Here is a 72,089-nt window from a genome sequence, read left to right on the forward strand (position 1 = left end):
CTTAGAGTGGTATGAGGGCCTCCAACAGGTGGAATACCACTTGTACATGGTTCAGAAAGGGGGGTGGTGATTGCGTGGTCATTATCAAGTAGTCTGGTCAAATATTTTTGGGTATATTAAAAGTATTGTGCTATTGATTGTTAGGTTCATGTGTTTGTATAAATAATTCCCAGTAATTCACATTTTTTTCAACTTGAACTTCCTAGTTTAGAGAGGCTTCACCTACTCCACCCAGAATACATACAACCATTTTTCAAGATATAACGAAACAAGGGAGGATCAGGATAAATCCATTTAAGTAAAATTTTAGCCACCAGAAAGAAAATAAGGAGGAGTTGTTTACAGCCTACAATATCAGGGCCCCAGTGCACAATGGGTTATCTGAAGAGAAAGCACAAAAAAGCAGTCCACCTTGAAGCTCACTTTTTCTGAATGAAAACTCAGATTGGGCCATCCAATTAGGAATGAATCGCTTTTCTGACTTACTCTTTTAATTTACTTATGTGTACAAATATCAGTTTGAGTTGTTAAGTTCTGTAAGCAACAGCATTTTTTTCTTTACTCCTTTACAACAGTAATATGCTGTTTTGAAGGGCCAAGGTAGGTGGGCTTTAGCTCTCAGCCACCACATACGCACGTTGCTGTCTTGTTCTGGGGCACACTCCATCGACACGCCTAGAACTGTAACCATGCAGTCACCAACAGCTCACAGTCAGCTACTAATATTCAGAAGCTGGGAAAATGGGATTCCGATGATAGCACTACGCAGCCAATTACAGACCCACATTGTTACGAGTCCCTCCTATCACCTTGCGTCACAGCTTATTTAAAGCACTGGCTCCAACCAGTATAACCCCTTCATCAGGACTGCAAAGCAAAAACAAGAAAAACACCTTTGTTAACATTGTTCACAGTCTTAAGGTGTAACTGGGAATATATACAAGTAAAGCATAATTTTTTTCTTTTATTTTGGATAGAGTAAGGGAGGGTTATAAACCCTGAAAGTTTTTTTGTCATCTGTGTCCCATTTGGGAGATTTATCTTAATTTCCTGTCCCCTCAGCAAAACAGGAAGTGGGAGGAAATCCACTTCCTGCCCCCCCCCCCCAGGTCACCAGAACTAGTGCCCCATTGGAAGATTCCTGAGGTCAACCCAAAATTAAGGATTTTCTTTTGCTTTCTTTTTTGATGGTAACAGTAAACTGGAGAAATACAGAAGGTGAATCTCCCTAATAGGGGCAGATGTAGTAATAAAATTATTGAAATTATAAAGACTATAAAGCAATACAATGTTAAACAGCTTCCAAAAAAAGACCACAGATGTTTTAAAAGGCTGTGAAATGTTACATAAGAATAGAAAAGCGTTAAGAACAATAGTTTATAGTTACATATTCTAAAGTGTACTCATTACCAAGTCAAAATAGTGTTATAGCTTGGAGTTGTGTTTAATGTATAACAATCATATATGACCACATGCCTCTTAATATGGGTATATTAGGATCAAGATCATTTAACCGCTTGGCGACCAGCCGTCATAGTTTTACTGCGGCAGGTCGGCTCTGTGCCGCGAAACTACATACCTGTACGCCGCTTTGCGGGACCGCTAGCGGGGGCACGCGTGCATGCCAATCAGCCACAGGGGGAGCCATTGAGCAGGGCCGGCGGCCGCGATTGCAGCGGGCACCTGCAATCGCTCCCCGTGGAGTCAGAACGGCGGTCTACCATTGAAAACACGGCAGACCAATATTATGTCAGTTATGAACACAGGGATCCTGTGTTCCTCTTATTTAGGAACACAAGTCTCTGTGTTCATGCAGAAAGCCAACCCCCCCCACAGTTAGAAAGCACCCCCTAGGAACACGTTTAACCCTTTGATCACCCCTGGTGTTAACCCCTTCCCTGCCAGTGTCATTAGTACAGTAACAGTGAATATTTTTAGCACTGATTACTGTAGTATTGTCACTGGTCCCCTCAAAAGTGTCAAAAATGTCAGTTAGGTGTCGGATCTGTCCACCGCAATGTTGCAGTCCCACTAAAAATTGCTGATCATTGCCATTACTAGTAAAAAAATAAATAAATAAAAATGACATAAATCTTTCCCCAAGTTTGTAGACGCGATAACTTTTGTGCAAACCAATTAATATACACTATTTGGGATTTTTTTTTACCAAAAATATGTAGCAGAATACAAATTGGCCTAAAATGAGGAAAAAATTAGATTTTTAATTTTTTTTTATTGGGAATGTTATAAAGCAGAAAGTAAAAAATATTGTTTTTTTTTTTTTTCAGAATTGTCGCTCTTTTTGTGTTTATAGCGCAAAAAAAATAAAAATCAGAGGTGATCAAATACCACCAAAAGAAAGCTCTATTTTTGAAAAAAAATAGTACATCAATTTTATTCAGGTACAGCTTCGCACAACCGTGCAATTGTCAGTTAAAGTAATGGAGTGCCGTATTGCAAAAAATGGCCTGGTCAATAAGGGGGTAAATCCTTGCAGTCCAGAAGTGGTTAAACTTAGCATTTCTATAAAACATGTCTATGCGCGTCAAATAAAATATTCTGTAGTACCCTGTTTCCCTTTAGCATTTTCCTTCGATATTTACCAGAAATAACCATCTCTGTAATCCATTGCTTCCATTATCTTGGAATTTATATCTTAGCAGAAAAAATAAATAGGGTTAACAATGCCCCTTTTTAGTTTAATCTGTTTTAAGTCTAGTTTCATCAATATTGTTTCTGAAAAAAAATGTGGTTCTATAAGCACACTTTTCCTCTTTATTCTGTATCTGTTTTGTTTTTTGTTCTTTAAAAATACCCAATAAAAAAAAAAAAAAATCAGACCTAAATTTTTAACAAATGGAACTATACGAAGTTGGGAAGTTTTAGAAAAAAAAGTTGTGTATTATACCATCTGGATTTTAGTTTATATAAAATTTCTGAGATTGAAAGGCAAATGATAGTGAAGTCATTGAACTAGTATTTAATTTTTTTTTTTTTTTAGACGGATGCTATGGGGACACCCTAGCCGAGCTGCAGCTCCGTGTGTCCATGCATACAATGAGCTGCCCTTTGGCCCCACCCCCTCTCTCCTGATTGGCTATCTGACTTTGATTGACAGCCACAGGAGGTAATGGCACAGCTGCTTTGTCTCAGCCAATCAGGAGGGAGAGTTCCAGCTGGCTGAGGGGCTCGTGGATATCGCTGGACAGAGATGAGGCTCAGGTGAGTATTGGAGGGTGCTGGGGAGGCTGCTGCATACAGAAGGCTTTTTATCCTAATGCATAGAATGCATTAAGATAAAAAACCTTCTGCCTTTACAACTTCTTTAAGTGGGAGAGAGACTTGGGTCTTCAACTAGATGCCAAGGATTGGTCTAAAATTAAGGCCACCACCAAGTCAGCTTCCCAGAACATAGTGGCTTTGGAAACTAATTAAAGGGTTCTCATGCGCTGGTACTTGGTCCCTGCTCGGATCGCCAAATGTTTCCATCCAATTCCTATACCTGCTTTCGTGGCTACTCAGATACGGGTACACAACAGCACATGACCATTCACAGATATTGGAAGAGAAATGGTTTAACCATAATCTGCGTAGAGGGTTCTTTGCTTTAAGAGTGGTAAGGATGTGGAAGTCTCTTCACCAAGCAGTGGTATCAGCAGGGAGCGTCAATAGTTTCAAAGAACTATTAGATGGGCATCTTAACGATTGCAACTTACAGGGATATACAATATCCTATTACATAAACACACGCACACATACACACCACAGGTTGAACTGGATGGACTGTTTCTTTTTTCAACCTTACCGACTATATAACTTTGTAACTATATGACTTGTAGTTTATTCAATTACAGATCCCTGTGAAGGGGGGAGAGGAAACCCTGCCTGCTGTCACAGGAGGGGGGGGGCATTCCTTGTTTCAATTTTTAGGCCCTCTTCCTTTTAGTTTGCATTACAGAAATTTTGCAAATGATTACACTGAGGAAATGAAACTGAATATCCTGTATGTATAACTCACGCCTCATTATTATATGACTAAATTGTTTTACAATCTTTGCTGAGCATATACAGTATTGTATATCATGGGCATATATTGATGTTTTTTTATTGTTTCAGTTTTTAATGTAATCTTGCTAGTCTAGAGAAGTATTTTCAATAGAGACCAATGTTTATTCTGAGCAAACAGTGGGTGGCGTTTCTTCAGAGCACATCTCTGTTAAAAGTGTATCTGTAACCATTGCTGTAGAAGGAACTGTGAGGAGTTTAAATTTACACAGCTGTTGCAAAACCAGGCCTTCTCATCTCCCTGTATGTTTGCTGTGGATATTATAATTTTGATCTTATGTTCACTGATTTCTACTGGTGCACAGCATAAGGCCAGTTGCACACAAATGTAATACTGATGTTTATTCTTAGGAACTTAGAAAACCTGAATATAGTCAGCACAACCCAACAATAAATATATAAATTGATTTATGATAAAGTGATTTACTTCTTACCAAAAATTCATAAGAGTGCTACCAAACCCCCTGGGAGACCCATTGTAAATTTGGTTGACTCCCTCTCTGAACACTTGGGCTAATATATTGATACACATTTGTAGCCATTGGTCAGTTCTTCAGAGGCATTTGTGAAGGACATCAAGCATTTATTACAAATTTAGGGAGTCATTTCTGACCTTAGTCCATGGTTTTTAGTGACAGTGGATGTAAATTCGCTATACACTATTATAAAGCATCAGGATGCTAGGAAGTCTGTAAGGTGGGCTTTAGATTGTTTTAGTGCTTTAGAGGAAATGTAAACAGTTTCTGTTAGACTGCCTTAAAAATTGTCTCCATCATAACTACTTCTGGTATGATGATCAGTTTTATCATCGGGTAACTGAAGTGGCTATGGGGGGCAGGCTTTACTCACAGTGGGAGCAAAATATTTATGGCCAACTGGGAGGCAGAAGCAGTTTGAAATCACAGACCCAGTCAATTGTTTTGTTACAAATGCTATTTAGATGATCTGTTCATGATATGGTGGGGGAATGAGGTCAGCCTTAAGTCTTTCACAAAAAGATTAGAATGACAAGAACATTAAACTATCGGATCGGAGTAAAGTGATGTTTTTGAATTTAGAAATAATGGTGGCCAATGGGTGTTTGGTCACCAAAAATGATTTCAAGCTCAGAGATCGTAACAGTTTTATACCCCTGGAAAGCTGCCACTATAGATGGCGGCTATTTAACATCTCTAGAGGGCAGTTTATTCGCCTCCATAGAAATTGTACTACAGAAGAGGATTTTTTGCATCAATCAGAGATTTTAGAAAAAAGGTTTATTCAGAAAGGTTATAGTCAAACAATGATTAAGGAAGTAATAGATAATGTATGGAAAGGGGTAGCCTAATTAATGATAAAGTGGTAAGGTAGTGAGGTGGTAAAATCTTACCCAACACCCTATTCCTCTGTAAAATATTCTGATGCTTGTTAAAAATTCTCTTCACTGTTTTACTCTGAATAATAAAATCTAAAATGATCCTTAAGTCCTCTTTTATATTAACCTTACCAACTACAGGTGGTTAAGTGCAGTTGGTAAGGTTTATAAAGAAAAGGACTTAAAGTGATTGTAAACATGTTATACTTACCTGCTCTGTGCAGTGGTTTTGCACAGAGCAGCCCAGACCCTCCTCTTTTCCGGGCCCTCGCTGGCTCTCTTGGCCCCTCCCTTCTGTCGAGTACCTCCACAACAAGCAGCTTGCTATGGGGGCACATGAGCCAAGGCGCAGTTCTGTGTGTTCATCCAGACATGGTGGCGTGGTTTGGCCCCGCCCACCCCCTCATGATTGGCTAACTGACTTTGATTGACAGCAGCAGGAGCCAATGACGTTGCTGTTTTGTCTCAGCCAATCAGGAGGGAGAGGCACTAGTGGACATGGCTGGATCGAGATGAGGCTCAGGTAAATTATTAGGGGGGCTACTGCACACAGAAGGTTTTTTTATCTTAATTAGGGATGGGCTTCATGTTCGAGTCGAACCTAAGTTCGACTCGAACACAGCCTGTTTGCCGAATGGCGAACAAATGGGCTTCTTAGCAGGAACTTCGAGTTACCGCATCCATAATGCACTGCGCACTGGCAGTGCATTATGTGATTGTCCAAAACATGGACTCTGTCCTCCATGCTTTGGCCACTCAAATCATCTGTGCCATGATTGGCCAAAGACAGGTGCCTTAAGCCAATCATGGCTCAGGGGTGGCTGTTAAACTCACTACACTCTCCATAAAGGAGTTCCACTTATAAATCCCCCGCTGGCCAGGGGAGTCGAACCCACAGCCTCTTAATTGCAAGCCTGGTATCCTACCACCTACGCCACAGTCAAGCCTGCTTAGGCTGAACACACTCTCCCTGCCTAACTAATTAACTTCTATCTCTAGAAGTTAGTTAGTTAGGCAGGGAAAGTGTGTTCAGCCTAAGCAGGCTTGACGGTGGTGTAGGTGGTAAAATACCGGGCTTACAATTGAGAGGTTATGGGTTTGAGTCCATCAGCCCGCAGGTGATTTATAAGTGGAATTCCTTCAGGGATAGTGTAGTGAGTTTAACAGATAGTGTAGTATAGTTTATAATACATTTCTGGCAGGGAGAGAGATTTTTTGCTTTCTACAGTTTGTTGAGATCAGATACAGTGTACACCACAAAGTTTTATATATATATATATATATATATATATATATATATATATATATATATATATATATATATATATAGGCACTTCAGTTTATATCAGTTTATGTCAGTATTGCTGAAAAAAACAACATGGGCCCCCCCCCAGATGCTGCCCCCCCCCATGTGAATGGATATCGGGTATATCGTACCCCTACCCATTCACCAAAAAAGTGTACAAAAAAAATAAAGACAAAAGCCAGTTTTGGACAAGTTCTTTATTAAAAAAAAAAAAATAGTGTCCCCCCGATGATCACGTCACCCGCCCACAACCGAAAAATAGAGAAAAAAAAGAAGCTCCTCACAAGCTCCCCATAATGCACTGCTCAGGGGCAGTGAACAAATTACATGATGTTAGTAATTTATTCACTGTACCTGAGCAGTGCATTATGGAGCGCTCTTGACGTCAGATCCCTATAAAAGAGCTGTCAAACTCAAACAGCTCATTAGCACGGGAGGCGTCTTGAGAAGCAGGAGCTTCTTTTTTTTTTCTATTTTTCGGGTTGCAGGTGGGCGACGTGATCATCGGGGTACACTGTTTTTTTTATTTTTATTTTTTAATAAAGGAATTGTCCAAAACTGGCTTTTGTCTTTTTTTGTACACTTTTTTGGTGAATGGGTAGGGGTACGATGTGCCCGATATCCATTCCATGGTTGTTGGGAAGAGACCCCTGTCCCCATCATGTTGAGGGCATGTGGCCTGGTATGGTTCAGGAGGGGTGGGGCGCTCACTTGCCCCCACCCTCATCCTGTGCAGCCAGGTTATGTGCTCAGATAATGGTCTGGTATGGAACTTAGGGGAACCCCACGCCGTTTTTCTTTTTTTAATTTTGGCATGGGGTGTGGACCTGAGGGGCATAGTATGGATTGGGGGGGCCCACACAGTTTTTTTCATTTTTTTATCTGTATTGCCGGGAGCCGACAATACATCAGCTGCGAGCAAGTTTAAATGACATTTTGTCCTTTAGAAATGTCAGTATTGCTGCAGCAGGCTACATACATCACACAAATGCGCCACTTTACAGGCACATTAAGGGGGCCCCCCTTAGCATTAATAAAATCACTGTTCCTGTAAAAACGATTCTTTTAAAAACATTTTTTTGCATTGGTTCATGTCCCCCAGGACAGTACCCAGGTCCCCATACACTTTTTTGGGCCAATAACTTGCATTTAAGCCTTTATAATTAGGACTTTTGATTTTTCATGTTTGTGTCCCATAGACTTTAATGGAGTTCAGGGGGGTGTTCGGCTCATCACTAATCTTCTGCCTTTACAATCACTTTAAGGATCATTTTATTTTTAATTATTCAGAGTAAAAGAGTGGAAAGAATTATTAACAAGCATTGGAATATTTTATAGAGGGATAGGATGTTGGATAAGATCTTACTAATTCAACCTAAGTTTGTGTATAAAAAGCACCTGGTCTTAAGAATAAGTTGACTCCAGGGCCCGATCTCTGAGATTCCTGCAAAGTCTCTCCCCCTAGTGAGTAACTTGCGTTCTTATTTCTGGCACCCAAATGCATTACCTTACTTTTTTCAACATTAAACCTCATTTGTCATGTAGATGCCCACCCCATTATTTTGTTCAGATCTTCTTGTAAGGTTTCCACACCCTGCGTAGAAGTTATTGCCCTGCTTAATTTAGTATCATCTGCAAATATGAAGATTGAGCTGTTTATCCCATCCTCTAAGTCGTTTATGAATAAATTAAATAGGATTGGTCCCAGGACAGATCCTTGGTGGACCTCACTTTCCACACCAGACCATTTTAAGTACTTTTGACTCTTTTGTACCCTTTTGACTCGCCCCTGAAGCCAGCTTTTAATCAAGGTACTCACCCTATGGTCCATACCTACGTACCTTAGATAAGGGACTATATACAAGACTTTAGTAATGAAAACAGTATTATTTGTAGTAATCAGCATGGATTCATGAAAAATCACTCTTGCCAGACCAATCTATTATCCTTCTATGAAGAAGTGAGCTGCCACCTAGATAAAGGTAAGCCTGTGGATGTGGTGTATCTGGACTTTGCAAAGGCCTTTGACACCGTTCCCCACAAACGCTTACTGTACAAACTAAGGAATGTATGTATGGACCATAGGTTGAGTACCTGGATAGAGAACTGGCTCCAGGGGAGAGTACAGAGGGTGGTGATAAATGGGGAATACTAGGATTCGCAGGGTGTGGAAAGTGGGGTCCCCCAAGGTTCTGTCCTGGGACCAATCTTGTTTAATTAATTCATAAATGATCTAGAGGAGGGGATATCTACCACAATCTCGGTATTTGCGGATGATACCAAACTAAGCATGCCAATATCTTCTATGCAGGATGTGGAAATTTTACAAGCGGACCTGAACAAAATAATGGGGTGGGCAACTACATGGCAGATGAGGTTTAATGTTGAAAAATGTAAAGTAATGCACTTGGGCTTCAGAAACACGAAAGCAAGCTACTCACTAGGGGGGAAACCTATGGGTGGATCTAAGATGGAAAAGGACCTGGGGGTCCTAGTGGACAACAGGCTTGGCAGTGGCATGCAATTCCAAGCCGCTGCAAGCAAAGCCAACAGAATACTGGCATGTATAAAAAAGGGGATTCACTCCAGAAATAAAGAGATTATTCTCTCACGCTACAAGACTCTTGTCCGGCCACATCTGGAGTATGCTGTCCAGTTCTGGGCACCGGTCCTCAGGAAGGATGTGCTGGAACTGGAGAGAGTCCAGAGAAGGGCAACAAAAATAATTAGGGGAATGGAGGGCATCGGCTATGAGGAAAGACTACAAGCATTGAACTTATTCTCTCTGGAGAAGAGACACTCGAGGGGGGATATGATATCAATGTACAAATACTGTACTGGTGAGGACACTAGCATGAGGAACAAACTTTTTAGAGAAAGGGAATACAATAAGACACATGGCCACTCACTAAAACTAGAGGAAAAAACAGTTTAACCTTAAACTACGTAAGGGGTTCTTCACTGTCAGAGCAGTAAGGATGACCAGCATGTCCCCATCACTGCAGTGACCAGCATGTCCCTATCAATGCAGTGACCAGCATGTCCCCATCAATGCAGTGACCAGCATGTCCCCATCAATGCAGTGCCAGTGACCAGCATGTCCCCATCAATGCAGTGACCAGCATGTCCCCATAAATGCAGTGACCAGCATATCCCCATAAATGCAGTGACCAGCATGTCCCCATAAATGCAGTGACCAGCATGTCCCCATCAGAGTTCACAATGGAGGCTGCCATGTCAGTGAAGTCCGACTCCTGCTTTGTTGGTATGCGGGACAAAATCTCTCGCCACTCAGAGGCCGGTGGATGAGGCGGCTGGCTGGATGTGGCTGCAGGGGAGTCAGCTAGCGGCAGTTCCGGGGAGACTATTGGGGAAGGGGGGCCCCGGGAAGGAGAGGTGCGTACCGTATGCTGGCTGGGAACTGGTTTCAGTGGCTCCAGAGTTGGACGGGCGCGGTGGCGCCATCTTGGATCCCTCGAGGCCGCTGGTCATGGAGCTCCTAGGCAGCAGGTGACTCACTTCCCGCCCGCCGTCAAACTCAGCGAGGAGGAGCAGGTCAGTGAAGAAGCCGCGGTGGCCTGGCGATGGCGCTGTAAGGACCTGTCACCTGCTGCCTAGGAGCTCCGTGACCAGCGGCCTCGAGGGATCCAAGATCAGTGGCGGCCGGCGGCAGAGGAGACTGTAAGTAGCGGGCGGCTTCTTCACTTACCTGCTCCTGGCTGAGACGTCTCTCGAGGCTGCTCCTCCTCGATGAGTCTGACGGCGGGCGGGAACCGGGAAGGTGAGTGCGTCAGAGTCACTGACGCACACACTGCCCCCACGACGACGCCAGACGGGAGTCCTGAATGATTGGTCCAGGCTGGAGTCTGGACCAATCACAGGACTAGGAGTGTAGAAGTGGGAGTATTGGGGCGCATTGCGGCCCGATACTCCCACAACGGCCGCCAATTGGCACCTCTGCCTGGCAGCACGTGGGATGCCAAACCCCACCCCACCCCATAGACTTTAATAGGTCCGGCGCTGATAGATGCTGGTTGGGGGGAGCGGCGGCCCTGCGCCCCCTATAGACCGGCCACCACTGGTCAGCGGTGTCATACGCTGACATCCGCAATCCCATAGACATGCATTATGTCCGTATATCATCCACAAACGGATAGGATGATATGCGGACATACGGACCGGATGACACAAGTGTCATCCGTTTCCGTGAAAAAAAAAAAGTGCCAGGGCGGATCGCAATACAGTCCGCTCCGTGTGAAAGGGGCCAAAAGCTGATAGCAGGGAGAGGGACAGATCAGATTCAGGTGCTGGAGGAAGATTTCTGTATTTGTTGTCCATCACTAATCCCCCTCTCTGTGTGGGCCCCCCCCTGTGAGCTCGGGCCCCCTACAAGAGGGCTGGTGCCCCCCCCCCCCTATCATCGGCCCTGGTGATGAGGTACTAAAGGGAAGCAAAGAGAAGCTACTGTATGAGGGCTAGCATTAAAGTGAATCTGTTACTTTGCCCTGCATGAGTTCTCTTTAAGGGTGTCTTAGGCTTATAGAATAGGTATATAGAGGGTACTACCAACTAACAAAACCAACATAAATATACCAATAGCAAACATCAGATTCTACATTTACTGAATAATACTATTTTAACGTTTTAGCAGTAAGAAATCTGATTTAAAGGGAAATACAGGAAAAATACATTAGTTTATTTGGAAACTTGGCTAGCCCAAGCCAGAGGGTACCTGATAAAACTCTTTTTTTTTTTTTTATAAAGAGGTACACAATTCCATATTCTATGATTTACAGTTCATTGGCATGTTAAGTGCTTCACTAGAAGTGCATTGAGTCAAACAGCTGTGCCATACTAAAGTCAACATGAATCCACCACAACCCTTATTCCCCTAATGGCATCTCTTCTATGTCAATTTCAAATACTGAAGTACAGCTTATGTGTGGTTTTGTGCAGTAGCACCTGGCACTTGTGTAATTTTCTTTATGTTTACAAGGTAATCCACCCTCCGACACCTTGTGTGGCAAATGCTGCAAGGGAAAAATCTTACTTTTGTACCTATGAGAAGAGACAGCCAGGTTTGTAGTGTACTAAGGATCTTTGCCCTAAATACTTTACTTTAATATTTACACAAAGCTTTCTTCAAACTGCATAGAAGATATAGAAGATCCCATCCAGTATGCATAGCATGGCACACTAAAATGTTAAAAATATATTACAGATTAGGGATGGGCCGAACACCCCCCTGTTCGGTTTGCACCAGAACATCTCGAACAGGAAAAGGTTCTAGTGAACATTCAAACTCTATTAAAGTCTATGGGATACAAACATGAAAAATCAAAAGTCCTAATTTTAAAGGCTTTTATGCAAGATATTGCCATAAAAAGTGTATTGGGACCCAGGGACTGCCCTGGGGGAAATGTATCAATGCAAAAAAATGTTTTAAAAATATCGTTTTTAAAGGAGCAGTGATTTTAATGATGCTTAAAGTGAAACAATAAAAATAAAAAATTCCTTTAAATATCGCGCCTGGGGGTCACCTTAATGTGCCTGTAAAGTGACGCATCTGTAAGATGTATGGAGCCTGCTGCAGCAATACTGACATTTCTAAAGGAAAAAATGTCATTTAAACTTGCTCGCGACTGTAATGTATTGTCGGCTCCCGGCAAAACAGATTAAAAAAATACCATACCAGGCCAACAAGGAGGGTGGGTGCTTTGGGGTGGGGGAGCTATGGACCATGGACTTGTCATAAACTGTTTCCTGTGGTTTTTACTTTTTTCACTTTTTTGGTGAATGGATATGGGTACAATGTACCCGATATCCATTCACATAGGAGGGGCCCAGATCTGGGGGCCAGCTTTTTAAAGGGGGCTTCCAGATTCTGATAAGTCCCCCAACCGCACACCCCCACAGCCACAGTTCATGGTTGTCGGGAAGAGGCCCTTGTCCCCATCAACAAGGGGGGCACCCCAAAGCATCCTTCCCATGTTGAGGGCAAGCAGCCTGGTATGGTTCAGGGGGTCTCTCTCTCTCTCTCTCTCTCTCTCTCTCTCTCTCTCTCTCTCTCTCTCTCTCTCTCTCTCTCTCACATTCCCATTAAAATCTATACCAGACCCAAAAGGCCTGGTATAGATTTTTTTTGGGGGGGGGGGGGCACGCCGTTTTTTTTTTTTTTTTTTCTTACACCCCCTTCTTACCCAGACCAATTTTCTGCTTTCAGTGCTCATTGGCATCTATGGGAAATCTTGGTCAGCTTGACATGGCACAGTTCCCTGTCTTTACCAGTGGCATCTATGGGAAAATTTGACATGGCACTGCTCGTGAACCATGATAGGGCCACCAAACTTGGGGAGCACTGAGAGGGGACACAGAACTAAAACATATCCATACATTTAAAAGTGGAGTATGCCTGTACACTACACTGACTGCACTAAGCTGACTGAACACACTATCCACTAACTACCTGCCCAATCTCTATTATCACACACTATACAGGGCTGCCATGTAGGCAGCAGCCTTATATAGTATGGGGCGTGGACTTAGCCCCTGAGCCATGATTGGCCAAAGGCACTCTGCCTTTGGCCAATTATGGCTCTAACAGTGCATTGTGCTGTGACTGGCCAAAGCATACAGGTCAGGTGCATGCTTTGGCCAATCATCAGCAATCAATGCACTGCAAGAGCATTAAAATGGTTGACCCCATAGTAGCCTCCTTCGAGGCTATACCATTTTACCAATTTAATTCAAGAGCTCCCCAACACAATATCATGTAGACCTGGAACAAGCATGCCCTACCTATGCACCGGTTCAGCCAAGCAGGGAAATTCCAATCTTTGTGGATTTCAATCCAAGCCCAAACAATAGAGAGATATTTCTTTTACTATCTCTGGAAAGTGATAACAATAGATGCCAGACTTTCAGGCTAGGAAAGAATCTTCCAGGCCTCCATGATCCAGTAAAAATGGTCACCTGTGGAAGTCAAGCTCCCCATCAACATCCTGGAGCTCAGAGCAGTTTGGATGGCTCAGCAACATTCTGCGAGGACACCAAATAAAGGTGTAGTCAGACAATTTCAGGGCTGTGGCCTACATCAACCATCAAGGGGACACCAGGAGCCATACAGGCTTGAAGGAAACAAGTCAGACAACGATAAAACTCTGCCCATTCAGTGTAAGATTTATTAAATAATCCCATGATTTAAAAACAAATAGGCACTCCCATATTGTATGGCTAAAAATTAGCATATACAGTGCCGTGCGAAAGTATTCGGCCCCCTTGAACTTTTCAACCTTTTGCCACATTTCAGGCTTCAAACATAAAGATATAAAACTGTAATTTTTTGTGAAGAATCAACAACAAGTGGGACACAATCATGAAGTGGAACAAAATTTATTGGATATTTCAAATTTTTTTAACAAATAAAAAACTGAAAAATTGGGCGTGCAAAATTATTCAGCCCCCTTAAGTTAATACTTTGTAGCGCCACCTTTTGCTGCAATTACAGCTGTAAGTCATTTGGGGTATGTCTCTATCAGTTTTGCACATCGAGAGACTGAAATTTTTGCCCATTCCTCCTTGCAAAACAGCTCGAGCTCAGTGAGGTTGGATGGAGAGCGTTTGTAAACAGCAGTTTTCAGTTCTTCCCACAGATTCTCGATTGGATTCAGGTCTGGACTTTGACTTGGCCATTCTAACACCTGGATATGTTTATTTGTGAACCATTCCATTGTAGATTTTTCTTTATTTTTTGGATCATTGTCTTGTTGGAAGACAAATCTCCGTCCCAGTCTCAGGTCTTTTGCAGACTCCATCAGGTTTTCTTCCAGAATGGTCCTGTATTTGGCTCCATCCATCTTCCCATCAATTTTAACCATCTTCCCTGTCCCTGCTGAAGAAAAGCAGGCCCAAACCATGATGCTGCCACCACCATGTTTGACAGTGGGGATGGTGTATTCAGGGTGATATGCTGTGTTGCTTTTACGCCAAACATAACATTTTGCATTGTTGCCAAAGGTTTGATTTTGGTTTCATCTAACCAGAGCACCTTCTTCCACATGTCTCCCAGGTGGCTTGTGGCAAACTTTAAACGACACTTTTTATGGATATCTTTAAGAAATGGCTTTCTTCTTGCCACTCTTCCATAAAGGCCAGATTTGTGCAGTATACGACTGATTGTTGTCCTATGGACAGTCTCCCACCTCAGCTGTAGATCTCTGCAGTTCATCCAGAGTGATCATGGGCCTCTTGGCTGCATCGTAGTAATTAGCAAGTAATTTAAAGGCATTGCTGTTGAAGCCCATACTTATAAAGAAAGAGTGTATGTAAGTTCTACCTTGCTTTTGAACAAGCTTACTGAACAATACAAATCCTAGCCATGTTTCTAAACACTGTATTCCGTAAGTAGTGCTGTTTATTACATACTCCTCCTGCAGTCTGTAAGCTGTGCTGTACATTACAGTGTACCCAAAGATCCCCTTTTGTCTTTTTCAGTCCTAATGAGCAACCCCCCCCCCCCCCAGGGTAAGTGACAGTATACAGAAAATTACAAATACAGTGCAATTAAATTGATTGTAATACATTGTTTTGTATAAAATACTTACATAGAAGTCCATAACAATGTAAAAAAAATATTCTTATGAGGATATAGCTGAAACAAATAGTAATGAATCATTTGATATTTGGGGGGGGGGGGGGTATTCTTTTATTCTTTTTCTTTTTTTAGACCCTAGACTCAATTTAATTTGCTATCACACGTGTATTATTACCCATAATAAATGCTATTTTCAGCTCTCCTTGTGTCTCATTCCTAAAAATAACAGTTGCTATGACAAAAGCCTCTTCTGTTTTACTGTGCTTTATGTATTATGTTGATTGCTTAGAGCAATAGCACACACTTTTAAAAACCTGATGTTTTAAAGCAATATTATCCACCATTTTATCTGCTATTATAATACTGTTAGCAATGTCTGGTTTACAAAAGGCCTAGGATCTCCACTTTAGAATTATATAAATATCATATAGTTAATGAATCATTGATAAATGTATGTTGCAAATGTTTGTAGAAGGCTTATTGAGCTTAAGGCCCTGGAAATTCAGTCTGCTTTGAGAGTGTAGTTATTAATAAGTCACACCCTCTGTGCGTAATCAATTTGAATAGCATATCTATATAATTAAAGACTGATGTTTACATTTTAAGAAAATGACAGTGAACTATATAGAACTAATTTTTAATGAGTAGTTTATTTGTATCAGTCACATCTGAAGCAGGTTCCTGATACTTGAGGTTAGTATCAGTTAGTATCAGGCTGTCATTTTTAAACACCTACAGTTGATAAGGAAAAAGAAGTGATGCGGAAAGTGGTTTGAAAACTGCTTAAAAGGAACATATTTAACCACTTTACCACCGGAGGATTTTGCTGTCTTCCGTCCAGGCCACTTTTTGCGATTCGGCGCTGTGCAAATTTAACTGACAATTGCGCGGTCGTGCGACGCCGTACCCAAACGAAATTTACGTCCTTTTTTTTCCACAAACAGAGCTTTCTTTTGGTGGTATTTGATCACCTGTGCGATTTTTACTTTTTGCGCTATAAACAAAAAAAAAGCGTTTATTTTGAAAAAATAACAATATTTTTCACATTTTTTTATATGAAATTCCCCCCCAAAAAAATGTAAAAATCTAATTTTTTTAAAATTTTTGGCCAATTTGTTTTTTGCTACATATGTTTGGTAAAAAAAAATCGCAATAAGCGTATTTTGATTGGTTTGCGCAAAAGTTATTGCGTTTACTAACTAAGGGAAAGATTTCTGTCATTTTTGGTGTTTTTTTTTTTTAACGCGTAATGGCAGTGATCTGCGATTTTTTTTGCGGGACTGCGACATTGCGGCGGACAGATCGGACCCTTGACTGACATTTTTGACACTTTTGGGGGTACCAGTGACATTACTGCAGTAATCAGTGCTATATATATGCACTGTTACTGTAAAAATGACACTGGCAGTGAAGGGGTTAATTTTATTGGAGAGGGAGGGGTTAATTTATGCCTGGTGCTTACTGACGTGTGGGGGGGAGGTGACTTTGTGAGACAGGGACAGATCGGATGTCCAGCTATGCTGAACACTCCGATCTGTCACTCCCTGTCACTTAGGAGATCCGCCCGCTGTGTTTACACACAGCGGGCGGATCTCCACACTCGATCCCCGACGATCGGGTAAGAGCAGCGGCGATCGCCGCTGCTCCTCCCCTGGCCCGACTCCCGCTGTGAATGAAAACAGCGGGAGCGCGCCTCCGGCGGCGCGCGAGCGCCGCCTACAGGGGGAGGAGTCCAGCGACGTAGGTCTACGTCGCTGCAGGGGCGTAACTACAGGGGTTGCAGGGGTTGCAATCGCTACCGGGCCCCATGCTCCAGGGGGCCCGGTAGCAAACCAGTGGGTGAACTTCCAGGATCGCAAAGGTCACACTTGCGACCGGACCCTGGCATTGCACCACTGTGGGGAGGCCCCAAGATTGCAGGAAGGGGGCCCACAAGATTGCAGGAAGGGGGCCCACTGCAGAACTTGTGAAAGAATCCTGCTGCGGGACCGTAATAAAAGGCCATGCAACGCGTGTAAAGAGCCCCAGGATTAGTGGGAAGAGCCCTGGGCTTGAAGGTAAGGGCCCTGGCCAGGGGTCTGGGGGGCCCTTAATGGTTTCTTGCATCAGGGCCCTGAAGGTTCTAGTTACGCCTCTGCGTCGCTGGACGGGATCGTGCCACTTTGCCGCAATACGCTCAATGTGAGCGGTGGGCAAGTGGTTAAAAAGGAAAGCATATTTTCAGTAAGCACAAATTTTGAGTTGTTTTTGCAGAGTTTACTTTAAAATGAATAGTGATGAGCCGAACACCCCCCTGTTCAATTCGCACCAGAACATGTCGAACAGTGGAAATGTTCTAGCGAACATGCGAACTCCATTAAAGTCTATGGGACACGAACATGAAAAATCAAAAGTACTAATTTTAAAAGCTTAAAGGCAAGTTATTGGCCCAAAAAAGTGTATGGGGACCTGGGTACTGCCCTGGGGGACATGAATCAATGCAAAAAAAAATGTTTAAAACAATTGTTTTTACAGGAGTAGTGATTTTAATAATGCTTAAAGTGAAACAATAAAAATGAAAAATTCCTTTAAATATCGTGCCTGGGGGGGGCCCCTTAACCACTTCAGCCCCGCCCACCGCAGTTTTACTGCGGCAGGCAGGTGCTCCTGGGCAAAGTGACATAGTACTACGTCGCTCGCTCAGGAGACTATAGGGGTCTCGTTAGCTGGGGAGCCAGCGCGTGTGATCGGCGGCTCCGATGGCTGCCGGCCAATCGCGATCTCCCGCAGCAGAGAGAGAAGGACAGACAGCTGATGTAAACACAGCCGTCTGTCATTCTCCCTGAAATGATCACAGAGGCTATGTGATCCTGCTATATAGGATCACATGTCTCTGTGATTACTTCACATACCACGCCCCCTGACAGTTAGAATCACGCCCCTAGGGACACATTTAACCCATTGATCACCAGTACAGTTAACTCTTTCCCTGTGAGTGTCATTTTTACAGTAACAGTGCATATTTTTAGCACTGATTACTGTAGTAATGCCACTGGTACCCCCAACAGTGTCAAAAATGTCAGTTAGGGGGTCTGATCTGTCCACCGCAATGTTGCAGTCCTGCAAAAAAAAAAACCCGCAGATCGCCGCCATTACTAGTAAAAAAAAAAAAAAAAAAAAACAATAAAAATGACATAAATCTTTCCCGTAGATAGTAAACGCAATAACTTTTGCACAAACCAATCAAAATATGCTTATTGCAATTTTTTTACCAAAAATATGTAGCAGAAAACAAATTGGCCTAAAATGTTAAAAAAAACTTTGATTTTTACATTTTTTTTTTAATTTTATATAAAAAAATGTGAAGAATATTGTTATTTTTTCAAAATTGCCGCTCTTTTTTTGTTTAGAGCGCAAAAAATAAAATTTGCACAGGTGATCAAATACCACCAAAAGAAAGCTCTGCTTGTGGAAAAAAAAGGACGTCAATTTTGTTTGGGTACAGCACAATTGTCCATTAAAGTCACGCAGTGCCGAATCACAAAATAAGGCCTGGTCATTGAGCAGCCAAATCCTCTGGGGCTGAAGTGGTTAATGTGCCTGTAAAGTAGCGCATTTGTGCGATGTTTGTAGCCTGCTGCAGCAATACTGACATTTCTAAGGGAAAAAATGTCATTTAAACTTGCTCGTGGCTGTAATGTATTGTTGGCACCAGGCAATACAGATAAAAAAAATGAAAAAAACGGCATGGGGTCCCCCCCAAAATCCATACCAGGCCCCTAGGGTCTGGTATGGATTTTATGGGGAGCCCCACGCCAAAATAAAAAAAAAACCATGTGGGGTTCGCCCTAAAAATCCATACCAGACCCTTATCCGAGCACACAGCCTGGCTGGCCAGGATGGGGGTGGGGGCGAGCGAGCGCCCCCCCCCCCCCTGAACCATGCCAGGCCACATACCCTCAACATGGGGGGGGTGGGTGCTTTGGGCCATGTTGATGGGAACAGGGGTCTCTTCCCGACAACCATGGGCTATGGCTTTGGGGGTCTGCTCTTCTGTAGAGGCTCTTACATGTAGAAGGTGTTCCGTGCAATATGTGGGGCGTACCACGCGCAAATTGAAGGACAGGTTCAGGGAACATCTCAGCGACATCAGGGGTCACAAGTCTACCAATGTCGCACGTCACTCTAACATGGGACACAATGGGGATTTGTCCCTTGTGTCAGTTCAGGTTTTAGAATGGGTCATACCTCTGCCTAGAGGGGGGGGGGATGCTTTTCGCCTCCTGTGTAGGAGGGAGGTTTTTTGGATATACAGACTCCAAACTAGGTTGCCCGAAGGACTCAATATTGAATGGGATGTCACCCACTTCTATTCGTAATCCTCGGTGCAACCGGTCTTATGTGATTTTTTCTGTGTATCCATCCTGCCTCGCCCTGTCCCTGGTTCCTATATGCATATATACTCTTTGGAATATTACGGGTATTAAATATATACTGATGTGCTTCCATTTATTATTAAAACAGCATCCTTTTCCAGTGTGTTTCTATATCTACATATATACACTAGTTTTTTCGGAGCACATAGGCTTCCATATTGATATTCATAGTAAGATTGGATACACATTTAATTTTGGAGTAGTAATATAGTATATTCTTGCCATAAAGATACTGCCCGTTCAAACCCCATATTCTGCGAGTGTTGCATTGAACCCAACAGTGATTTGAGCAAAATACATATATTTTTCCTCTGTTCAATGCAGATTTGTAATCCCGGATCTTCATTAAGTATACATGCACTTTTTTCTAGATATTAGATTCTATTCAGCCTTTTTCTAGGTTAGCACATGTACTTCCTATTGGAAGGGGTACATCCGTCGGCCCATTGCTTTGGTACGATGGATGAATTAATCTGGTATACTAATATACTGATATTTCAAAAAACTTTGTTTGCCTTATTTCACTACATAGGGTTATACTCCTATATACATTTATGTAGAGTTATACAAGTGCCTTTTTTATGCATGCTATGAGGAGAGATAGTTTTGTTTTGGGTTATATATGATCACACATGATTGATTCATCCTGATCATCCGGGAAGGTTTGCGGTGTCCCCTTTAGTGTTCTCTGTTTTTTACAACAACTGACTGAGATCGTCTGTCGATGTGTTCATTTTAATGTCTATGTATTTTCACTATGACAATAGGAATTTTTTGTCTTTCATTTAGATGTTATGTTCATTATAGTACTGCATAACTTGTTCAGTTTGCATTTTTGGTTTTCTGATGGTTTTTTCTTTAACATCTGCAGTTTGGATAGACCTTTATCCACACTGTTTATGACCTACCTTTCTGCTTGTTCTGTTTGGTCTTTCTTTTCTTTTTCTTTTCTGTCCTTTTTCTTTTTCTTCACCTCTCCCCCCCCCTTTTTTTTATTAAGCATTTCAACAACATGTATGCTTTTTATGTATTGTTTACTTAGATTTCATATTTTTTGTGATGTCCATGTTGTTTTAAAGATTGCTACACTGTATACAATCGGTTTTTGCGATGTGGACACATGAGTGGATGCTGTCCTATCTTTAGGTTTTTGGTTGCAGAGTTTGATATTACCTTTTAAGAGATAAGATTTTCTCCATGTGTTTTTTTTTTTTTTGTATTTAACATTACACACATGGTGAGAGTATAGGTTTCATCTTTGCACTCCAGCATTTATGGGAGACCCTCTCTTTACTCTCTTCTACATGCATGTTTGTTGTCTCTTTACTCATGGTACTTTTATACAATGACTTTGAGGATACTTGCATACTTGCTTTTTTCTTTTGTGTACGTGCCCAAAAGAATTCACTGTGTGCATACGTATGTTCTTTGTATCTTTTATTTACTCACTTATTGTCGTTATATGTTTAATCCCTTTGAGACTGACATGCAGGTTTTTTCTCTTTCGTATGTGTATATGTTTATTTAGGATCGATATGTCTGTCCCGACAATCTACATTTTATTTTTCATCTGACTATACACTTTTTTCTGCATCTTTTCTCTCTGTTTTTTTCCATCAGCCTTTTCTATTTTGTTTCATAAGTTTCTTTATCTCATTCATATATTTTTGGTTTTAGTTATTATTTTTTATTTCATATATCTTTTATTTCTTTGTTATTACTCTATTTTTTCACATTCTTTTTGGCTTTTAATTCTTCATCACTGTAGAGTGGTTTACTTTTCTTTCTTTTTATTTTCTCCTCTTTTTTGTCACTTTTGTTTATGCGTTGTCATTTTTCCTTTTATCTTTCCTTTTTTTATTCATGGAAGTCTGCCGTGTTCCTCTCCTGTTGGCAATCAGCATTGGTTCTTGGATTGTATTTTACTATTTAGGCAGCGTCTTCTCATGTATTCACGTGGATATGATTAAGCGAAAGTAATTTTGTGAAACGCGTCAACAGTGTTTGTCCCCTGTCTCTGATTTTGTCACCATGGATTGTTTGGATTATTTGGATTTTCAATAAAAGGATTTTATCGTTTCATACCTTCAAGCTGGAGTGCGGTTGCCTATTTCTATTTGTGTACAGCTGCCGGGATTGCGGACCTAACCAGCACCCTGTTTGATCGTTTAGGACATCCATTCAACTGAGCGGTTTCCTCTTTCCCTGTGTTCGGTCTGCAAGGGAGGCTTATCGGAATCTAGAAGCCCCCTTTAACAAGGAGGCCCCCAGATCCCGCCCCCCCCCCATGTGAAAGGATATCGGGTACATCGTACCCCTACCCATTCACCAAAAAAGTGTACAAAAAAAATTAAGACAAAAGCTAGTTTTAGAAAAGTCCTTTTTTTAAAAAATAAAAAAATAAAAATAGTGACCCCCGATGGTCAGTCGCTCCCGCACCTAAAAAATTGAAAAAAAAAAACAAAAAGAAGCTTCTGCTTCTCCAGGCGCTTCTCGCACTATGAGCTGTTTTGAGGTTTGCTAGCTCTTTTATAGGGATCTGCCATCACAAGCCGCCCCACAATGCACTGCTCAGGTGCAGTGAATAAATTACATGATGTCAGGAACTCGAAGTTCCCCCAAAGAAGGCCCACTTGTTCATCATTCGATGAAAGAGCGAACAGCTAATGTTCAAGTCGAACGTAACTCGAACTCGAAGCTCATCCCTAAATATGAAGTACATAACTGATGAAAAGAGATGCAACCAAGGCATATCCCCTTAAAGTATACATAAAAGTGCAGTGCTATATCAGATTAAATAAGATTGAATAAAAATAAATAATGAACCTCTAAATGCAGAAAGAATGAAGTGATAACAAATGACATAAAATAAAATAGAAATAAAAACTAAAACCATACAATCCAAAAAGTGGCCAAAGGTAAGGAACAATATCCCCTTAAAGCCCAACTACAGGAAAGCTAAAAGTTCCCGTTTGCAGTTGACTGCACCAAAACTGTATGGGTTAACTGCATAATTCTATCCAGGGGACAGTAAAAGCCCTTTCACTTACCTGGTCCTCTGCTCCCCGAACAGACAGCGCTCCCCTATGTTCTGGCAGTGTACTGTCTCTTAGTGTCCTCACATCCAATGCAGGGCTATGGGCCCTACACCTTGTCTTGTTGATCTCAGAGGACCTTAGATCATCAAAGCGTAGGGAAGAAGAGGTTGCAGGGACTGATCGAGCAGTGTGGAAGAGCCTACAGGAGCAGAAAACGGGTAAGTAAATCTGCTGTACCCAGTCTCCCTAGACATAAATAAGCAGTCAACTCTTGCAGTGGAGGCACAGCCCTGCTGCAAGGGGGGACATTTCGTTTTCCAGGAGTTCAGCTTTAAAATACAATATACTTTATTATCCTATGGAAAAGTGTATGAATGTCATGTCCATAGCCATCCACCTAGGCAGAAATAAAGGCACAAAAGCAATATGGATCATATGATATTATTAAATGTCATCCTTAAAGACCATTCTACTGTAGCCCTCTAGCTTGTGTGCTAGAGTAAGTAGGTTAGTTGTTAGTGTAGGCAAACTGGCTTGGCTGTGAGACAGGCCTGGGTTGTGAATCTGGGTCACCGATCAGTAAATCAGGGAGGCTGGATGACTCATTCTGGTTCTGGTGCCTCCCCCTGTTTTCTGAAACCTTGAAGAAGCTTCCAGATGCAGTGGGTGGATGATGGAAGGGGTTGTCATGCATATTCATGAGGGCCTCAGCCAATTCCCAGCAAATGGGCTGGCAGGGGGCAAACTCCATGAATAAGCATGAGTCATGCCAGCAGGACAGTCTGATATAAGATGGAACTGGAGTGCTGAGGAGGCTATCAGTGGCCCTTGAGGGTGCCCCTTAGTCTGGGGAGGGTGGCTTCAGGCCTGGGGCTCGGGTGCAGGAGGGACCCTCTACAACACATTGAAGAATCCTTTTCCACGGGAGGAAACGGGAGCAAGTGAGAGGGCAGAAGGAGCAGGTCAGCACGTCCGGGAGATCTCCTGAGAGTCAGCTGGGTGCACTGGTGAGGATCAGTCTGGAGAACTGTGGAGAGAGTGTCAGTCTGGAGGACTGTGGAGAAGTTAGCCTGGAGGGCTAATGAAAGGGGCTGCTGCAGCCAGGAGGGTTTGCAGGGCCTGAAGAGTTGGGGCACGAAGCAGTGACCATAGACAGGAAGGGCTGGGAAAGTGTGAGCTGTCACAACAGCGTGACATAGCTGAGTTCTGCAAGCAAGTGGGTGCTCGAGGAAGAAGAGGAGCTGTATATAGAGACTGTATATAGGAAGAGTTGGCCCTGAAGTTTGTTTAAAGTCAAGTGGACATGCCATAAACTCCCACCCCTATCCAAGTTTATTACCCTCAATAAAACAAAAAATAAAGTCAAGGACTATGCTCAAAACTCTGGAGTGACTGTGAAATACCAGTGTGCCTGGCTGTGCAGGGTGAGGGATCCCAGTGACTTGCGGCTCCTTAGGGGGTGCACTACACTACAGTAACAGCAACATATAATATACAGCATGAAAAACTGGCTAGTACAACCATTCTTGATAGATATATAAACAAATATGCACATATATTGGCACTTTACGGACGCAAAGTAAATACAGTAAATATGAGATTTAGCTGCTTACATGCAATCAAAGTGTTAGCTTGTCTGCAAGCCTAAGTAAATCAGGCCCCATCTAACTGATATACAGCATTCAGCACTGACATTAGTGTTTTAGTGGTTATGAAACTCGCTCTGATATAGTTAATACCTGCCAGCAGTACTGAAAACTATGTCCTAATTTTTCCTGAAACAAAAAAATTATAATCTTTCTTTTTCAGTCCAGCCATGACCTACAGCCTGTGACAGGCCACTATAAGGGAAGTATTACTCATTAGCTCCTCATCTCTGGGGACAAAGTCTTGAGAACAAGCAATTTACAGAAGACATGTGTCCTAACAGAAAAGTTTCTTCATTATTGGATTAAAAGGCATTTTATGTCTTCATGGCCATAACTGTTGAGTTCTCAATCAAATTAGTTGCTAGCCTTTGGGAAAATGCACAAATGATCATTTAAATAGGGCTATTTGTTTTGAAATTAATTACTTTAACCCACTGGCGCATCAGAAAGTAGACTGGTGTCCAGCTGCTGTATACGTGTCTAGACAGAACATGTGAAAGTGTATTCCAGTCAAACATCAAAGTATTATTTAAAGATCATTCAAAGAACACAGATCATTATATACCTATACCCTATACTCTGAACAGACCTGAATCTGAGTCTTTGAAAATACAATCCATGTATTCTCATTTCCTGAGTACTGTTATCTGTAGTTCTGAAAAACGTCTGCAGAGTACTGAATCATGTAACCAGAAGCTGCAAGCCTACTGAAAAGAGTTATACGAAAACAAACTTTATAGTAGAATTCTACATTCAGACTGTGTTGTAAGTTTTATACTTGTTAAAGGTGAACTTCAGGCAAACAGCTACATACATACAGTACATTGCTCAAAGGAGGATATTACAGGAGACGGGCAGTTACTCTAGGAGAGTCCTTAACCCATCAGCAGAAAAAGTTTCTGCTCCTTTGTGCAAGGAGGAACAGGATGAGCACTGCCAGAGCCCTATAAAATGACCTCCAGCAGGCCATTGGTGTGAAAATCTCTGACCAAACAATCAGAAACAGACATCATGAGGATGACCTGAGGGCCCGACATCCTCTAGCGGGCCCTGTGCTCACTGCCCGGCACCGTGAAGCTCAATTAGCATTTGCCAATGAACACCAGAATTGGCAGGTCGGCCACTGTCACCCTGTGCTTTTCACAGACGAGACCAGGTTCTCCCTTAGCACATGTGACAGACATCCGGAGGGTCTGGAGAAGCCATGGAGAACGTTATGCTGCCTGTAACACTGTTCAGCATGACCGGTTTGGTGGTGGGTCAGTGATGATCTGGGGAGGTATATCCATGGGGGGACGCACAAACCTCTACAGTCTAGACAATAGCACCCTGACTGCCATTAGGATCAATTGTCAGACCCTATGCTGGTGCAGTGGGTCCTGGATTTCTTCTGGTGCACAACAATGCCCGGCCTCATGTGGCGAGAGTATGCAGCCAGTTCCTAGAGGATGAAGAAATTGATCCCATTGAATGACCCCCAGGCTCGCTTGACCTGAATCCAATAGAACACCTCTGGGACATTATGTTTTGGTTCATCCAACGCTGCCAGGTTGTACCTCAGTGTGTTCAGGAGCTCAGTGATGCCCTGGTCCAGATCTGGGAGGAAATACCCCAGGACACCATCCGTCATCCCAATAGAAGCACGCCCCGACATTGGCAGGCACGTATACAAGCATGCGGGGGCCATACAAACTACTGAGTACCATTTTGAGTTGCTGCAATGAAATTTCAGCAAATTGGACTAGCCTGCTGCATCATTTTTTCACTTTGATTTTTGGGGTGTCTTTGAATTCAGCTTCTGTAGGTTGATAATTTTCATTTCCATCAATTACTTTGGCATCCTTTCGTTCCTAACACAATACCCAGTCCATATCAGTATAAATATCCAGCATGATATTTTTCCCCATTGAGATACAATGTGTTTTCAAACTGTTCCTTTATTTATTTTTTTTGAGCAGTGTATAAAGGAGGTTTTTTACTTGCCAAAGAATTTGTAATACTGCCCATCTAGTACTAAAATTTAGACAGTCTAACAAGACAGGACTGGGCACTTTTTCTACCATTGTTAAAGAAAGCACAGTCCGCTAACTGGACAGGGGGATTGCAGCAGCAGACTGATGAGGTCATCCCTCTATTCATTGTGCTCTCTCTTTCTACCAGCCAGTGGCGTAGCGTGGGGGGTGCGGGGGGGGCCACTGGCACCGGGCGCAATATTTAGGGGGGCGCATCCCACGCCCGCCATCCGCAAGATCATAGTGTCCCGCATCCCTTTATTTGTGATAATGCCCTGTCCGGCGGCCCGGCCGCTCTTTCCTGCACTTGGCTCCTTTACTGTGCAGGACGAGCAGCAGTGGACACTGAAGTTGTCATGTGCGGCCAGGGGGCGGGGCGGGGCTGACTTGTGGGTGAAGATGGCAGCCGGCGGCTCGGTGCATGTGCAGCACCGCTCTTGGAGTCTCTCCCTGCTGTCCGGACCGGCTGCCTCCACGCTGGCTGCTGTTGCTGACACGCTGTGTCTCTCCTCTGCTCCAGATCGTCTCCTCAAGTCCCCAGTGTCTGGACACAGAAAGAGGTGACTTGAGTGATGTGCTGCCTGCCCGGGAGCCCAGGGAAGTGGACATAAGAGGGGGGAGATAGGTCAGTGTAGGGGGGGATCAGTGTATGGGGGGTCAGTGTAGGGATCAGTGTATGGGGGGTCAGTGTAGGGATCAGTGTATGGGGGGTCAGTGTAGGGAGTGTCAGTGTATGGGGGGTCAGTGTAGGGGGTGTCAGTGTATGGGGGGTCAGTGTAGGGATCAGTGTATGGGGGGTCAGTGTAGGGGGTGTCAGTGTATGGGGGGTCAGTGTAGGGGTCAGTGTATGGGGGGTCAGTGTAGGGGGTGTCAGTGTATGGGGGGTCAGTGTAGGGATCAGTGTATGGGGGTCAGTGTAGGGATCAGTGTATGGGGGGTCAGTGTAGGGGGTGTCAGTGTATGGGGGGTCAGTGTATGGGGGGTCAGTGTAGGGGGTGTCAGTGTATGGGGGGTCAGTGTAGGGGGTGTCAGTGTATGGGGGGTCAGTGTAGGGATCAGTGTATGGGGGGGTCAGTGTAGGTGTCAGTGTAGGTGTCAGTGTATGGGGGGTCAGTGTAGGGGGTGTCAGTGTATGGGGGGTCAGTGTAGGGGGTGTCAGTGTATGGGGGGGTCAGTGTAGGGATCAGTGTATGGAGGGGGGGTCAGTGTAGGTGTCAGTGTAGGTGTCAGTGTATGAGGGGTCAGTGTAGGGGGTGTCAGTGTATGGGGGGTCAGTGTAGGTGTCAGTGTATGGGGATGGTCAGTGTATGGGGGGGTCAGTGTAGGTGTCAGTGTATGGGGGGGGTCAGTGTATGGGGGGTCAGTGTAGGTGTCAGTGTATGGTGATGGTCAGTGTATGGGGGGGTCAGTGTAGGGATCAGTGTATGGGGGGTCAGTGTATGGGGGGTCAGTGTAGGGGGTGTCAGTGTATGGGGGGTCAGTGTAGGGGGTGTCAGTGTATGGGGGGGTCAGTGTAGGGATCAGTGTATGGGGGGGTCAGTGTAGGTGTCAGTGTATGGGGGGTCAGTGTAGGGGGTGTCAGTGTATGGGGGGTCAGTGTAGGGGGTGTCAGTGTATGGGGGGGTCAGTGTAGGGATCAGTGTATGGGGGGGGTCAGTGTAGGTGTCAGTGTAGGTGTCAGTGTATGGGGGGTCAGTGTAGGGGGTGTCAGTGTATGGGGGGTCCGTGTAGGTTTAAGTGTATGGGGATGGTCAGTGTATGGGGGGGTCAGTGTAGGTGTCAGTGTATGGGGGGTCAGTGTATGGGGGGTCAGTGTAGGTGTCAGTGTATGGTGATGGTCAGTGTATGGGGGGGTCAGTGTAGGTGTCAGTGTATGGGGGGGTCAGTGTAGGTGTCAATGTATGGGGGGGTCAGTGTAGGTGTCAGTGTATGGGTGGTGTCAGTGTATGGGGGGGTCAGTGTAGGTGTCAGTGTATGGGGGGTGTCAGTGTATGGGGGGGTCAGTGTATGAGGGGGTCAGTGTAGGGGTCAGTGTAGGTGTCAGTGTATGGGGGGGGTCAGTGTATGGGGAGGTCAGTGTAGGTGTCAGTGTATGGGGGGTCAGTGTAGGTGTCAGTGTATGGGGGGGTCAGTGTAGGGGTCAGTGTAGGTGTCAGTGTATGGGGGGGGCTCAGTGTATGGGGAGGTCAGTGTAGGTGTCAGTGTATGGGGGGGTCAGTGTAGGTGTCAGTGTATGGGGTGGTCAGTGTAGGGGTCAGTGTAGGTGTAGGTGTCGGTGTATGGGGGGGTCAGTGTAGGTGTCAATGTATTGGGGGGTCAGTGTAGGTGTCAGTGTATGAGTGGGGGTCAGTGTAGTTGTCAGTTTAAAGGGGGTCAGTGTAGGAGGGGGGTCAGTGTATGGGGGGTCATTGTAGGGGAGTCAGTGTGTGGTGTCAGTGTAGGGGGGGCAGTGCAGTTGTCAGTGTAGTTGTCAGTTTAAGGGGGGTCAGTGTAGGGGGGCCAGTGTATGGGGGGTCAGTGTAGGGGGTGTCAGTGTATGGGGGGTCAGTGTATGGGGGGTCAGTGTAGGGGGTGTCAGTGTATGGGGGGTCAGTGTAGGGGGTGTCAGTGTATGGGGGGTCAGTGTAGGGATCAGTGTATGGGGGGGTCAGTGTAGGTGTCAGTGTAGGTGTCAGTGTATGGGGGGTCAGTGTAGGGGGTGTCAGTGTATGGGGGGTCAGTGTAGGGGGTGTCAGTGTATGGGGGGGTCAGTGTAGGGATCAGTGTATGGAGGGGGGGTCAGTGTAGGTGTCAGTGTATGAGGGGTCAGTGTAGGGGGTGTCAGTGTATGGGGGGTCAGTGTAGGTGTCAGTGTATGGGGATGGTCAGTGTATGGGGGGGTCAGTGTAGGTGTCAGTGTATGGGGGGGTCAGTGTATGGGGGGTCAGTGTAGGTGTCAGTGTATGGTGATGGTCAGTGTATGGGGGGGTCAGTGTAGGGATCAGTGTATGGGGGGTCAGTGTATGGGGGGTCAGTGTAGGGGGTGTCAGTGTATGGGGGGTCAGTGTAGGGGGTGTCAGTGTATGGGGGGGTCAGTGTAGGGATCAGTGTATGGGGGGGTCAGTGTAGGTGTCAGTGTATGGGGGGTCAGTGTAGGGGGTGTCAGTGTATGGGGGGTCAGTGTAGGGGGTGTCAGTGTATGGGGGGGTCAGTGTAGGGATCAGTGTATGGGGGGGGTCAGTGTAGGTGTCAGTGTAGGTGTCAGTGTATGGGGGGTCAGTGTAGGGGGTGTCAGTGTATGGGGGGTCTGTGTAGGTTTAAGTGTATGGGGATGGTCAGTGTATGGGGGGGTCAGTGTAGGTGTCAGTGTATGGGGGGTCAGTGTATGGGGGGTCAGTGTAGGTGTCAGTGTATGGTGATGGTCAGTGTATGGGGGGGTCAGTGTAGGTGTCAGTGTATGGGGGGGTCAGTGTAGGTGTCAATGTATGGGGGGGTCAGTGTAGGTGTCAGTGTATGGGGGGTGTCAGTGTATGGGGGGGTCAGTGTAGGTGTCAGTGTATGGGGGGTGTCAGTGTATGGGGGGGTCAGTGTATGAGGGGGTCAGTGTAGGGGTCAGTGTAGGTGTCAGTGTATGGGGGGGGTCAGTGTATGGGGAGGTCAGTGTAGGTGTCAGTGTATGGGGGGTCAGTGTAGGTGTCAGTGTATGGGGGGGTCAGTGTAGGGGTCAGTGTAGGTGTCAGTGTATGGGGGGGGCTCAGTGTATGGGGAGGTCAGTGTAGGTGTCAGTGTATGGGGGGGTCAGTGTAGGTGTCAGTGTATGGGGTGGTCAGTGTAGGGGTCAGTGTAGGTGTAGGTGTCGGTGTATTGGGGGGTCAGTGTAGGTGTCAGTGTATGAGTGGGGGTCAGTGTAGTTGTCAGTTTAAAGGGGGTCAGTGTAGGAGGGGGGTCAGTGTATGGGGGGTCATTGTAGGGGAGTCAGTGTGTGGTGTCAGTGTAGGGGGGGCAGTGCAGTTGTCAGTGTAGTTGTCAGTTTAAAGGGGGTCAGTGTAGGGGGGCCAGTGTAGGGGGGTCAGTGTAGGGGTGTCAGCGTGTGGTGTAAGTGTGTGGGGTCAGTGTAGGGGGAGGGGTCAGTGCAGTTGTCAGTGTAGGTCTCAGTGTATGTGGGAATGTAGGGGTGGTCAGAGTAGGGGTGGTCAGTGAAGGGGGGTCAGTGTAGTTGTCAGTGAAGTTGTCAGTGTAAGGGGGGTCAGTGTAGGGGGGGGTCAGTGACGTCGTCGGTGTAAGGGGGGTCAGTGTAGGGGTGTCAGTGTATGGGGGAGTCAGTGTATGGGGGACCAGTGTAGTTGTCAGTGAAGGTGTCAGTGTGGGAGGGGGGGGTCAGTGTGGGTGTCAGTGTATGGGGGGTGTCAGTGTAGGTATAAGGTAGGTCTCTGTAGTGTTCAGGTAGGTCTGTGTAGGTGTCAGTATAGTAATCAGGCAGGTCAGTGTAGGAATAAGGTAGGTCTGTGTAGTGGTCTAGTAGATTTGTGTAGGGGGCGCAAATTACTTACCTTGCCCCGGGCGCTGACAACCCACGCTACGCCACTGCTATCAGCATCTGACTCTCCCAGAGCTAATATTCCCTCTCCCAGTCTGAGAGCTACTGTACAGGAGATTATATTTAGATACTTACACTAGCTGCATTTACAAAATACCTTTAGTTTTCTACTAAAAGCTGCATTATTTGTGTTTTTTAAATTTGCAGAGCAATCACCTTTAAGTAAAGTTTAAAATTCTGCTATGTCTTCCACAGTATCTTGTATGCCAAATAATGCAAACAGTGGAAATGCAATCATAGGATTCTACTGTGTTGCACCATGTTGCTATTCTACCATGTTTTCAACACTGGGAGCTGGAGGATAATTGTTTAGTCAGGTTACAGACTGGGAGGGCACAAGATGGGTCTGTCCTGGTGCTCAGTCTTGTTTCAATGAACTAAAGCTACATGATGTAGGGCAATAACAAATAGAGGTGCAAAGTTTGGATAGCAGTATCACTCATTAACATTAACTGCTAAACAGAATTACAAAACTGGGGGTTAATATGAATGACTTTGTTGTAAAAATGTTATCTCTCTAGCTATATTTGGCTTTAATACTTTCTGAGTAACTGACTCAGAACAAACACAGAAAACTCAGAAGTCTTTTTATTGCAACAGGAGGGTCAGCATGACAGCCAAGCAACTAACATTTTCAGAAGGGAAGGTCAGCAATAGCAACTTCCCTGGCTCTCTCATACCAAACCTTAACTGAATTTTTTTTTTTTTGCAGACTTTGAGAATTGCAATATTGCATTTAGTAGTAGGTTTTGATGCCCAATCATATAAACCAGGAGAGGTACCCACACTTTTCTAAATAGCAGGATAAAAGAGCTCCCATTAGTACTGGTCTGGTATCAACCAAATTTTGCAGCTTACTTTTACTAAGCTGATACGAACAGTCGTAAATCCTAACAATGCATCTGGGAACCAATCACATTTGTTCCAGTCCGCTAATATTCTCTGCTGTAAAGATTTCATAGAAGCCTGCAGACAGGGGTGCCTTTGAATTCAGTTCAATACAAGTAAAAAAAACAAGTCCTATTGATTTGCAGTAGCCTATGTTTGTCAGCAATATGTACAAAAAAGGCAAGCTGCCTAATGCCTCGTACACACGCACCGATTGTCGGCCGAACGATCGGCCGTCTTTTGTCCAGTGTTGTGTTGGTTGAAATGTGCTCTAGACTGCACACGAATTTTGTCGGCCAACAACAACCAACTGCAGAAGTGATGTCATGTTCTGGTCTACTTTTCGTGTGTTTTTTCTTCTCTGAGCATGCCCAGTCTTGCTCATCAGGTTTTTGTTGGCCGAAATCTGTACTGACTGACAAACAATCGGCCGTTCTGATGACGGCCAACAAAAATTTATAGCATGCACACCAGATATTGTTCGGCCGAAAAGTCGCAGTCGGTTGTCGGAAGCATCATACTAACAAGCCGACAATCGGCCGATCGGACGTTGGCCGAAAATTTACGGCCAACAATCGGTGCTTGTGTACGGGGCTTAAGGGTCCATGTACACTGGCGTAAAAAAAAACTCTACTCCTAGAGGAGTTTAGTGTTTTGACTGTAGAAGTAGCTAATGTTATCCTTAGCTAATGTGTCCATGCACATTAGGTTGTTTAGAGGCACATTTTAAGCTTAGCATTTAGAGGCAGAAAAAAACCCTTCTGTTTTGCTTTTTTGAGAGTGGTTTTCTAGCAGAAAAAAATGCTAAACGCTCCTAAATGCTCCTAAACACTAGTACAAAAACACTCAAAACTGGCGTTTATTCTGCCAAGAGCACTTTTAGCATTTTTTTTTTAAGCCAGTGTGCATGGACCCTTCAAGTGCAACTCCTCTTAGGCTGCATTCACATGTCAGCTTATAATCGCGGGCAGAACCGCCGCGGTTCCGCCCGCGATTCCGCCCGCGATTCGGAGATTTATTGCAAATCGCGGGACGCCTAGCGTTGCCCGTTGATTTGCAATAGCCCCCCAAACGCCGAGCGATGTTGCCGCGATTTACGCCCGCCGAATCGCGGCAACATCGCGCAAACAAAATCGCGGGACGCAATACGCTCCAAAAAAGTACAAGAGCTTCTTTGGAGCGTATTGCGTCCCGCGATTTTGTTTGCGCGATGTTGCCGCGATTCGGCGGGCGTAAATCGCGGCAACATCGCTCGGCGTTTGGGGGGCTATTGCAAATCAATGGGCAACGCTAGGCGTCCCGCGATTTGCAATAAATCTCCGAATCGCGGGCGGAACCGCGGCGGTTCTGCCCGCGATTATAAACTGACATGTGAATGCAGCCTTAAGCTATGTTAGATTGGGTGAAATGTTCTGATATGGTAAATGGCTGGAATGGATTTAAAGAGGCACATACATTTTGTTCTATTTTCTGAAAATATCATAGAATGCTGACAGTTGATTGTGAATGATTTAAAAACCCTACCCCTGGTGTACTCTAGTTCAACTAGTAGATATAATTGGTATATATAACAGAGGTGCTGCGCTATTCTTAAAAGATTAAAAATTATCAAGATAATTGGTGGGAAGAAAATGTGATTACAAAATCATAAGATTCTAAGTGATCATCAGAATAAATTCCTTAATAAATGTGATCCATCAATGGTGGGTAAAGGTAAATAGACAACGAAAGTAAAAATAAAATATAAGGATGGTTCAAGTTAAAATGCAATATGTAACAACACAAATTGGTATATAAGGATAATAGACAATCTTCAAATAAAAAGCTGATAATTAATAGAGAATCTAATGCAAACAAATGTAGTGTCTGGCCAGTGACTGGCCTAATAAGGCAGATATCAAAAGCACAGGAAATGCAATTAAGCAGCTGATGAATGAATTATTAATGGTCCATGATATCGCTGGCTGTGCTACATTTTTACCTTACAGCTGTAAAGTAACAGCGTAAAAATATCAGGGGCTTATCTTGTCCGTGGATCCTGAATCCCTCATCTGTTCAGTTTTCGCAGGGCTCCTATATGTTGCAAGTAAGTATAGGGAGCCTTCTTAGTCCTGTAGTGGATAGGTGGTCCTGGAGGGTAGCTCAAAGGAGTGTAAGCAAGGAGAGAGGAAGGCTCCAATAGTATAGTAGTTTTAAAATAGATTAATTATGAGATAAAAAGCACTCACATTTAAAAACAGGCGATCCCATTGTAACACACGAGCGGCTGGCTTTTCCTGCGGCAACACTTCCGGTATCTATCAGCTGTCTGCCCGACGCATGTCGTCACTGTCACGTTGTTATCCCCTGATGAAGTCACGTGATGGTGACGACACACGTTGGCTTCCTTGCCCACCCTCCTTTGAACTACCCTCCAGGACCACCTAACCACTACAGGACTAAGAAGGCTCCCTATACTTACTGGCAACATATAGGAGCCCTGCGAACACTGAGTGGACAGATGAGGGATTCAGGATCCACGGACAAAATGCTTGCAAATGATACCATTGACTAATATTTTCCTTGTTATTTCCCCTCCCCTTCCACCATTACTAGTTCCTGCCTTCTTTGCTGACCTGCCCCCATTACCAGCTCCTGACACCATCACTTGCTCTTGCCACCTCAGCATTACCAGCTACCACTGATCGCTCAGTTCTCGGGCTTCAGGCCACAGAGGGCCAGTGACTATCAGTCAGTGGCTCTCTGCTCTGCCCCTCCAGCACTCGCTGGAGCGCTGGGCTGTGGAAAGGGTGGTAGCGGCTGGCTCAGGCTCTTAGTGTCTCGTTGAGAGGCTGAGCTAGCTGCTGGCCCCGGCATCTGAGTGGATCCCTACTATATGGTCTGGATCTTTCCAAAGCCTGGACCGGCTCTGCTTTAGCCTGCTGTCGCCTGAAAATGGGTCACAGGCGTTCATAACTAACTGCACTCCTGTGATCCATGGGAGAATTAGGGCCAAAACAACTTTTACTATACTTCTACTTTAAGAAAATACTATACAATACAAAGAAGGTCCTTCTTTTAATGCAACTTTCAAGGTAACATAGGAAAACTACCAATCCGACCAATTACAACTTGCTTGGGAAATACCTTTAGGTTGTTGGTGTTATTCTTACAGACAGTGTCAGAGACACCATATTCTGGTAACACATTTTTTGGATGTTTAAACATTAGAGTGTATTATCTGAGAGACAATAGCCACAAATATTTTTGAGAGCCAGAGCACTGGAATATGCCACAAACATGGAGACATAGAGCATGATTTACCCTGCAGCAAACAATAGAAATATTTCAGCTGAAGTACAGATGCGGAAGGTGTGTGGCAAATTTACAGTGCTCCTGCATTTGAATGGGCAGAAAATGTTAAGATGCAAAACAGGATTTACTCTGCAACAAACAATACAAATTTGCAGCTCTGACCCAGCTAATAAAAACATTATAAATTGAACCTTTATATTGCTGGGGCCCATACTAGGCTGTAAGCTTTGAGACACAATGTAGCTGGTAATGCTGGGGTGGCAAGAGCAAGTGATGGTGGAAGGCCAGCAGAGGTGTCAGGAGCTGGTAATGGAGGCAGGTCAGCAAAGAAGGCAGGAACTAGTAATGGTGGAAGGGGAGGGGGGATAACAAGGAAAATATTAGTCAATGGTATAATTTGCAACATTTTGTAACCATTGCAGATACAGGACTGGTTGATTTTTATGAAAGTGAGCTGGTCCACAGTATCAAGGGACAAGCAAAATTATCTCTCTGTAAAAAGGGCCCACTCAGACAACACATTGGCTGCAGGGCAAGCCAGAAGCTCCAGCTCATTCTGTGCAAGCTCCAGCCAGTGGTCCAGTCTTGAAATCCAATAGTCTTTGGGGTCCTCAATTCAAAGAGTGTCTGCATCAGCCCTGGACTAAAAGTAGTCCACACTTACTGTATACGGTTGGGGTGCTGCCTTTGACTGCTGGGTCGTGTCCACTGCGGTTGAAGAAATGTCTTAAAAGCACTGCTGAGGCAGCCACCACCACCCCTGTTTTTCATTATTTCAGAGATCTGAGGATCAGAGGCCCATTGGGCCTGATAGGGGATCCTGCCACTATCTGGAAATGTGGCCAAAAGGTTCTTATGCAGCACTTCTTCTAAATGGTACATTCTGTGCTCCCTTTGGCATGGTAGCATTAGATCTTCCAGTTTTCCCTTATGTCAGGTATCCAAAAAAGTGACCAAGCAATCATTTCTCCCTCTCCTTCATAGGATTACTGGGGTCTACGTGCAGACATTTCAACATGAAAGAGTCCGTTCACCCCAAATTGCCTTATCAAAGGATGCCAAGTCCTTGGTGTCGCTACGGACAACAGTGTCCTCAAAGATCTCACCCTAGCTGCGTACAGCTCCTGTGGTTTGGGAGAGGTGAAGTGTTCCCCTGAAAGCAAGCAAGCCCTCCTCTCCCTCCCCACTTTCCTTTTGTCTTCTACTGCCTCTGCCTCTGATACTTTTTAAATGGCCCACTGTTATTTGTACAACCACTGCAGCATTACCAAATTTAGGGTACAGCACATGGTTGGTCACATATCATGAGGTTGTCAGGCAACTTGTGTTGCCACTGCAATTCAGCCAGAAGAACATTTGTAAAGCATAACCACCTAAAGTGACCACACAAAGTCAGGGAACCAGGAAGCGCTGAACCACCAAATTGGGGACACATTTGCAAGAAGGTTGGTGTCGTTGTGACACATGACTGTGCTTGGCACATGATAGTGTAGGGTCAACCACCCTGTGGCGTAGCGTGGGGGGTGCTGGGGGGCCAACTGCACCGGGTACAAAATCTGGGGGGGGGGCGCCAGTGTCACTGTCCCCCAACATGCTCCTGCGGCCCCTTAGGTTTAAAAATAGCGCCGCCCGGCACCAACATGTCACCGTGCATGCGCTGCCGCCGGGAACAGCCGAACGTATACAAGCTTTCCCGAGCGGCGGCGGCGGATGCGCAACGATGTGTTGGCGCCGGGCGGCGTCATTTTTAAATCTAAGGCGCCTCACAAACAGGTAAGTGAACTCCTCCACAGTAGGCCACTTGAGTCCTCTTCCTTAGAGACCTTGCGCTCCTCCACCTTCCATTTGAGGATGCCCCACAGATGCTCAATAGGGTTTAGGTCTGGAGACATGCCTGGCCAGTCCATCACCTTTACCCTCAGCTTCTTTAGCAAGGCAGTGGTCATCTTGGAGGTGTGTTTGGGGTCGTTATCATGTTGAAATACTGCCCTGCGGCCCAGTCTCTGAAGGGAGGGGATCATGCCCTGCTTCAGTATGTCACAGTACATGTTGGCATTCATGGATCCCTCAATGAGCTGTAGCTCCCCAGTCATGCAGCTCCAGACCACCATGCTTGACTGTAGGCAAGACACACTTGTCCTTGTACTCCTCACCTGGTTGCCGCCACACACACTTGACACAACTGAATCAAATAAGTTTAATTAGGTCTCATCAGACTACAGGACATGGTTCCAGTAATCCATGTCATTAGTCTGTTTGTCTTCAGCAAACTGTTTGTGGGCTTTCTTGTGCATCATCTTTAGAAGAGGCTTCCTTCTGGGACGACAGCCATGCAGACCAATTTGATGCAGTGTGTGGTGTATTTTCTGAGCACTGACAAGCTGACCTTCAACCCCTGCAGCGATGCTGGCAGCACTCATACGTCTATTTCCCAAAGACAACCTCTGGGTATGACGCTGAGCACGTGCACTCAACTTCATTGGTCGACCATGGCAATGCCTGTTTTGAGTGGAACCTGTTAAACCGCTGGATGGTCTTGGCCACCGTGCTGCAGCTCAGTTTCAGGGTCTTGGCAATCTTCTTATAGCCTAGGCCATCTTTATGTAGAGCAATAATTCTTTTTTTCAGATCCTCAGAGAGTTCTTTACCATGAGGTGCCATGTTGAACTTCCAGTGACCAGTATGAGAGAGTGAGAGCGATAACACCAAATTTAACACACCCGCTCCCCTTTCACACCTGAGACCTTGTATCACTAACGAGTCACATGACATCAAGACGGGAAAATGGTTAAATGGGCCCAATTTGGACATTTTCAATTAGGGGTGTACTCACTGGTGTTGCCAGCGGTTTAGACATTAACCACTTGCCGACTGCCTAACGCCGATCTACGTCGGCAGTCAGCCCCTCACAGGCAAAGTGACGTAGGGCTACGTCACTAGCTTGTGAGGGTCTAGGGAGCGAGCGCGCGCCCCCGGAGGCGCGCTCCCGCTCCCGCGTGGTCACGGACCCCCCCGCGCGTGTGACCGGCGGACCCGATGTCCGCCGGTCACTCGGCGATCGGCGGGGGAGAAGGAGAATGTCAGGCAGCTTGTGTAAACAAGCCACCTGTCATTCTCCTTGCTGTTAGGATACTGATCACTCGGATCTAGTATGTAGATCCGTTGATCAGTGTCCATACAGCTCAAGCCCCAGCCAATCACAGTAGAAAGCACGCCCCTAGGGATACACACAGCCCCTCCCTCCCAAATAAAGTTAACCCCTTCACTACCAGTGTATTTTTACAGTAACAGTGCATATATATAGCACTGATTACTGTAGAAATGTCACTGGTAACCCCAAAAGTGTCAAAAATGTCAGTCAAGGGTCCGATCTGTCCGCCCCAATGTCGCAGTACCGCAAAAAAAATCGCAGATCGCCGCCATTACACGTTAAAAAAAAAAACAACAAAAATGACAGAAATCTTTCCCTTTGTTAGTAAACGCGATAACTTTTGCGCAAACCAATCAAAATACGCTTTTTGCGATTTTTTTTACCAAACATAGGTAGCATAAAACAAATTGGCCGAAAAAGTAAAAAAATTTTGATTTTTAAATTTTTGTTTTGGGGAATTTCATATAAAAAAATGTGAAAAATATTGCTATTTTTGCAAAATTGACGCTCTTTTTTTGTTTATAGCGCGTGATCAAAAAATCGCACAGGTGATCAAATAGGTACAGCGTCGCACGACCGCGCAATTGTCCATTAAAGTCACACAGTGCCGAATCGCAAAATACCCCCTGGTCGGAATGGGGGTAAAATCTTCCGGGGCTTAAGTGGTTAATGGCTGTGGGTTGAGTTATATAGTTACATAGTTAGTGAGGTTGAAAAAAGACATCAGTCCACCCAGTTCAACCTATGATGTGTGTGTGTGTGTCTACTGTTAACCACACATTGTATACCCCTGTATGTTGTGGTTTTTAAGGTGCCCATCTAATAGTTTTTTGAAACTATCAATGCTCCCTGCCGATACGACTGTTTGCGGAAGTGAATTCCACATCCTTACTGCTCTTACAGTGAAGAACCCCCTGCGTATTTTAAGGTTAAACCGCCTTTCCTCTAGTTTTAGTGAGTGGCCATGCGTCTTATTGTATTTCCTTTCTCTGAATAGGTTTTTCCATATGCTAGGGTTTCCAGTACAATATTTGTACATTGATATCATATCCCCCCTCAATCGTCTCATCTCCAGAGAGAATAAGTTCAGTGCTTGTAGTCTTTCCTCATAGCTGATGTCCTCCATTCCCCTAATTATTATTTTTTGCCCTTCTCTGGACTTTCTCCAGTTCCAGCACATCCTTCCTGAGGACCGGTGCCCAGAACTGGACAGCATACTCCAGATGTGGCTGGACAAGAGTCTTGTAGAGTGGAAGAATAATCTCTTTATTTCTGGAGTGAATCCCCTTTTTTATACATCCCAGTATTCTGTTGGCTTTGCTTGCAGCGGCTTGGCATTGCATGCCACTGCCAAGCCTGTTGTCTACCAGTACCCCCAGGTCCTTTTCCATCCTAGATTCACCCAGAGGTTCCCCCCCCCCCCCCCCCCCAGTGAGTAGCTTGCTTTCTGGTTTCTGGCACCCAGGTGCATTACTTTACATTTTTCAACATTGAACCTCATCTGCCATGTAGTTGCCCACCCCATAATTTTGTTCAGGTCCGCTTGTAAGGTTTCCACATCCTGCACAGAAGATATTGGCATTCTTAGTTTATTATCATCCGAAAATACTGAGATTTTACTCGATATCCCCTCCTCTAGATCATTTATGAATAAATGAAACAGGATTGGCCCCAGGACAGAACCCTGGGGGACCCCGCTTTCCACACCCGCCCAATCTGAGTACTCCCCATTAATCACCACCCTTTGCAACCTCCCCTGGAGCCAGTTCTTTATCCAGGTATTCACCTTATGGTCCATACCTGTTAGCTCCATTCTCGTCAGGAGGCAATCACGATGATATTACAGCCCTTCAGTTGCTACCCTCCCAATAGATGGATTCACCCTCCAACCAGCTGGGAGTTATGACGACACACAGCACTCAAACTTAGTGCAGTCACAACTAATTTTATTGAATGTGAAGCTCATATTTAAAGCATATTTGTTGAGCAGGAAAAGACTGCTCCAAACCGGTTTTACAGTTCATCAGTTGAATTACATATCAGACAGAACGATACATGAAAGGGCCTTGCATTTGTGTCAATGTGAGGTGTTCCCGTATAATAATTTGTGTCTGAGATGGTGTTTGTGGACAAGGGCTGTTCCTCCTCTACTCAGCTGTCAAGTGTTAATGCGAGCAATTGTCAAATGTGTTTAGGTGTTGTCCGTAATTTCCATGCGCAGACTTAACTTTGTCAAGTGTCCCAATGAATGAATGAACAGGTGTTTACATGTCGTCTAAATGCAAAACATAGCTGTCTGCTGACCAAGGTGGATGAATGGTTTTCAGTGTTAGCTCGTTAATATGTAAATGCAAGGGCCCACATTTCGTCACAGAATGGGCATAAACTGAAATATATATCTGAAAAATCATAAGGCATATTAATACAATCTTTCAACCCAACCTTTGATCCCAGCTTATTCATAACGGTGGGATCACTTAGAGTCTCTGAATAGCACAAAACAGGTGACATTATATTCCAAGGTGTATGTAGGCTGGTGACTTGGTTGTGTGCACATAGGGATATAACTTCTTAGAATTCTATCAAATCAAAACAGACATGTTCAATGGGGAGGGCCATAGCTTGCAAGAGTCCATGGCCTGAAAAATCCAACTCCATTATTATGGCAATGAAGTCACTACAAAATAGACCATGGCAGCACATACCACCTGTTGACGATGGCATGTGATTTTTCAACATGTCCTAAGGCCTTTTCCAGGAAAGGGCAAAAAATAAACCTCCCGTTTTTAATGAGAGGAAAAAAATTCCCTTTCAACCCTCATTCAGAGCGGTCAGACTAAGTCCCTGGCAGCTATAACGAAAAAACAATGTCCTTTGTGTCCAATCGGCTTGACTTCGACTGTAAAGTGGAGACATGAATGTCTCGTGTCTCTCTCCTTTCCTGGGGTGAGCAAGGGCAAACTGAGGAGAGGTTCTCGGGTGGTGAGCACATGTTGCAAGTAACCAGACAGTGGCTACTAGTGCTCAGCTTGCTACAAAGCGTACCACTGTCGCACGAATGCGACGTCTTCCAGGAGTAGAGGTGTCCGCTGGCATTGTACCAATGCGTCTGTCTAGATCCAGCTGGAATTCGTCTGGTGCTTGTCGTCACAATCTCCAATGATTCGGCTGGTGCTCGTCACAATCTCCGGTAAGTTGTTGTGGGGTCCAGGGGTGGGGCTTCCGTCTGTCGCGATGTGTGGATCCAAACCGGGGAGTCGTCTGTCAGTACCGCTGTTCTGGTCACTGCTTGAACTATTGCAGGGGGTCCGTAGGGTCAGTCTAGCGACGTCAGCTTATGGAGGGGCCTTCACCAGGATTCTGTCACCAGGCTTGAATGGGTGGGTTGGCGCACCTGTTGGCAAAGGAAACGAGAGCGAGAGATCACCATAATCACTGTTTAATTTTCCAATTAATTAATTCTGCCACATTTTCCTCTTGCAAAATCTCTAGATATGAGAATAAATGGACTCATGGGGTTGAGACGGGTCTGAAGTCATTCTGACTTTAGCAAGAATAGCAGGTAAGTACTGAGACAAAATACAAGTTTTACAAGAATGGCAGGAGTATTTTGCGCCACTGGGCTTCTGGCCTATAGACAGGCAGCAAAAATAAATGCTAGTGAAGCTACTCGCAGTACTGAGGTTTAGGGCCTACAGGAAGGCAGGTAACAGGAAGGATACTTAATGGCACTGTTTTGGGAGAACACAGCATGTCTACACATGCAACAATGGTGGGGGCCCTTGGAGGGGTTGAACTGCCTTGTATTCCTCCAAAGGTGGAAATGGGTTAAATTGCAGTCCTCTGACTCACCCAAGCAGGAAGCTACCTAGAACTGAGTATCCCTTGCATGGCTAAGATGCTGTGATCACTGAACAACAGGGAGTGAAATTCAAGCTGTCTTGTGTACATGGACACATAGAGACACACAAAACAGCTAGAAGTCAGTACTCATGCAAACATAAATTTATAAGAGATTGCACAGTTTGCTTGGTGACACCTGAACAGGAAATTGAAACCCAAATAGCCTTGGAGACACAAAATCTGACTTCAAGGACCATTCATATGCAAAACCTGGGCAGTGAGTCACTTTCAGGATGAAAAGAGATCAACTAATTGAATTCACCGCAGGAGGTTACCTTTAAAATTTTATCAAAGTAGTAACGCTGGCATAAATTCATTTTAATTCTTAGCATACTATCAACAAGCCAACCACTTCCATCCTATTTTTTTTTTTTTTTTGAATGACAGCTTTCTATTCTATTATTTAACAATACAGATTTCACATACTGCACATCTGATAACGTGCTGTGACATATAAATGACAATCAGTTCACTAGTTTCCAGAGTTACATATGGTATATGTACACAAATCTGTAAAATTTCATTTGTATCCAAGATCATAATATAAGAGTAGTACTCCAGTATCTGCCTGAGCACATTATCCCATACCAATAATCTTGTCAAGAGAAAAGGTAGTAAAAGCATAAGTGCATAAATTCAAAAATTAGTGTTTAGTACCAGAATACAAAAGTATGTACCAATATACCAAAGGAAAACTCTAAAAAAAGACCAGAGATGCTTAATTATCTAAAGCATAGCACCTCATTTATGCCAGAGCTCATATATGTCAAATTAGAACACATCAAATATCTGACACCCAATAAATAAAAACTTTCTAACACCCATAAAAACAGTCTAATCAATCAGGAAAAAATCTATTTGGAAACAATACTCCCATATGATTGGTTGTTGTTGAAGGCTGTGCTTGGTCGTTCTGAAAATCTCAAATTTCACTTATCTGAGGAATAAGCATCAGAAAGGTTTAGTAACAAAACATTTTACTTTTCCTCCTAAAAATAAACCAACGGTTAGAGGAATTGAGCATACAGTAAGCATATCAAACATTTCCCTTCCTAACAGTGCACTTTTCTAATACCAAAAATTGTTGACGTCAAATTAATTATTACCACGTGGATTTCTATATTTTTTTGTTATTATTATGGTATACCATAAACTTAAGGAAAAAAAATTATTATTGTTCACCATGGTTTGAAAAAAAACGAGCAGCTCAAAACATTAGTAATTTCTCATTTGAAATACAAGAACCCATACGTCACCCATTCTTTAGCAATTCGGAACATTCCTTAAAACTTGTTTTCTCTACAAGGCAAAACTGATCGTTAATTTGTATGACAATACAGCTATTTACAGTCCCTTTGCAGTTACCTGTGTCACAGACCGAAAGAGGTGGTGGGGGGGGGAGGGGGGTTTGTTTGCTAAAAAAAGGCACTTAGAAAATATATATATTTTTTTTTTAAAAGTCAGTGATAAAGAAAGAAAAGTTGGTGACACAAAACCTTAATGATGAAAGTTTCAAAATTGCTTACGATTTTTAAGGATAGAAATACAATTTTAGTCCTTAAGGTCACACTTTACACACCAAATATATATTTCCTTGCTTCTAAAAGCTGCCATGACCAGCATAGTACGGCAAAATCACATCACTTTTAAAACATAAGTAATAACCACAAAACAAATTATTATGCAACCAACATTCATTCAATGTTATGAAATGCTTTGTTGATACAGCAGCACCTATAGGAACAATGTTAAAACAAACACAACATAACGATTTATGGATCTAAGGTTGCCCATACATGATACAATTTTCATACAATCTTCCTAAACGTAAATTTCATCATTTTCTCGGAATTCTCCTTACCTTGAAAATTTCCCATTATCTTAAGCTCAGAATACAAAGTGAGATCAGCTGAGTTTGAAGGTTTATATATATTTAATAGGGGTAGTGAGGCCAGTGTTTATACTTTATTGGAAAAACCTAGTTTCCCAACTTATGCGGTTCCCTGCGTCTAAATAATCAGATTTATACATATCCAACTCATGGTCTGCTGATTAACTATCCTTGGTGGGCAAGACTATACCTTCAAGCTCAGCTTAATATCACATACAATTTCCACATACATCTATACAATGGCATGCAATCTTATATAACGACTAAATACACTTAAGTGTCTATACAAATATATACAAGGTTTTTGGAGGGGGAATCCACCATCACACACAGTACTGCTTTGTAACCGGGTTCCAAACCCCATTTTATCTTTGGCGCTCCAAGCGCTGGAGTACCAGACCCCATCTTTGGGAATTTCAGATTCCCGGGAGTTGCTAAAATTAGCGGTTAACTGGGTACCGTTTATCTGCTCTGACAGTATAGGGTAGTAATAATAATAATAGAAAATATAATCACTTACCCCATACTGTTGTTTTTGGCAGATCCCACTTCTGACACCAAAACTGTTAGCTCCATTCTCGTCAGGAGGCAATCACGATGATATTACAGCCCTTCAGTTGCTACCCTCCCAATAGATGGATTCACCCTCCAACCAGCTGGGAGTTATGACGACACACAGCACTCAAACTTAGTGCAGTCACAACTAATTTTATTGAATGTGAAGCTCATATTTAAAGCATATTTGTTGAGCAGGAAAAGACTGCTCCAAACCGGTTTTACAGTTCATCAGTCGAATTACATATCAGACAGAACGATACATGAAAGGGCCTTGCATTTGTGTCAATGTGAGGTGTTCCCGTATAATAATTTGTGTCTGAGATGGTGTTTGTGGACAAGGGCTGTTCCTCCTCTACTCAGCTGTCAAGTGTTAATGCAAGCAATTGTCAAATGTGTTTAGGTGTTGTCCGTAATTTCCATGCGCAGACTTAACTTTGTCGTGTCCCAATGAATGAATGAACAGGTGTTTACATGTCGTCTAAATGCAAAACATAGCTGTCTGCTGACCAAGGTGGATGAATGGTTTTCAGTGTTAGCTCGTTAATATGTAAATGCAAGGGCCCACATTTCGTCACAGAATGGGCATAAACTGAAATATATATCTGAAAAATCATAAGGCATATTAATACAATCTTTCAATACCTACCTTCCTTAGTTTGAACAGTAAGCGTTTGTGGGGAACGGTGTCAAAGGCCTTTGCGAAGTCCAGGTACACCACATTCACTGGCTTTCCTTTATCTAGTCGGCAGCTCACTTCATCATAGAAGGTTAATAGATTGGTTTGGATTGGTTTTGAGCGGACATCAAATATACACTGTTATACAAGCTGTACACTCACTACTTTACTGGCACCCACAAAAAGGTAGTCCTAGAAAGCACTGTTGGATCTATGACTTGAATTCACAGTAATGTACAGGGCCAAATCTAGCCTGTGTGATCTGGGGTATAGTAAAAAAAAAAAAAAAAAGGTTAGGAGGGCATACTTTCAATACACCATCATCTTATCCTCTCCATCTAACTCTCCCTGTTGTTCCCCTCTTTCTAGTTCTCCCCACTGGCACTGGTTGTGTGTAAGTGTTATAGAGATAAAGGGAACCAGTATTCCCTGTTCAGCGGGTGTGCTTCTATACCACATAGAAGTAACGTCTGACATTATGTCTGGGTAGAGACGGTGCAGGAGCGAATAGGGACTGCTAGTTCCTTGCGTCTCTAGGTGGCTGCAATTAAAAGCACATGTAGTATGTTTCTCAATCTTTTTTCAGTCACGCCCCCCCCCCCCCACCCCCTTAAATTATGAAAGATCACAATGCACCCTGTCCTAAACTGTATTCACTGGGCTTAAAGACACTGATATCTGAGCTGGATGAAGATGTCACTCTTTCCTCCATTGGTAATAATAGTAAGGAAACAGAATACATAATTACATCCAGATGGTGTTACACGGCATGCAAACTATACAGCATGTTCTCAAAGGTGTCCAACCTCTGTTGGAGATGTAAAAATGATATTAGAACTATACTTCATTTGTTTTGGACATATCGTAAGCTGTAAGAATTCTATGAAAAAGTTATGGAATATACAAACTAATCTACAGACTATTTTCTCCCAGATGACTTTTTTCTTGCTCCATAGCAATAATATCTCTAAACAATACAAAAAAAAAAATCCATCCTCATTCAACTAATAAACACTGCCAGATCTTAAATCCCCTTGTTTTGGTGAGAAATTGAACTTCTCCCCCCTTTAGTTTGTAGTTCATAAAAAAAATGTATATAATGTTTATGGAAAAGAAGACATCGGACATTAAAAGTACCTTCACAATCTTCAAGAAGGGGTGGTTCTATTGGCGAGAATATCAATTGTCAAATCCTGAACCCAATATGATATGACTTTTGCTACCCCCTTAATGTAGAAATAAAGCCAGAATATTTTTTCTTTTTATTTTGGATAGAGTAAGAAAGGGTTAGAACATCTGCCTTTTTTTTTTTTTTGGCTATGTTCTATTTGGGAGATTTCCCTTCACTTCCTGTCCCATAGCAACAATAGAAAGTGAGGGAAATCACTGGTTGTCTCCAAAGTCATTAACACTAGTGTTCCTATTTCCCCTCTATTTCTGTTCTGCTGACAATTCAACAATTGGGATTTTCCTCAAATTTTGGTGATATCTGTCAACATCACCAGCAGAGAGTGTGAATCTCCCTACCAGGACTAAGACAGCATCAAAACCTGGTGGGTATTCTAATATCCCCCCTAGCTCCCGTCTCTTATATTTCTTGTTCCTCCATCTCTTACTTTTTCCCTATCTTACTTTTTCACCTAAGTTATTCTAATCATCTTAGAACAACCCCATATCCTTTCTTTATAGTCCATGTGAGAAAACTATTTTCTAAAGTTTATTCTATCACAAATGAATCACAAGCAATTTACCCCTACAGACACTATTTGGAGAAGAGATTACCTTTTACGTCACTCAAGAACACAGACGGACTCTTCCAAATAATGTAGTTTATTATCATGGAAATACCTTTATTTTTATAACACATTGCTTTAATATGTACAATTTCTATGCCTGATAATGTGTTCCAAACCTGCTGTAGTACATTCCCTCTGAAGATGAGAAAAAATAATAATAAATCAAAAAGGGGCAGACTGAATGAACAACTTGGCCTTCTTCTGCCATCATTCTTTTATGCTTCGATTCTCCAGTATTGCTCTGGTTTTCTTTACTTTGATTTTTGTAAATTATTCTGATCTTAAGTGGTACTCTAAACAAAACCCTTTTCTTTATCACTTTATTTTGAGTGAAAGGCTTAAAGTACTTGATAAGAAAATCGAAAGTAAAAGTTCGTCCGACAACCGATCTGCCGATTCTCGGATCGTTAGTTAGTATGGTGCTTTCTACAGCCGATTATGAATTTTTGGACAACAAAAACTGGATGTGCAGGCTATAAAATCTTTATCGTACGTCAACACGACGTCCGATTTTCATTTAATCAGTACAGTTTTCATCCAAAAAAAATCTTAAGAGCAAGACTACGCATACTCGAAAACGAAAGAATACATACAAAACAATTCAACACGTGACATCACTTCTGAAGTTGAATTCTGTCGTACGAGAATTTTCATATGAAAGCAACCTCTTCGATTTTGATATGAGACTGGCATTCAACAAAAAACGGACAAAAACTCGTCCGATAATCTGATCACGTGTTCAAGACTTTAGAACCTTTGTTAGGCTTTTATTGTCCTGTTGTGGACACTCCCCGCACTTCCTATTTTTTTTCCCAGGATAGTGAGTGCAGAGAAATCTGCACAACAGGGACAGAGAAAGGCAATAAACATCATAGGCCCCACTTCCATTTCTGGTAAAACAACAGGAAATGAGGGGGCATCTCCTAAATCAGGCAAGTAAAACATATAAATCCAAAATATTAGATCCTCAATAAAAAATAGTCTGCCTGTGCCCCTCTTGGAGAAATCCTACCTCTTTCACCACTTCCTGTCCAGGTAACACACCACCAAGGGAATAGAAATCTTTCCATTGGGGACACAAAAGACAAATACAAAACCTGACATTGGCTCTAACCCTTTCAAACTACACCAAAACAGGAACAAATGTTAATGAGGTTGTATTTTGTACAAATTAAGCCACCAAGAGTTTATTTCTTTACAAAGGAGACAATGGATTTATTAGCCGTAGACAATGACAACACTTTAACATTATATTAACTAAGCTTGAAATGTTTTCCAGTAAACACAAAAAGACATTTCAAAACAGTGACGTTTTATTTAAATTTCAAAATATTTTATTTTTAATAGTTTACCATGTTAGCAGTTAAAGTTTAAAATTTGATTCAATATTCTATTAAAATATAAAATAAATGAAGTAGCAGTAAATTGTGTAATGGTTGTATTTGCATACAAATGTTGACTTCATATATCTCTAACGTGTGTATTGTATTATGGTATTAGCTTGATTTTGCATTAACAATGCATACTTTTTTAAGATTTTATTTATCTAGAATTTTATGCACAATAGAACGCAAATTGCGTTGTTCATGCATCTGGAAAATTGTTGTTAAATTATACAGTTGGTTTAGGAGCTTCATAAAATTCAAACTGCCAGATTAAGTTTTTATTATGTTGTAATGTAATCAGCAAAACAATGGTTGTTTGGAGAATGTTTTGTGTGTTCTGTACTGTGTCATTACACAGCTATTGAAGGTAGGGTGTCATTAGTGATCCAAGCCTGCCCCCTACTGGAAGTACTGGTGTACAACCTATGAATAAAAATAAATCACATATTCTCCTATTTTGCTGTACTACAAGGTTTCTGCATAGGAGTGCAGGATTTAGGGACCTTTTAGATTCGGTCATTAATGGGGCATATACTGGTAGTTCTAAATCTATCTTTAACTGGGGGAACTGCTAAATAATCCATGTAAAATATAAGCCAGGATCGCATAACCTCTCTCTCTCTCCACTATACATTGAATTTCCTTTCACAGTTGCACAATCTTGTGAACATAGAGCCTTGAGGCTTAGGGCACCTAGAATACTGATCATCATTAGAAAAAAATAAAATGAATAAATTGTCTGTTTTTCCCACTGAATCTAATAAGATTTAAAATTGACAGTCACATGACTAAAATAGAAATACTTATCCTTGGTTAAAGCTTTCTAAATTAATTCTGTTTTCTGTTGAAAACAACACAATGGTTGTCAAAACTGTGGAAAGGGGATTTAATTTCACTGGAATTACAATATTTTAGCAAAATGTCTATATTTCATAAAAATATTTTGATGGCAACACAAATTTCAGTTTGTTTATAAGGCCCCTTTTACACAGATTGACTGATCGGGTCCTCCTATCAGTTTTTCAGGTGGATGCGATCAAACCATCCATTGCTCTCTATGGAGTAGCGGATCTCAACGGACATGTGTTTGCTGACATCCGCCAACATCCGATCCTGTCCCCTAAAAACAGATAGATATGGATCTGTTTCCAATCCGTCTGGCAGATTGGTTCAGATGACAGTCAGATGGAAACAGACAAGCGGTCCAAGCCAATGAGTAAGTCAGCCAATGAGGAGTGAAAAGGGGGCAGGGCCAGGCCACGGCTTTGTGTCTGAATGGACACATGGAGCAACGGCTCATCTCGGGTGCCCCCATGGCAAGCTGTTTGCTGTGGGGGTACTCAACAGGAGGGATGGGCCAGGAGCACAGAAGAGGGAACCAAGAAGAGGAGGATCTGGGCTCCTCTGTGCAAAACCATTACATAGGGCAGGTAAGTATGACATGTTTGTTATTTTTAACAATAAAAATTAGACTTTAGTATCACTTTAAATTTATCAATTTATTATTTATTACAGGTACTTACATAGCGCTGCCAATTTACACAGCACTTTATATATATATATATATATATATTGTATCACATCAGTCCCTACCCTCAAGGAGCTTCCAATCTAAGATCCCTAACTCACATTCATACATACATATACTAGGGCCAATTTAGACAGAAACCAATTAATCAGTTTCCGACCACCCGCCGCACATTTTCAGCTGCGCAAATTGACATACCTGTACGTCGCTCGTGCCCACAGGTAGGGGGCGCGTGTGCCCGCCGACCTAGCAGTGTTCGGATTTGTTCCAGAACCAATCACTCTTCAGTTCCAGGTCAATGATAAATGGCCTGGACCTACTGATAGGTTCTGGCGAATCACAGAACGTCCTGTGCTTGTGTAATGTAAATACAGGCACAGGAAATTATGCCCTTTTCGGTTCCAGCGGGCGAGAAGAGAGCATCAACAGTGAGTACACAAGCACTACACTGACACCAGTACACATAGGCACATTTTCATCCCCTGATCACCCCCCAGTTAACCCTTTCCCTCCCTGTCACAGTATCACTATATACAATGTACAGGTTTTTTTTTACTGATCACTGCATTAGTGTCACTGGTGACTTTAGTTGTGAGAGATAGTTAGTGGTAGTTAGCATCAGTCCCAGATAGGTTTAGTGTACCTGCCATATATCCCCTAATAAATATTTAACCCCCTGATCATCCCCCAGTTAACCCCTTCACTGCCCTGTCACAGTGTCACTATTATAGTGATCACTGTATTAGTGTCCCAGGTGACATCAGTTAGCGTTAATGTTAGTTAGCGTCAATACAGGACAGCGTCCGATTGCCCGCCACATATTTAGTAATAAATGTTAACCCTTTGATTGCCAGTGACACACAAACACACTAAACACCTCCATTACTAGTATAATGTCTGGGCGGATATCTTTGATCAGAGAAGAACTATACTGGCATCCCCAATAGTATAGTATAGTGCTCCCAAAATGCAGCAACACCTTCCAGCACCTGCGTTTAGCCCCTCCACCCAGCACCTAAGAAGTGCATTATCAGCAGATCACTGTTCCAATACACAGCACACAAACCCGCTGCATTAGAGTCAGGCCTGATCTCTGCTAGCGCTAGCAGTTACATTTTTTGGTAGCGGTTCAAACAGTCTTTGACAACCAGGTGTTTTTTTACCTGTGAGTCACACTAGGTACCTATAAATGTATTGGCCAAAATATCCAAGGAGAAGTACACTAGTGAAGAGGCCTACACGTTGCTGATCATGACACATGAGAGCGATGGGAAAGCCTGAGTATTCGAACCTGTAGAGAGCACCAGCACTCTAACAGATAGCCCCGTTCCCAGTTTGCTGAGGTGAAACAATCGCATGGTTCTCCTATGCAGCAGAGTGTCGGTACTAGTGCTGCTCAACCTTCTGGTGAACAGGTGAGCACCAGCGGCCTAGTACATCCTGGTCGTAGACAAACCAGCACTGCAGTAACACTTGATGACGTGGCGAGCCCCATAAGTGAAGTTTAAGCTGGTGCGGTGGCTAGCACAAGTAGTGTCCCAAAGCCACCAAGAATTCAAGGAAAGGCCCCTCAAGCCCATGGTGTCCTTCCTGATGCGCTTGCAAATCCTGATTGGGAGCCCACCACTTCTGCAACACCCATACTTCCCCCATTTACTGGCCAACCTGGAATTCAGGTGGAAACAACTGAATTTACACCCCTTGGTTTTTTTTAGCTGTTTTTCACAAAAGATCTGTACAGATCTATTGTGGACCAAAGCAATTTATATGCTGATCAATTTATTGCGGCAAATTCAAATTTGACCCTTGCCAGAGAATTTGCATGGAAATGTATCACTGTTTCCGAATTTAAAACCTTTTTGGGCCTATCCTTCATCATACTAAATTACTAGAAAGAGCGAGTTGCAGTCATATTGGTCCACTGACCCAATTCATCATATGCCCATGTACTTAGCTGCCATGGCCAGGACTAAATATGAGAAAATCTTGCGGTTCATGCATTTCAATGACAATTAACTCGGGATGACCCTGGATATGACCAGCTCCACAAAGTTTGGCCCTAAATCACTTCAACCAAAAATTTGCAGCCTTGTATACACCCCAGCAAGCTGTCTGCGTTGATGAGTCCCTAAATTAAATTTTCTGGCCGTCTTGTTTTCAAAAAGTTTCTCCCCAGCAAGCGTGTCAGATATGAGGTTGAGATGTATAAGCTCTGTGTCAGGGCAACAGACCATACATGTAGTTTCCAGATTTACGAGGGAAAAGATAGTAGTGTGGAGCCCCCCAACTGCCCAGACTACATGGGGAGCAGCGGCAAGATTGTTTGGGACTTGGTGTCACCCTTATTCAGAAAGGAGTATCATTTATACATGGACAATTATTACACAAGCGTGCCACTTTTTCATCACCCTTTTGATTCTGGATTTGGCGCATGTGGCACCGTGCAACCTAATCTCCAGGTCTGAACAAATAAAAGAACATTGCATGTATGCCCATCATTAGAAGTGGGTGGATGCTGGGAAGTCTAATGGTGGACATACCACACACTTTCTGGTAGAGATTTCTTCATCCACATCGATCAATGTGAATGGAGGAATCTGTTAGGTTCTCTTTTTTCGTTCAGCCCACAGGCTGCTTGAAAAAAAAAAAAGAACCTTACAATATATGCCCAACAAGGACCAGCAACATACTGATATGTTGCTGGACTTTAATCGGCCATACCGGGATGATGGATGATACCTGCAGGTTTAAGCATCATCTTAGTATTGTTTTTTACAGCCGGTGGTCGGCCGGTGGTCGACTTTCATGTAAAACAAATTCTAGCGGCTAATTGGCTGCTAGAATTATTTTACTAACAGTGAGAGGGGACTCCCCCCTCCCTCCAGCATTTTATCACTTCAGTTTGGCCGGATATAAACAGCGCCATTTTAGAATTGGGAAAGCATCTTATCACACCGATCTTGGTGTGGTCAGATGCTTTAAGGGCAGAGGAAAGATCTAGAATCTAATTGACCCCAATTTTGGTAGGCAGCTGTTCATTTCCCTGGGTCGGTATTAAGCAGGGAGCAGAGGAAAGCTGAACCTGAGCCAGAGCTCGGCACTATAGGGCAGGAACCTTTACTGGGGCAGAAGCGACGAGGCACCTGAATGGTCTGAGGAGGTTGGTGATGAAGGACATGCGGAGCTCTCTGACTGCTGCTTTTCCCTCCACCAGGAGCTGGTTGGAGCTGTGGTGAGCACTTTGGTCCAGGAGAGGAGCGTCCTGGGAGAAGGAATCAGCAGGATTACAGTGAGGGAGGGCAGAGTGCGGGCCACTCTCTTCATACCATCCAGTGAGTGTCCCCAGAACAGGGGATCGGGGCCCCTGGGTGTTACATGGTGCATCCCTGGTATGAAAGGGAATCGGGGTCACCAGGTGTGCCATGGGGAATCTAAGTCACCAGGTGTGACATGGGGGATAGGGGTCACCGGGTGTAACAGGGTTTCGGGGTCACCAGGTGTGCCATGAGGAATTGGGGTCCCTGGGTGTGCCATGGGGGATTGGGGTCCCCAAGTGTGACACGGAGTAACATCAGGGTCCCCAGGTGTGACATGGAGGAACATCAGGGTCCCCAAGTGTGACATGGAAAAACATCAGGGTCTGACATAGAGAAACATTGGGGTTACTGGGTATGACAGCATGACATTGAGGAACACGGGAGTCCCTGAGTGTAACATGGAGGAACATCAGGGTCAGTGGGTATGACGGCATGAAATGGAGGAATATTGGGGTCCCAGGGTGTGACATGGAAAAACATCAAAGTTCCTGGGTGTGACATGGAGGGACATTAGGGTCCCCGGGTGTGACATGGAGGAATATGGGGGTCACTGGGTAGGAACCATCAGATCAGGGTTACTGGGTATGACATAGTGGAGTTTTTAACCCCTCCCCTTTTTGGGGGGGGGCGGAAGTAGCTGGTCTTGCCTAGGGCGTAAAATAGTCTAGCACCGGCCCTGCCTGTCATTATTTATTGTTATCATAGAATATATTTACATTCCCTGTGATAACAATAAAAGTGATTAAAAAAAATGAAAGGGAAGGTGTAAAAAAAATAAAAAAGCAAAATAAATAATAATGAAAAAAAATAAAATAAAGCACCCCTGTCCCCCGTGTTTGCACGCAAAGGCGAATGCAAGCATCGGTCTCGTGTCATATGTAAACAGCAATTGCAAAATGCATGTGAGGTATCACGATGAATGTCAGATCAAGAATAGTAATTCTGTAAATCTAAAGTGGTAACCTGTAAAGGCTTTTAAAAATGTACGTAGTTTGTCGCCGCTGCATGGGCGTGCAAAATTTTAAAGCATGTCATGTTTGGTATCCAGGACCCCGAAAACGAATCACTGCCTTCAGGCTTTCTAAGGATGTAAATTGTTGATTTCACTCCTGACTACCTATTACAGTTTCGGAGGCTATGAAATTCCAAGATAGCACAACCCCCCCCCCTCTCCCCAAATGACCCCGTCTTGGAAAGTAGACACCCCAAGCTATTTGCTAAGAAGCATGGTGAGTATTTTGCATCTCTCACTTATTTTGGAAAATTAAGAATAAAAAGGAAAATGTGTAACTTTATGTAATAAAAAAAATAAATTAGATATTTTCCTGAAACTTGTGGCAAAATATAAAATATTCCATGGACTCAACATGTCCCTCAGCAAATAGCTTAGGGTGTCTACTTTCTGGAAATGGGTCATTTGGGAGGGCGGTTTGTGCTATCCTGGCATTTCATGGCCTCCAATATTGTGATAGATAGTGAGGAGTGACATCAACAATTTACGCCCTTAGAAAGCCTGAAGGCAGTGATTGGTTTTCGCGGTCCTGTATGCGGCTAGACTGCCAGTAGGTCACACACATGTGGTATTCCCATACTCAGGAGAAGCAACAGAATGTATTTTGGGGTGTAATTCCACATATACCCATGGCATGTGTGAGCAATATATCATTTCATTGACAACTTTGTGTAAAAAAGTTTTTTTTTGTCATTTTTCAAACAAAAAAAATAAATATTTAATGGGCTCAGCATGCCTCTCACAAAATTCCTTGGGGTGTCTACTTTCCAAAAAGGGGTGATTCGGGCCGATTTTGTACTGCCCTGCCATTTTATCACTTCAAGAAATTAGATAGGCAGTGAGAAAGTACAAGCTGCGTAAATTCCAGTATACAGTATACACCATAGTTTGTAGAAGCTATAACTTTTGCGCAAACCAATAGACTGTTATTGAGATTCTTTTTATAAAAGAGATGTAGCTAAATACATTTCGGTGCAAATGTATGACAGAAATTTAGTTTATTGGATATTTTTTATAAGAACAAGTAGAAAATGTAACTTTTTCTACAACATTTTTGGTCTTGTTTGTTTATATCGCATAAAATAAAAAATAAAAATCCCAGTCGTGATCAAATACCTCCAAAAGAAAGCTCTATTTGTGGGAAAAAAAGGGACATACATTTTGTTTAGGTACATCATTGCATGACTGCGCAATTACCAGTTAAAATCACGCAGTGCCCCATTGAAAAAGAATGGCCTGGTCCCTAAGGGGGTAAAACCTTCCAGTCCTTAAGTGGTTAAACTACCAGCATGTCTTCGGATTGTGGAAGGAAACTCACGCAGACACAGAAAGAATATGCAAACTCTGTGCAGGTAGTACCATGGTTGGGATAAGGTTGTGGTTTTCTTTTCTTTTCTTTTTTTCCTACTATAAAAATACCAAATAACATTATACACCAAACAGTAAGGAAAAAAAATAGAAAGCAATTACATTTTTTTATGTTATTTTCTTTAATCATGTTACCAACCAAGACCAAATCTGTGCTCTCCCAGGGTCTTTGCGTCCAGTAGTGTTTGCAAGTTGCAACCACTGTCACCACTGTTGCTACTAATAGGCTGCAAACTCTCCATGTATCTTGGCTTTGACTTTGTATAGCGCAAACAGTTTAAGGCTCCATTGATAACTCATAGGTGCGACGAAAATGTATCGAAAAAAAAATTTAACCCAGTCAACTTTGGGTTTAGAAAGCTGTGATTTTTCTCTGGGAAGGCTCCCACACCCTCAGAGGAAGATGAATTTAACACCTGGATTGACCAAGCTGTGCAAGCTGTTGAAGTATGGGAGGTGACTGATGCCATAAAGAGACAGAGGATAATTGAAAGTCTGCAGGCACCCACTTCAGATGTCATCCGAAAACTAAGGCGGGACAATTGAATCTGCACAGTGACAGAATGCTTGGAAGCCCTCTGAGAAATTTATAGAAGAGTGAAGAAGTGATCCAACTCTTTGAGCACACCTATCAAGAAGAGTGGGAAAAGCAGTCAGTCTTTGTTATACGTCTATATAAGATCCTTTATCAAGTCATCCTAAAGGGTGGAATGAAGGCCAAGGCCACTAGCAAGACCTTACTGACTCAAGTCTTAAAAGGAGCACAACCTCTTGACCTTATAATGATTAAGCTTTGGGCGAGAGAGCAGAATGATCTAAATGATAAAAACAATTTAGAAAGAAGCCCTGATCAAGGCAAGACCCAGAAATCTAACACTCCAGACCAGCTTGAGTAAAACAGATTAAGTCAAGAGTGGAATGTCAAGGGTTACTGAGGTGACATAGATGGCTCAATCACAGTCCACCTTACAGCAAACTTTATCTTAAGTATGGAAGACTGTTAAATATTGGCACTTTTCCACTGCATGGAACCGAACGGTTCGTCTCGCTTTTCTGCTTTTCCACTGCTGGTACCGCATGGTATGGTGTAGGAACGGTTCGGTATGGTACGGCGGCGCTTTTCCACTGCATGGAACCGAACGGTACGGCTCTCAAAAACAGTACCACCTTGACTGTGGTTCCAAGAGGTACCATACCAGGTAGCATACCAGAGAATCCCACCCACCCCATTGTTATCCCACCCACTTAACTTTAGTACTACTTTAGTGGAAAAGCAAACCATACCGTACCGTACAGAACCGTTCCAACACCGTACCATGCGGTACCAGCAGTGGAAAAGCAAGCAGGGCCAAGCAGGACCGAGTCGAGCCGAGCTGGTACTTGCAGTGGAAAAGTGCCATATGTGGTGCAAACTCAAGCAGGGATGCACAAAGCCAGCGTCAATGGGTTAAGGAGAGTAATGCCTTGGAAAAGGCTTCTAGTCTTTTATCTACAGGATTTTTAAACACCTAGATGTCCTCCAAAGGGGCAGGAACGACTTCTAGACTTTAGTTCACAGGATCTTTAAACACATGGATGTCTTCCAAAGGTATAGGATTAGTCACAGTATTGTGAAGGGAAGGAATTGGACTATTTCACTACAAGAACAGTGCACTTCTTTAGAAATTCCTGCTCAACAAGATGTTACTGAGCAAAGTGTGAATACTTTATCTGGATTAGGCAATTACTTTACAAAACAGGTTGCAGTAGTGAATGCACTGAAAAACATTTTACCAGGCTGAGAACTTTAACAGAACTTAGCATGGTAACTTTAGAGATGATTAACAAAGGTTGCTCCAGTTCTAGATATGTGTCTACCATGTCAATATGGACCGAAATGGTATCCTAAAAGTTATAATAAACCGAAAACCAAAAATGTAATATATTGCGGCTTACCAATCATTAGATATGGTGGCTGCTTTTGTTTTCTTTTTTTTTTAGACTTTTTTTCTTGTTGTTTTTACCTGGTGACCTGCTGGCCAGTAAAACACCTTCTGTATTAGAATGTCTACACTCTGGATAGTGTGGGTGCAGCATTGTTAAGCTGGGGGAAGGGGAGTGTGTTGATGTAATAGCAGATTTATACACACTACAAAATTGAACATAAACTCCAGCTAACACTTTATAAGCAGTTACAGCAAGCATTTTTCCTGACAGACTCCATGGCAGCATACGTATCGGGTTTGGCCCCGCCTCCAAACCTACCCATAGGACATCACTCCCATAAATCTTTGCACCTGTTCAGCACACGTGTTCCTTTTTTGTCCTCCTAATGGATTACCTGTATCCTACCTGAAGATTGATCCCAGGAGATGGATGTCTCTACCATTCGGGTATTGAGTTCTCCAATAAGCCCCAGCTGTTGCGGGGTATGGAGCAGGGGTGAAGATTCTTCTGACGTGCACCTTGGCCAAAAAGCCCAGCTGCTGCGGGTGGCCTGTCCCCTTAAAGAATTATGAAGTCCGGTGTGTGCTGTATGCTCATCCATCCCTGGTGGCTAGCGGTTCGTTGGTGGTCGTGAGTACCCCTTGCCTGTCATATATTTGTTCAACTCCATGGCAGCTTAAGTTCTTACCTTATTTCCTGTTATTCCCTGGTGGTTAGGGCTACTGAGCATGTGCGGGCGCCTCGGAATGAGGCTTGTTTCTCGCACATGCTCAGTGACGATGCGGAGCATGTGCAGTAGGGTTTTTCGGCGCTGCTTGATTATGTCAGCGGGTGCCATATTGAAAACCCTTCAGCTGTCAGCAGAGTGTGTAGATCACACACTCTGCTGCTGGAAGTCTGTATTTTGCTGTCGGTTTCTCGGTGTGTCTACTTGCTGCATCTGCTGCTGCTCTGCATTTGCCCATGCGGTCTTCCTGGTGAGTACTGGCCCCAGGTTTGTGGGAGTTTGTTCTCCCTCTCCTCTTTCTTCCTCTCTGATCCCGTTGTCCGGCTCATCCCTGCAGGTCAGCGCCAGATGGAAGCCTCCTCGCCCTCTGGTGGTCAGCCCGCCCTTAATAGGTTTGCGGGGCTTGGAGGTTGGGGTGTGTAGAGAGGGGGGGATTAGGGCATTATTTATGTCCTGGCTCCCTATTTGTCTTGCTTTGTTCCTTTGTTTTACAGCCCTCCTAGGTCGGAACGACATTCCTCACGCAAGAGTGAGCATCGCTCAAGTTCTCACCACCGGCACTCCTCCTCGAGATCTACTCGGAGGTCACAGTCAGGCTCCCATCATTGTGGGAAATCATCTGCCTCAGCGGGCCCCTCGCGATGCCCAGATAGAGTGGGCTGTTGGGGTTGTGGTGCACGTGTCCCTGAAAGCAAGTCAATGTGCGACAAATGCTTTTCTCAAGCTGCGGGAGAGAGGGACAATCCAGACCAGCGACTGGAGGCCCTTGTCAAGAGGGTCGTCAAGGATTCCCTGGCAGACTTGGGAGTAGGTCGGGCGCAGAGCCCAGAAGTGCCTCCTCCAAGCCCTACCCTTGGAAGACAGCCTAGGAAAGATCCTGAAACCTCTCAACCTAGTCACCTGTCAACTTTCCTGTCAGAAAGTGATTCAGAGGTTGAAGATCCCTGCTTGGGGTTTGAATATGCTCTCGTTACCTCCTTAGTCAGAGCGGTAAGAGAGACCCTGAACTGGGAAGACTCGGCTGTTTCTCCACCAAAACAGAAGAGATTCTTTAAGCAGCTCTGCAAAGAGCGACTCAACTTCCCCTTTCTGGGTGAATTAGGGTATATCATTACTGAAGAATGGAATAAAGTGGAAAGGAAAAATTCCATGCTTTCCAAAATATCTTCAAGGAAGAAGATGTAAAACATCTAGAATCCCCTCCCTTGGTGGACGCTGCAGTCATGAGGCTGGTCAAACATGTGACCCTCCCACTAGAGGACACAGCCTCCTTTAAAGGTCCTTTGGAAAGGAGGATGGATTCTGATCTCAAACGAATCTACCTGACCGCGGGAATGGCCTGCAAGCCGGCACTGGCCTTGGCCTCATTATCCAAAGCAATGGAGTTGTGATCTGACACAGTGGATGAGTCCTTCCGGAGCTTTTCTGAGGAGGCTGCCAGAAGTTCCCCGATTCAGGAACTTAAGATAGCTTTGTCTTTTCTGGGGGAGGCATCTATTGACCTTATACGTCTGTTGGCCAGGGTTATGCTGTCCTCAGTAACAGCCAAGAGGGCTCTGTGGCTCCGTCCTTGGATGGCTGACCCAGCTTCCAAACAAGTCTGGTGTCGTATTCCTTTTGGGGGTTCTTCCCTCTTTGGGAATAAGCTGGATGAGGCGATAACCAGAGCTACGGGCGGCAAGTCTGGCTTCCTCCCTCAGGATCGGCGCACTCTCAATCCAAGGAAAGGACAACCCAGAAGGTATGTTCCTGACCGTGCCAGGGAAGCACGCACCTATATGCCTGGCAGAGAATTTGGTCGCAACTGGAGAGCAAGACAAACCTCCTCGCGGAAACCTTCTAAGTCTTTTTGAGATTGGGCCCGCTCAGGCATGTCGCGTGGGGGCTCGGTTTCTACACTTCCGGCATGTCTGGGGGCGGCCTCAATCCGAGACACGTACGGGAACACAAGTGGACTTTCAGAGAAACACCAAGACCGAGGTTTCTTCCTACCTCCCTACCGCCCTCAGGAGAGAAGCGCCAGGCACTATTTTCCTATATAGAGTCACTGGTTTCTCAAGGGGCTGTCGTCTCCGTACCAGAACCAGAGTGCGGCCAAGGAATCTATTCCCCTCTTTTCTTGGTCTGCAAGAAAAACGGAACATGGAGGCCAGTCATAGACTGACCTTTCTAAATCAATTTATCAGAAAGGAAAGGTTCAAGATGGAAACTCTTCTTTCAATCCAACAGGCGGTCCAACCTGCAGACTGGATCGTGTCTATAGATTTAAAGGACGCCTATTTCCGTGTCCCTGTTGCAGAAGATTTCCAGAAATACCTCCGGTTTTCCGTCAATCAATTACACCTTCAGTTCACTTGCTTCCCCTTCGGGCTCTCCACTTCTCCACAAACCTTCTCGAAAGTTTTGCTGGCTGTGGTAGCTCTATTAAGAACAAAGGGCATTCACTAGCACCATTACATGGACGATCTGCTCCTCCTGTCCCAAGACAAATCTCAGCTGTTGATGCACCTGAACCAAGTGGTGTCCACCCTTCAGATGTTTGGGAGGCTGCTAAATCTTGAGAAAAGTCATCTTATTCCCACCCAGTCCCTCGTCTATCTTGGGGCCTTGTTCAATACACTGACAGCGACAGTCTCCCTTCCGGAGGAGAAAATCAGTGGTCAGGGACAGAATTCTCCGTGCCCTCTCATCACCTCACCTCCAAGCGCATCAGTGCTTGAGAATTATCATGACCATGGTGGCTGTAGCTCCTATGGTAAAGTGGGCCCTATGGAGAATGAGGCCATTCCAAAAAGGCTTTCTTCGTCAATGGGACACCTGGCATCTGGATCAGACCATCTTCCTGACCCCGGCCATGAGAGCAAGTCTTCCATGGTGGCTGCAATGGGAGCATCTTCTATGCTGCCATTCTCTTGTACAAACCTCATGGGTTGTGGTAAAGTTGGATGCCAGCAGCACAGGTTGGGGGGCTCCTTGCCTCTCGGAAGTGGCTCAGGGCAAATGGAAATTCCCCTCCCAGGGGATAGTGTCCAACATTCTGGAGCTACGGGCGGCCCTTCAAGCTTTGAAAGCATTCCCTCACTTGACAAAAGGTCTTCCAGTAAAGCTAAGACTGGACAACACATCAGCAGTTGCATACATAAGGAAGCAAGGAGGGACACGCAGTTGGTCCTTGCTGCGAGAAGTGGAACCAATTATGGTCTGGGCTCAAAAGAACTTGTCCGACCTGTCAGCAGTATATGTTCCGGGAGTCCAAAATGTCCAAGCCGACTTTCTATCTCGTGTTCAGTTGGACAACAACGAGTGGTCTCTCCACGAGGAGGTCTTCGAGTGGAACCTGAGCCTGGGGTTCTCCCCAAAGGTAGACCTGTTTGCCTCTCCTCGCAACCGCAAGTTGAAAAAATATTATGCGAGGTTCAGGGATCCTCAAGCTCTAGGGATGGACGCCCTCACGGGATTGTTGGAGGTTCAACAGGGCATATGCCTTTCCCCCAGTTCCCATAATCCTTCAGTTTCTCCGGAGACTCAAGTCGAAAGCAGTGGAAATAGTGGCGGTGATTCCATTCTGGCCCAACAGGCCCTGGTTCCCTCTTCTAACACTTCTCAGCGTTCAGGAACCGATTCCGCTGCCTCTCAGGCAAGATCTATTATCTTAAGGCACCATATTGCATCCTTGTTCAGCCCGACTGCACTGAAGGTTTGGCTGTTGAGAGGGGAGAGCTACAAGCCTTAGGGTGCCCTGAAGAGGCCATCTCTACACTTTTGAGTGCCAGACGGAGTTCAACTAATAAAGTGTATGAAAGAATTTGGTCAAGATTTTCCTCGCATCTGGCCACTAGGTCCAACCCTCATTCATCCATCAGGATTCAGGATGTGCTAAGCTTTCTACAGTCTGGTCTAGATCTTCCTCTATCAGTGAGTTCTCTGAGAGTTAAGGTGTCGGCTATTTCAGCCTTTACCGGAATTTCTTGGGCTACCCATACGCTAGTCCGACAATTCTTCAAAGGGGCAATAAGACTCAGGCCCCAGAAGAAGCCGAGGTTTCCTAAGTGGGATCTCCCCTTAGTTCTGGACTTTCTATCACAACGATTACGTAACACAGATGAAACTCTTACCATCAAGGAGTTGACATTGATGACTGTGTTCCTGGTAGCCATTACATCGGCGAAGAGAGTCTCTGAAATCGGAGCTTTAGGGGCACAGGAGCCCTTTCTAACCTTTTTTCCAGACAGGGTAGTCTTAATCCCTATGCTGGAGGCTAGACCGAAGGTTACTTCAGTTTTTCATGAAAACACGGAAATAGTTCTGCCTACTTTTAGGCAAGAAGAAGGTTCTTCTGTCCATCCGCTGGATGTTGGAAATTGCCTCAAGCAGTATCTGGAAGCTATGGTCTCCTTTCGACAGTCAGATCATATGTTTTTCACTTTCAGTGGAAAAAACAAGGGTCTTCGGGCTTCTTCAAGGTCCATCTCTTCTTGGATCATCCAAACTATCCAATGGGCTTATAGGGCTAAGGGCTTGACCCCTCCAGTGGCGATTACGGCTCATTCAACTCGGAGTTTCTCTACGTCCTGGGCAGTGAGACACGTCTCGCCTGAAGTGATTTGTAGAGCAGCATCCTGGTCCTCTATAAATACCTTTTTGTCTCACTATTGTGTTGAGCCGGAGGCTCTTTCTTCTGTTAACTTTGGTTTACAAGTCCTGTCTGTTTGACAGAGTAAAATTAAACTTTTATTCAGCGCCTGCCCACACTTTTGTGTACGGAGAGTTATTTCCCGATACGCATGCTGCAATGGAGTCTGTCAGGAATCAGGAAAACGGAAAATTTATATCAAATACTTACCGTAATTTTCCTTTCCTGATGGACTCCATGGCAGCAGGAGTTCCCTCCCGGATTCTGAGGAGGATAGTTATAGAACACGTGTGCTGAACAGGTGCAAAGATTTATGGGAGTGATGTCCTATGTGTAGGTTTGGAGGCGGGGCCAAACCCGATACGTATGCCCCCATGGAGTCCATCAGGAAAGGAAAATTACGGTAAGTATTTGATTTTCAAATTTTCAGTTTTTTTTCCTTTTTTGGTTTAATGTAAATAAATAAAAAATGACCATTGTAAGCACCCCTGTCAGTAGTAAATGGTTTGTGTTAACCCTCTAAAAACTGCAAGGCAGCTTGTTCTGTTCGAAAACAACATACTTACTGGCCAGATCACCAGGTGAAAAATAAGAAAGAAAGCCGAAAAAAGAAAACTAATTCAGACACCAAATCTAATAATTGGTAAGCTGCAAAATATTAAATGTTTGTTTTGGGGTTTAATACTGATTTAAAGTAGAACTATAGGCAAAACTTTTTTTCACATTGGATAGAGCAAGGAAGGGTTATAACCTCTGTAAAAAAAAAAAAGGTTTTTAGCCATATGTGCCTCATTGAGGAAATTTCCCTTCACTTCCTGTTCCATAGCCAAACAGGAACTGAGAGGAAATCCCTACAAATTAAGGGAAATCTTTGGGGACCCCCAGGTCACCAAAACTAGTGTCCTCATTGGAAGATTTGCCCTCTGTTACTTTTCTGGGGACAACCCAAAATTTGGGATTTTCTTTTACTTTCACTTTCAATAATGGTAAACAGAACAAATAGAGAGGGTGAATCCTCCCTAATGGGGGCACAGACAGCAATAAAAACTGACAGGGGTTCTAATCCATCTCCATCCCTCTCCACTCTATCCAAAGCTAAAAAAAAAAAAAATTTACTTTAGTTATACTTTAAACACTCAGGCAACAGAGCAGAGTAGGTGGGTGACAGTTAGAAAGGGTAGAGGGGAAAGTGTCTGAAAGGCCAGTCCTGGGCTGGAACATCCCTATAAGTATGCCCTGTTTTGTGATGTTGGGGATACCAGTCAAGGACCAGCATTGCTGGAGCAGAGCGATGCCCCTAGCTGCCAGGGGAATAACTTCTCCAGTAAGGGCGGGGGTAAGGCTAAGGGTAAGGAAAGACAGATTCTGGTGGTAGGAGATTCAATTATTAGAAGGACAGAGAAAAATTAATAAAATTAAATGTGCATTTTTTCCCACAATCAGAGCTTTCTTTTTGGTGGTATTTGATCACCTCTGCGATTTTTATTTTTTGTGCTATAAACAAAAAAGGACAGACAATTTTGAAGAAAAAAAAACTTTTTTTTTTACTTTCTGCTATAAAACATATCCAATAAAAAAATGTAAAAAATCTAATTACTTCATCAATTTAGGCCAATATGTATTCTGCTACATGCTTTTGGTGAAAAAAAAAATCCCAATAAGTGTATCATGATTGGTTTGCAGAAAAGTTATAGTGTCTACAAATTATGGGATAGATTTATGGAATTTTTTTGTTTTTTTACTAGTAATGGTGGCGATCAGCAATTTTTAGCAGGACTGTGAAACATTTTGTAGACCAGTGACACCAATGCAGTGATCAGTGATTACAAAAACATGCACTGTCACTGTACTAATGACACTGGCAGGGAAGGGCTTAACATCAGGGGCAATCAAAGGGTTAAATATGTTCCCTGGGAGTGCTTGCTAACTGCGTGGGGGATACTTTGACTGGGGGAAGACAGAAATCCGTGTTCCTGCTTACTAATAGTAAAGTAAAGTGAAGAAGTTCCCAATTATAAAAAAAAATAAAAATAACTGCTGAAGCCGGAAAGGCTAATGTGGGAGAAATGAAAAAGGAGTGGGTATTGAGAGGATGAAGGTCCTCTCAGAATGGTTGCAAAAACCAGGCTCACAAGTTTACAGTGCATCAAATCATTTTATTAGGTGATATCAAAATCAAACAATTACAAACAAACAAAAATGAGAAAGCTGGTGACCCAGCATGGGTCATCTATTAAAAACAAGACCCTTGGGACCTGGAAGGGTCGTCTTGCTGTGTTCAGCAATACCCTAACCATGCCTTGCCCACCCTAAGGAATAAAATAGAAGCAAATTCAGAGAGCTGGGAGTGATCTATCACTAAGGATCTAGGATCACCTCAACCAAAACCCTCTACACAATTGTATAAATCTGCCAAATGTAGAGCGCTATCCTAAAGATCAGCTGGTAAATATGCATATAGATAACTGTATCTGGTAATGCAGCATGCACAGATAACAATTGGCATAAGGCTTCTTCCGACCCTGGAAGGAATTAAATATGAACAGTTAATGTCACAATATGCCAATGTGAGGTGGGGTATAATAACCCCTAGTGAAAAATGAACCTAATTCCACACGTTGGCTTAAGCGTTGGAGCTCATATTGTGAAAATCAACAAATATATGTGACAAAATCCAGCTTGGAGATATCCAGAAGTGAGACACTATGCAGCGGCCAAGGTACCATGAAATACTTCCTTAAGAGAAGTAAATATACAGAGAAGCACTGGTGGGAAAGAAAGGAATTTTCTTCCGTGTTGTTTGCAGGACACTAATACGGCTGTTAGGATGCCTTTCTATTTGCTATATGGAGAGGCTCGTGGCACCCGGGACAGGTAAAGGGGAGGGAGGTAGTCCTAGTGGTGGTCTTGATATCACTGGGTATTAACCCAGCAACCTCACCGTATGTAGTAGTGGTGAATCAAAAGTTTTCTCACCGTTACTCACCCATGTTTATCCGGTCAACCTGCCTCAGTGTCACTGAGCCAAGTTGCATCCGCTCCTTCGGGAGACGTCCAAATCTATGTCACCATGCAAAGCATCCAGCCGTAATCATCTGTGACATCCTGCCGTCCAGTGTTAATAAGACTTTACCAATCATGAACTTCTTGTTTTTCTTAGCACAGTAGGTAAGTTCTTCCGGTATCAGGAGGGAGGTCTCATCGGTATCCTGGTAGCGTCCTAATGGCCGCATACATGTGCCGTACTGAAGTGTTCAAACTTCACGTGGAGTCGGATGTTCCTAGGTGGGGTGGGCGGGGCGCTGGCGTCTGACGTTGACGCGTTTCGCGTGATGACGCACGCTTCTTCAGAACGTCAAGGCACTGTTCAGTCACTGTTTATATAGTCAAGATCTTTCTCTGATTGGGCAGATTTAGACTCGGTCATAATTGGCTTACAGAACAAGTGCCATCTAGTGGACTAAACAGGGAATAACATGTTTATAGTGTTGATTCCAGTCCGCATTGATGTCAATATAGGCCATCAATAAAAACAGTGAAACCAACTAAAAGTAAATATATAAAAAATGAAAAATAATAAATAGGAATCAGAATAATGTCAGTTATAGATGATACTGAACAATGGCATCTGTACAGGAAACAGAACTGGGCATCACCTTGAGTGGAGACACAGAAAGGCTCATGCAAAATTTCAAAATTGGAAAACGCATTAGCCAGATAAACGGAACTATTTTTTCCCCAGATTTTTCGGGGATACCTAGTGGAGGGCAATCATATAAAGATACCTATAATGGGAATCACCACCTCTATTGTATCTGTGGTTTAAGTAAAATTCTCAACCTAGTTTGAAATAGAAATCATATGATAAATATGGGACTTGGCCATTTCTACAGAGTGTAGGGAAACCCACTAATAATCCACAGAAATACCACCCTGAGACAGAAAAAGGGGGGAAGGGGGAGAAAAATTTCTTCCGTGTCTCTAAGATAACATAGGGTATTTAACATATACTTTATTCGTCTAGTGACAAAGGGGACCCAGGATAGGGACCATTTAAATATAATTGTTTTAAGACAAATGTACCACCTATCTCTCTATATTAGGTGTTGTTTCTAAGAGATTATTCAATGAAACTAATATAGCATCATTGCCTCATCTCGAGGTTTTATAAAACTAAAGGATAGTACGGATCATATTCTGTCGCTGTATTAGGGAAGGAACTGATGTTACAATTATCAGTTAGGGATCCAGGAAGACTTTTAAACTTAGTTCATTATTTAGGCCCCGAGGTGCTAAAGTGTCTAGCCTGAAAATCCAGGCTTTTTCATGACGCAGCAGTACTTGGTCGAAATCACCACGTCGTGCTGAGATATTAAGTGCCCAGAAGCCTTTTACCTTAAGTCCCCTCGGGTTACCTTCGTGTTTCTCAATGAAGTGTTGTGCAATAGGTGTGTCCTCCTTTAACCTAATACTTTTCAAATGCTCTCCTATTCTGATACGGAGTGTCCTCTTTGTCTTACCAACATATATCTTGTTGCATGGACGTGTAATCTGATAAAGGAGGCATAATGTACTGCAGTTAATAAAAGACAGTATGTTATAGTTTTTTGTGCCCGAGAAATTGGTGAAAATGGTTGTTTTCTCTACGAATTCACAGATATGACAGTGTCCACAAGGGAACATGCCTTTCAATCTTGGTAAATCTGTCAACCAATTTCTCTGTAAATTAGATCTTGTGAATTCAGAGTGTACTAGGTGATCTCCAAGGTTTTTAGACCTTTTTGCCACCATCAGTGGTTTAGGGCCTACAATGTTCTTTAACCTGTCTGTCATCTGCAGTATGTGCCAATGTCGATCTAGTACTTCCTTAATCTCTCTCCATTGATTTCCGAACCGGGTAATCAATCGAGGCAGTGCTATAGTGTTTTTATCATCCTCAAGTTTAGGGTTAGGGCTAAGGAGTTGGTCCCTAGTTCTCAAGCCTGCCCTCCGTTTTGCCCTGCGTAGGGTTCTATGGGAATATCCTCTCTCTCTGAATCTGGTGTATAATTTTTGGCCCTCCACCAAGTAATCACTGTAATTGGAACAATTTCTTTTTAATCTAATAAATTGCCCTACGGGAATGCCTTTCTTTAGGGGTTCGGGATGTGAGCTATCCGCCCTCAGCAGGGTGTTAGCTGCTGTACTTTTTCTGAATGTTGATGTTCTTAATTTTCCATCTTCAAGGCGGATATTAAGATCAAGGAATGCAATCTGATGCTTATCTACTGTGTAGGTTAGATGAATGTTTCGGCTATTTGTGTTGAGTTCTAACATGAAGATCTCTAGTTCTTGTTGGGTGCCGCTCCAGACCATGAACACATCGTCTATGTACCTCAGCCACGTCAACGCATGGCTGTGGTACATAGACGAGGTGACCACGGCCTCTTCCTCCCAAAATCCAAGGTGCAGACAGGCATAAGAGGGCACCCAAGGTGCCCCCATAGATGTGCCTCTTATCTGCTGGAAATAGTGGCCCACAAATTGGAAGAAATTATTGCATAATGCAAAATCCAAAATCTCCACTAGGAACTCATTTTGTGCTCCATATAGTGGAAACTTTTTTTCCAAGAAGTGGTGTACTGCCAATATACCCCAATGATTGGGTATAGATGTATACAAGGACTCTACATCTATACCCACTAGGAGTACTTCTCCTTCAAAATGCAGATTAGAAATTTTATTAAGTACATCTCCAGTGTCTCGGACATATGAGGGTAGATCTAAAACCAGTTCTTTAATAAGAGAGTCAAGGTATTTCCCCACTTTTTCAAGGGGGCCTCCCACTGCCGAGACTATCGGTCTTCCTGGTGGTACTAATGGATTTTTATGGATCTTGGGTAAGATGTAAAATGTGGGAGTGTTGTAATCAGTTATTTTGAGAAAAAGTTTTTCTTTTTCCGTAATAAGGCAGGCTTCTCTCGCGAAATCTAGTTTCTCATTTAATTTCTTCACTAGAGTCGGGAAAGGATTTTGTTGAACTTTTTTATATGGTTGTATGTCTGAGAGAAGTCTCATTGCTTCCTCCTCATACATTGTTTCTGACAGAATTACAACATTCCCGCCCTTATCACTTTTCTTGATAACTAAATCAGATGCTTTTTTAAGTTCTGTAAGGGCCTTTCTTTCAATGCCAGACAAATTGTCTGGGGGTGACCAGTCCCACTGAACCTTCTTCAGGTCCTCCTCAACTAGGGTAAGGAACATATTTAACCATTTGTTACTACTGAATTTGGGCATGGCGGTAGATCTAATAGTGATGTTAGCTTTTCTACGTTCCAAAATGGTTCCTTGAGCCTGATCATCCCCAAATTCAGATTCCTCAAGGAGTGAATTTAAAATATTAAGTACCTCTTGATCTGCGGGATTTACAATGTCATTCTCAGCCGTCATTGGATTATCAGTGGAGTATAGTAGTTTGTAATAGATCTTTCTGAGGTACAGGCAAATATCCTTGTATACCTCAAAATGATCCATTCCTTCAGTTGGAGAAAAAGAAAGTCCCCTCTGTAAAAGTTTAATATGTCTAGCTTCTAATTGGAAGTCTGACAGATTAATCACTTTATGATCATTCTCTTCAGGTACTACTCCAGATCCAGTGGCATCAATTAGGGAAGAAGGCAGATTGGTTGGATTGTGGGGCAAGGAGTTTAGGGAGTTTAGGGAGTCCAGATTATTTATTTGACTTATCTCTGATTTCTTACTCTTGTTTTCTGGGCGAGGCATGGTTAGGGTATTGCTGAACACAGCAAGACGACCCTTCCAGGTCCCAAGAGTCTTGTTTTTAATAGATGACCCATGCTGGGTCACCAGATTTCTCATTTTTGTTTGTTTGTAATTGTTTGATTTTGATATCACCTAATAAAATGATTTGATGCACTGTAAACTTGTGAGCCTGGTTTTTGCAACCATTCTGAGAGGACCTTCATCCTCTCAATACCCACTCCTTTTTCATTAGTTATTTTTGGTTGCCTGTGGTTCCTGGTTAAATTAACCAATTGAGTCTACATACCAATTTATCAAGACCTATAGACCTTGTTCTGTCTTGAGATCCCATTCGTTTCCCGGTTTTTTATCTTTTATTCGTAATGTGGGAGAAAGCTTGTGGCTCCTGCATTTTGGTCAGCTAATATGGCTGGACTTTTTTCTCATAAACATAGATCTAGTTGTAGTAATTCCTTCCTGGAAAATACAGAGGAGAAATCCATGCTTAAAGAGTTGAGGAGAACTCCAATTATTGTCTGGACTCAAGCAGAGGGCAGTGATCCAGATTATCAGTGTCAAATCCTTTGAGGTACACCACTAGTTGTTAGTGGATCATAAGCTGGAAAGACCCGCAGGACTGCTACCTTTGCTTATGATCCGCCATATGAATAGTAAAGAAAAGTGAGGAAATTCCCAATAAATGGTACTTACAATCTAACTGCTGAAGCAGGAAAGGTTAATAGCCTAAAGCCCCGTACACACGCATCGAAAATTGGCAGGGAATTTTCGGCCAACGTCCGATCTGCCGATTTTCGGCTTGTTAGTATGATGCTTCCGATAACCAACTCCGACTTTTCGGCCAAAAAAAATCTGGTGTACAGACTATAAAATTTTTGTTGGCCGTCAACACAACGGCCGATTTTCGTGCAGTCAGCACAGATTTCGACAGGGAAAAATCTGATTGGGAAAGTCTGGGCATGCTCAGTGAAGAACAAACACAAAGAAAATAAACCAATTATGCAACATGGCAAAAGTAGCTTCACATCAGTTGCAGGGCGCTCCTATAATATCAAACAATTCATTAGCTGTGGTACACAGTTTGTGGTCTATGGCTTGAGGTGCCCATGTGGCTTAATTTATGTTGGCAGGACAGTTAGAGCAATGCGCACCAGGTTTGGCGAACATCGCCGGTTTATTGAGCAGAAAAAAGACAAGCACAGCGTGCCAAGACACTTCTGTAAAGCGCATGGTGGGGATACTGTAGGCCTGGAATTATTTGGGATTGAAGCCATATCTATGACTCTCCCAGAAGGTGAAAGGTTTTCGATCCTGTGCAGGCAAGAAACATTCTGGATCTTTACGCTTGGGTCCATGTCGCCGGGTGGGCTCAATGAGGAGCTGGAAGTCAACACGATCATTTGACATATCAGCACGGGGGTGTGGGCATGGTAGAGTGGGTTCCAGCACATGCACATACACATGGTTACCAAGGGTAGGGAACATAGTCCCTGCCAGGCCATGTGTCTGTGAAGTGTGCACGGAGGCATACGCACATTCGTGTCCACACAACAATATCTGAGCAGCTGGGTATGTGAATAGGTGTATATGTATAGATATATATTTGGGGATACTCAGGGTGTCACCACCGATGGGTATGTGTAGGTATATATATATGTATTTCTCATGTGTGTGTGTATACATATATATATATATATGTGTGTGTGTGTGTAGAAATATAAACAACTGTCGTGTAGTACATTTGGTTGGCCCATATGGAGTAGTATCCTCATATACTAATTGATATTTGCATATGTATCTTATCTTACTGAATTCTAATGAGACTAGTATTTTTATATATTTTTTATATATTTATTATGTGTATTATCCTGACTTATGAAATTATCCTGGTAGATGGATGAGAGATAATGTGGAATTAATATGATCCGTCGACTATTGGTATTAGGAAATGCTGATGTAGCTTAGAGTCTTATATACATATATACTTTTAGGATACGTTTATGTATTTTTAGCAGGAGACAACCATTGCTATGTAGGGAATGTGATATCCAAACATGTATCTATAATAGCTCTGGTTAATATCTGCGCTGGTATTAAATTGTATTTTAAATTTTAAATTGTATTTTAAATTGTATCTTAAACTGTATCTTTAATGTATGTTTTTTAATATATGTTTTTTAAAAGTGGATAGCCCCTTGCTTCTCCCGTCCCAGCCAAGGTGGATAAGGATTATTGGTTACTGGCCCCTTTAAGAATACACAATTAA

This window comes from Pelophylax lessonae (genome assembly GCF_965119305.1).
Source record: "Pelophylax lessonae genome assembly, chromosome: 5".
In the NCBI taxonomy this organism is placed as follows: domain Eukaryota; kingdom Metazoa; phylum Chordata; class Amphibia; order Anura; family Ranidae; genus Pelophylax; species Pelophylax lessonae.